Genomic DNA, 51,493 nt, shown 5'->3' with positions numbered 1-51,493 from the left:
AGTGAAATCACTCATGGGGCATGTGTTCGCTGAAAATCTGTGCACTCAGAGATTTCACTACTTATAGTTCTTTTTAAAGCAATCCTCTCCAGAGTCTGCCTCATGATATGACTCTCCGGTGACTTCCGTAAACTGTTTTCTTGTATTTGATGATTATAGCTCATGGATGAGTGAAATGAATGACGGTAATGGTGCAAGAAATTGGAGCAGAAAGTAGCAGTACTGTGGTAGAGGTAGGTGCACTACCAATGAAGCAGTATGGTGTTATTTGAAGTGAGCTTGAATTCACTCTAGATATATGTTGCAAGCGCTAGGGAAAAAGCAAAAAATATGTAAGGAATAGGTTAAGGAAGATGAGACAATGGAATCATATAACATGTGCAATTCAAATCACAGAAGGCAGGAAAAGAGTTGAAAATGAAAACAGAAACAAAGAATGAGAGCAAAGGGTAAAAAACAGCAACAAATAAATGGTAGATATTAAACCAACTATATCAAAATGAGTTTAAACCTCACTGAATATACCAGTTAAAAGACAGACACTGTCAGAGTAGTTCAGAAAACAAGACCCTGCTAATGTATGGTTTTTACACGAAACCCAGTTGAAATGTAAATTCACATATGTTAAAAGTAAAGGAATGGAGAAACATATACCATGCTAACACTAACCAAAAGAAAGGTGGAGAGCTACATATGCATCACACAAATCCATCTTCAGAACAAGGAAATTTACTAGGTCTATACATACAATGTAATCCAAATCAAAATAAAGGATAGTTCTTTTTCAGATATTGATAATATGATTATAAATTTTATGTGGAGAGGAAAATAACCTAGAATAGCTAATATTGAAGGAAAATAACAAACTCAGAGACCTGAATCAACATGGCACAATCTCAAGACTTATTATAAAGCTACAGTAATCCAGATTATCTGCCATTTTTGAAAAAAATAAGCAGATCAATTAATGGAAGAGAATAGAGCCTGAAATACATCCACACGAATATAGTTAACAAATCTTCGAAAAAGAAGCAAATTGGGAAAGGGTGGGTTTTTCAACAAATGCTGCTGGATCTGGATTCTCACTTTCACTAAAATATCATTTGCTGCCAATGACTTAGGGGAAAGGGAGGGATGAATAGTCAGAGCAGAGAGGATTTTGGGGGCAGTGAAACTATTCTGTATAATACTACAATGGTGGGTGCATGTCATTATACATTGCTCAACACCCAGAGTATGCAAGCTATAAACTTTGGTTAATGATAATGTATCAATGTTGATTCATCAATTGTAACTAATGAACCTCATTGGTGAGAGTTGTTGATTGTGGGAGAGGCTATGGGTTGGTGTGAGGGTGGGTTCTGGGGCTCTGTGTACTTCCCAGTGATGTTTGCTGTGAACCTAAAACTGCCTTTAAAAATCTATTAATTGGAAAGAAAAACTTGCTCTAATTCACAGCCCTAGCCAGAATGGTGTTTGCATTAGTCTTTGACTAAAAAGGATTTAATATTTTTAACATCATGATTATTTGGACTGAGATCAGAATTCTATGGGATGGATGTGAGATATGACTGAACTGGGAGCAGTAAACCAGCATTTTAAGACCAATCTTGTAGTGATGCATTGGTGAGACTTTTGTCACCCAGTGTCCAACTGCTCATTCCTAAAGAACAAAGTAAAGATTAGACTAGATGACATCAGAAATCTCTTCTATCTTTAAATTATTTATGATTATTTTATTCTATAAAAAGAAAGGTCCAGGCAGGAGCCACAGCTCAACAGAAGGGAGGAGAAGTAGAACAGAGACACCTATATCTCAAGGAATGAAATCATTGCTCTAGAGAGAACAACTGAGCTTATTTTATCCAAAATTAGGTGGATTGTTTAACTTAGAGTTAACAGCTATGTGAGTCAGTCAGCAATTACTGCTGCTCTTTGCTGTGGATGAAGGTTCATGAAGTCTTGGACTCACTCAAGTCCAAAGGGTTATAAAGTCAAACTTTTTTGACCCTCATTTTAGTCAAGTGGTGCAGTAATTATTAACTAACTTAAGGTTTATTTTGAAAGATGCTGATTAGGCTTAATCCAGAAATACTGAAGTACAGAACACAATCAGTAAACTTGGGTGAACCTGGTTGAACTGAGTGCTTTTCTGGAGGGGACGGTTCAAGAGGAAGGGGACACGGGTTCTTATCTCAGCTGTATCACCTGCAGTCTGTGTGGCCTTGACAAAGACCGTGAGTCTCCAAGACCCAGTGTCCTTACCCATAAAATGGTAACTATTTTACTGTTGGCAAAGGGAAGCCAGAGAATCAAAAGCGATATGGTGGATGTGAAAATTCTCCATATATCTGTAAATTGTCAGAATCCATATAAACATGACCAATAAAACATGGTGTAACCATGTCCCAATTTTTTATAATTAAATAGCTTGGAAATAATTGTACTAGTTTTGTAAAGATAGTAATGTAGAATACAATACACACTCTATTTTACACAACATGCTTTTGCACAAGTATCATCATTAATGATCTCCTAAAGTATATATTCCAGTTGTATTTAGATCCTCATAAACACCAAGTTTCATCTACAGTTCAAGTCTGCAAATTATGATTGTTCTGTGCTGTGGATTCATTAAATGATTTCCCTACCTCCCCTCCTCTATTGAATCCACAACATCGTTCTGTCTATAACTTCCCTTCCTTGATGTGTATTACCAATTACTGTTATTTCTCACAATGGCAGACCAAGAATGATTGTTGTGAGTAGCTGTGTTTGGAGGCAACTAGGAGGTGGGATACTCCATCCTTACTCAAACCCTCCCCGTGAAATTCTCTTGGAATGCCTCTTTCCTCAGTTACACTAGGCGGATTTCATGTCTGCAATGATAGAAAGAGGGAATTATATCTTTTATTTCTTTTCTTGAGCATTTCTGACCTGTTACCCTTGGAATGAAATAAGGGGCTTCTATTGAATGTGAAGCCTGTTGCTTTATGAAGTGAGTCAGTGAGATGCACATTCAGAGTAACTAATGGTTTGGGGGTTTGGTTTTGCTAAAATTCTTCTTGAGGTAGCTGTGGTGTAAGCCACAGTGCAACACAAGGAGCATCAAATGATCTCAGTTCAGATCCTATTTCTGCCACCTGTGAGCTGTGTGACACTGACAGGTCTCCTCTTCTCCCGGTCTCCCTTTTGCCATTTTAAAAATAAAGTAATATCTGACTTCAGTTGTTTTGATTTTAGATTTACTGGTGAAAGGTGTGTAAATTTATTACCTAATATCTTCATATGTATTTGGTCACTTAAGATGGATGAGTTATGTTATTTACTTTATATTCTAGGCAACTGTAATGTTAGAAGAATATACTAAACATTTGAAAGGCTTCCGTTGTCAAGGACAATGTCTCCTATTATTTGGTATAGCATTACAATGCACATTTTTTATATACAAGGCACTGAAAACACTGATTACCCTTCAAGTTATAAATCCCCAACTGGTCACTCATCTGAGAATCCAGAATTCTGTGTCATTTTCTTATGTAAAGCAACTTATAATAGAGGTTCTCAATCATGTCTGCACATTGGAACTATCTGGGTTTGGGGCCTTTTAAGTTTGCTTATCAATTACTGATATGTGAGTTCCAGCTCAGTATGGTTAAGCCAGAATGTCTAGGTTGAGCACTGATAAGGACAACAAGACTAAACCATATTCTATTTTTATCTCTTATCGAATCAAGGTCCACTCAGCAGCGTGCAAGTGGATCTAGCTTACTGCTCTCTTTATGTGCCAAAGAGGCACGTACTAAGTTAGAAGAGAGTGTTATAAAGGCTTTGGATTGCAAGCACACAGTGTTGTAATAAGAAAAGAAGGCATCAATGGATCCAGTTGTGGTTCTTGTGCTCTGTCTCTCCTGGTTGCTTCTGCTTTCATTCTGGAGACAGAGCTCTGTGAGAAGGAAGCTCCCACCTGGCCCCACTCCCCTGCCAATTATTGGAAATAACCTGTATTTAGGTGTTAAGAACAAGAAAACATCCTTCAACAATGTAAGTACACTTTATGGTTCTGCAGTGTCTTGCAAAGGGTAAGTACATTTACATATATTTTTAAGCAAAATACATTTTTGGAAGCACACTATTATATCATTGTAAAGGATATTACTCCCAACAAATACTGATGTTTCTTTCACCAACGTGGTATTGTCAGAAATAGCAGAGTGACATAATACATTCTGTGAGCTGAGAGGCATTTTGGTCTTTGTATGGTAGAAGTAAAATTCCAAAGTGGCAAACTTTGGGAGTGCTGCTTTCCTTCTTTGTTTTATAGCCATTTGTTATGATTTTTTTTTCTGAAGTTAAATATCAAGGGAAGTTTGTGATTAGAGATTTCACTCAAAAAGTCATCTATTATATGAGTCATGTGTTTTATTCAGTATAGCCATGAAAATTGAACTGCTCTGAAGAAGCAATTTGTATGTGACGTCAAGGAAATAGCTCAGGACTCAGAACCAGCTTAAGTGAATGAATTGGTGGTATCAGGATTCTTTTCAGTTCTGCACAAAGCAGCTGTCTTTGGCCAAAAATGCTGGAGGATGTTAGAAATTGTTCTTCCAGGAGACGCTGCACGTCCTGGTGCTGCCCGTGTGGTGCTCACTCTTTCTGTGCTAGTAAAACCAGCAGGTCCCAGAGTGGGCTGGGAATCAGAATCACCTGGAGTGACTTTATAAGTGTTCCTCACAGGAATACTGAGTCAGGATCCCTATGGGAAGAGGTTTACAGAGGATTCTGAAGCCATCCGCTGTGCATTAGTCTCAACAAAATGTGTGACACTGATGAGTTGTTCAAGCATCCCATATTGAATGAGCAGATGTTCAAATTTGAGTCTTCTGTATATAAGTGTGCGACATCTAAAATGAATTTGGACTTCTTTGACCTCAGTTTCTCTGTTTGTAAAACAGGGCAAATAATCCGGCTGAATGTATTGGTGTGAAGATTAATTGTAATCTGTATACCAATTGACAGGGCATTGTGTGGCACATCATAGGCCATCCATAAGTGGCAGCTACAACAGTCACCTTTCTATTTATGAATGAATTTGAGAAATATTGGAGGCTGTATGTGGCAAATAAAGATAGAAAAATTACAATGAATATCTCAGCCTGAATCAGGCACAGTATATTGACCAATTAGTGTCTTGCTTTGCTATTATCTGCCTCTCCTTTTCTAGTTCTCAAAAGTCTATGGCCCTGTGTTCACTGTGTATTTTGGCATGAAGCCCATTGTGGTGTTGCATGGATATGAAGCAGTGTAGGAAGCCCTGACTGATATGGGAGAGGAGATTTCTGGAAGAGGCAGCCTCCCAGTGGTTGAAAGAGTTAGTAAAGGGCATGGTAAGTGTGCATGTGCCTGTGTCAGTATTGGCAATGGAGGCAGAAGGACTTAAAACACAGAATCAATCATCTCCTCAAGCAGACCTTGGCCCAACCATGTAGCTGCCAAGTGTCAGTTCACTCTTCCTTGCCTGGGATATCCCTCCTAGTTTCTGCTCCCTGTCTCTTAGGAATCATTTTAAGCATTGGAAAGAGATTGAAGGAGACCCGGCGCTTTTCGCTCATGACCCGGCGCAATTTTGGGATGGGGAAGAGAAGCATCGAGGACCGTGTTCAAGAGGAAGCCCGCTGCCTTGTGGAGGAGCTGAGAAAAACCAACGGTGGGTGCCTCATTGCTCTGTAGTGCTGACTTTAACGGACTGCTCTCTCCTGCAGTGACATCCTTGGAAACATCTCAGGAGCAGCTAGATCTTTCATTACAGGCAGTGGTGGTCAGCCCTCACGTGGAGGAGGGCTTCTTTGAAGCAGAGACTAAGGGAGCTTTTGTGTATCTGTATTGTGTGTGCGGGTACACTTGTATGTAGAGTGTGGTTTAATCGTATTTTCTTCTGAACTTTGTTTCTTTGTCTTCAAATCAGAAATCATAAAGTAAGTTTGATTTAATTTTTGAAAAAATTAATGAGAACTGTTTTCCCTGTAGCAAGCATGTGAGTTACCTATTCCAGAATATTTCACCAGAAAATACTTGGAGACCAGACATGGTATGAATGACCCCATCACACCCTTATGTATCTGGAACAAAGTCACATATTATTTCATTCAATTGGGCTATATTTGTACCACCAGCATGACTGACATATCTGGGGGTTTCTTTCAGGGTGGTGCCTGTTCTGTCCAGTAATGATGCCATTTTAGGGTTTCTTTCAGGGTGGTGCCTGTTCTGTCCAGTAATGATGCCATTTTAGGGTTTTAATTGCTTAGGCATGTCTCACCACAATTCTCATCAGTTATTATTTCTCTGTAAACACCACGCTATTTAAAAGCAGCGAGCACTAATTTTTCTTGTTATCCACTACTTACTGTACTGATTTATTTATCTGCAGCAAATATATGCTAGAACAGAATTCTCTAAAACATACATATGGAAATTTTAAAAAACAGATTTATTCAACTAGATTTTTACTATTATCAATTACTCTTTATTCTGTCTTCCATAAAAGTAGCTTGGCTCTGTTTTCAATTTTCCATATCTCTTTGCCTAATGTTTAGTGAATTTGGAGTTAGAAATTTGTGGTAATTAATTTCCTCCCACTGCCAACTCTACTCAAGTATAAAGTGTTTGTCATAATGAATCTGATTATCAGCTTGGTTTTCAAATTCCCTTGTTTTTGAGTTTTCTTTTCCAAATGAAGTGAAAGGAAAGACTAAAAATCAGATCTTACTCATGAATCACACACACACACACACACACACACACACACACACACACACACACACACACACACACACAGGTACATAAACACACACTCCCCCAAACATCTCCAATTAACCTCCTACCTAGTGGCTAAAATAAAACATTTCTCAAAACTCAAAGCCTTGATATTTTTAAAGAAACCTGGTATAGAAGTTGGTAACTCACCAGATTTCCTGCTGTTCAATGCCCTACCATTTATTCAGAACACTTTTGATTCAAGTCACCCTTACTAAGGCTCCATGTTGTGATTTTGGGAGCTCTTTGTGTATGCAGTTCTTTGATCATTTGAATATAAGAAACCCATTTTATAGACTAGGCATGAAAAAAAAAAAAACCAAAAAAAACACCTCACTTTCCTATAACTTAATTTCTTAACCTGTAAAAGGATAGATTTGGCCTAACTGATGGACAAAAATTTGCTAAAACATACCGTTCTTTTGATGTTAATGCAGAATAAAATCCCATCATCCACAAAAGGGTAGCTTTACTAAATAAATTAAATTTGGATGACAATTGGAATTTAAGGAAATTTAGTTCCTAAAGAAGGGAATGCATTTTCTTTTCTTTTCTTTTTTTTTTTTTTACATTGAAATGATAAATAAGAAGACTCCATTTATCACTTTAGTTTTTAAATTTTCCCTACCTGGAATTTAAACTTTAAATATAAGTTTCACATTTCTTTTTTTAGACAAACAAATCCATCTTATACTTACTGTTCATTTATATGAGTTTTTCTTCTCATTTAACATGGATGCATACTGCTTTTCATTCTTGTTCCTTTAAATTCACAAATTTAGACACAGTCTCTCTCTACTTAGTTCTTCTTTATTGGCTCAACATATGATTCTTTCAGCTATTCAGTATATGTAAATAGTTTTCAGGTCCTCAAGTATTCTTTCTCTTTTTATCTCAAAGCTTTATGGTCTACAGACATTGCAGACAGATGCGATTCTGCTTTGAAAACTTGAATTACTAGGTTTTAAAAAACTTTTTTATTTCTTCCAAAATAACAGACACCTTGGGTTAAAAGGGTGTAAATAAAGGCAGGAAATGTGAATTGAGCATTTGAAATATCATTATTTAACTAATGAGATTCTAATCGTCAAATGAGTTTTTTATTATTATTATTTTTTTTCAAAAGATGACCGGTAAGGGGATCTTAACCCTTGACTTGGTGTTGTCAGCACCACACTCTCCCAGGTGAGCTAACCAGTCATCTCTATGTAGGATGTGAACCCATGGCCTTGGTGTTATCAGCACCACCTTCTCCCGAGTGAGTCACTGGCTGGCCCCTAACTGAGGTTTAAGGTACACGTGATGTGTTGATTTTATGCATGCTGAATTCTTTTTTGCTCTTCAGAGAATTTATAGGTAAGGAAATTTCTAAATTACCTTTACTTTTAATATAGTCAAAATATTCACATGTACATTTCTGTATTGTTGTCATTTTTTTAGCTTCACCATGTGATCCCCCTTTTATCCTGGGCTGTGCTCCCTGCAATGTGATCTGCTCCATTATTTTCCAGAATCATTTTGATTATAAAGATCAGAATTTTCTGAACTTGACGGAGAAATTTCGTGAAAACATGAGGATTCAAAGTTCCCTGTGGATCCGGGTGAGGTCAAAACACTTTCTTCCTGAGAAACCACTAGTGCTCTTTTTTACTGACAGGTCCAAAATTCTATATACACCTTGCTGTGGAGTGAGTGTTTGCATACCACAGTCCTGCCTGAGCCTGATGGAGTGCACATCAGGGAAAGATGCCCAAGACACATTTTTACTCATAGGAAAACGAGTGGACAAATACGGGCTTTCTTTCAAGCCCATTAGATCCTTGACCTGCAGTTTTTCTACTAAACCAGCAAAGCCATTTCTACAAAGTACTTTGTTGACTTTCCAAAGGATGCCCATATCACTCAATGGACATCCAGTCCCTTTTTGAAGGCCTCTATTACTCACAAGGCTTGTTGTACAATGAACACTTAGAGAACTCTTTGTCATACTATTTGGCAGAAATATTCTGATTTAGTAAGAGAATATGTCCTTCAAGGTGGGAGAATGATGGTGACCATAGAAGCTGCCAGGAAACACTGAGTAGGGCTGGGGTGTTTTATGCTTCAGCTGGAATCGTAGATGACAAGGTAACTGCGTTGGGAATGACAAAATAACTTGTTTTATCTGTATGAACCTTAAACAAAGATCACAATTTTCCCTGGGCTGAATTGGCATGCCTTTCACTTTGTCTAAATACTCATTATGTGCTCTTAGAAAAGTCACTCTACTGCATTGATGCATCATAGTTCAGTGTCAAGATATATTTGACCCCCCCCCCCCAGTTCTAAAATAATGGTTTTATTTCTGAGGCTGCTTGATAGAAGGAAAAACAACAAGGTCTCGCTTTATGCTCTAGAGAAGGTTGGGCAATCTCCCTTAAGCTCTGTTGTCATCTATAAAATACTAACCATAAACATTCACATCATTTTATATTTTTAGGTTGTAGGGCAGAATTAATGCAAAAAATGAGGAAATTGATATAAAGATGTTTTTATACTATAAAAATGATGTCTGAGTCTAGAAAACAGTTATATCTTTGGTCTTCTATCATAATTTTCACCCTCAGATTGTTCCATAGGCAAAGAGAATTGCTCATGTATATACAATGTAAACTACCCTTTGAATATGGACCCCACATTATTTTCTTTTTATATTTTTTATTTATTTTATTTTTTATTTTTTTACGTAGTAAATTGCAATTTTATTATTCATTTATTTATTTTTAATCTCATTTTATTTTGTCAATATAGAATGTTGTTGATTATTTGGGCCAATTATCGAAACCTCCCTCCCTCCTCCCTCTCTCCCCTACCTCCTAACAATGTCCTTTCTGTTTGCTTGTTGTATCAACTTCAAGGAATTGTAACTGTTGTGACTTCTTCTGTCGCCTGCTCCCCTGGTTGTTTGTGTATTTATTTATTTATTTATTATTAGCTCTCACAAATAAGTAACAACATGTGATATTTCTCTTTCTGTGCCTGACCTGTTTCACTTAATATAATTCTCTCTAGGTCCATCCATGTCTTTGTAAATGGCAGTATTTCATTCTTTTTTATAGCAGAGTAGTATTCCATAGTGTACATATACCACATTTTCCATAACCACTCATCTGATGATGGACATTTGGGCTGGTTCCAACTCTTAGGTATTGTAAAGAGTGCCACAGTGAACATTGGGGAATAGGTATACCTTCAACTTGATGATTTCCTTTCCTCTGGGTATATTCCTAGCAGTGGGATAGCTGGGTCATATGGTAGATCTATCTGCAATTGTTTGAGGAACCTCTATACCATTTTCCATAGAGGCTGCACCATTTTGCAGTCCCACCGACAATGTATGAGAGTTCCTTTTTCTCTGCAACCTTGCCAGCATTTATTGTTCACAGTCTTTTGGATATTAGCCATGCTAACTTGGGTGAGATGGTATCTCAGTGTGGTTTTGATTTGCACTTCCCGAATGCTGAGTGATGTTGAGCATTGTTTCATATGTCTGTTATCCATTCATTTGTCTTCCTTTGAGAAATGCCTATTTAGCTCTTTCCCCCTTTATAAAATTGGGTTGCTCGTTTTTTTCTGGTAAAGCTGATTCAGTTCCTTGTATATTCTGAACATTAATCCTTTGTCAGATATATATTTTGCAAATATTTTCTCCCACTCTGTTGGTTGTCTTTTAACTCCGTTAATTGTTTCTTTTGCTATGCAGAAGCTTTTAGTTTAATATAACCCCATTTGTTTATTTTGTTTATTTTTCCTTTGGTTTCCTGCTTTTGGGGTCATATTCATGAAGTCTGTGTTCAGACTTGCTGAAGTGTTTCTCCTATGTTTTCCTAGAGAAGTTTTATTGTTTCAGGGTGTATATTTAATTCTTTATTCCATTTTGAGTTGTCTTTATTATATGGTGAGAGGTATGGTTCTAGTTTCATTTTCCTTCTTAGTGATATCCAGTTATCCCAGCAGCATTTCCTGAAGAGGCACTCTAATCCCCAGCGTATATGCTTGGTTTCTTTGTCAAAGATCAGATTAATGTAGGTGTGTGGGTTGATTTCTAGATTCTCTATTCTATCCCATTCATCAGTGCATCTGTTTTTATGCCAGTACCATGCTGCTTTGGTTTAATAGCTTTGTAGTATAGTTTAAAGTCAGGTCGTGTAATGCCTCTAGCTCTATTTCCCCCCCCCCCCACTCAGAATTGCTTTGACTATGCATGGTCTTTTGTTATTCTATTTGTGCCTGGATAGGTTTTTCCATTTCTGAGATAAACATCATTGGAATTTTAATGGGGATTTCATTTAATTTGTATATCACTTTGCGTAGTAGGGACAATGTCACAATGTTGATTCTTCCAATCCAAGAGCATGGGATATCTTTCCACCTTCTTGTGTCCTCTTTAATTTCTCTCAGCAGTGGTTTGTAGTTCTCATTATAGAGATTTTTCATATCCCTGGTTAACTGAATTCCTAAGTATTTTATTTCTTTGGTGGCTATTGTAAATGGGCAAGATTTCTTGATTTCTCTTTCTGCATGTTTACTGTTAGAGAATAGAAATGCTACTGATTTTTGTGTGTTGATTTTGTATCCTGCTACTTTGCTGAAATCATTTATCAACTCCAGGAATTTTTTTGCAGAGGTTTTAGGCTGTTCGATATATAGGATCATGTCATCTGCAAAGAGAAACAGTTTGACTCCATCTTTTCCAATCTGGATCCCCTTTATTTCCTTCACTTGTCTGATTTCTCTGGTTAGTAATTCCAACACTGTGTTGAATAGTAGTGGTGAGAGTGGGCATCCTTGTCTAGTTCTGTTCTTAAAGGAAAAGCTTTCAGCTTTTCCCCATTCAGGATGATATTGGCAGTGGGTTTATCATATATGGCTTTAATGATGTTGAGATACTTTCCATCTATACCTAATTTATTGATGGTCTTTGTCATGAATGAATGTTGAATTTTATCAAATGCTTTTTCAGCATCTATAGAGAGGATCATATGGTCCTTGTGTTTGATTTTATTGATATGGTGTATCACATTTATTGATTTGTGCATGTTGAACCAAGCTTGCATCCCTGGGATGAATCCCACTAGATCGTGGTGTATAATTTTGTGTATGTGTTGCTCTATTCAGTTAGCTAGTATTTTATTGAGGATTTTTGCATCTATATTCATCAAGGATATTGGCCTGTAGTTTTCTTTTTTAGTTGTACCTTTACCTGTTTTTGGTACCAGGGTGATGTTTGCTTCATAGAATGAGTTTGTGGGAATTGCCTCTGTTTCAATCCTTTGGAATAGTTTGTAGAGAATTCATGTCAATTCCTCTTTGAATGTTTGGTACAATTCTGCTGTGAATGCATCTGGTCCTGAGCTTTTCTTTGATGGGAGCCTTGTGATAAAAGCTTAAATATCTTTTATTGTTATTAGTCTGTTTATATATTCTGCATCTTCTTGGCTCAGTTTTGGTAGCTTGTGTGTGTCCAGAAATGTATCCATTTCCTCCAGATTTTCAAATTTGTTAGCATATAGTTGTTTATACTAGTCTCTAATGATTCCTTGTATTTCAGATGTATCAGTTGTAATATCACCTTTTTCATTTCTAATTTTTGTTATTTGGATCTTCTCTCTTCTTTTTTTAGTTGGCTGTGCTCATGGTTTGTCAATTTTATTTATCTTTTCAAAAAGCCAACTTTTTGATTCATTGATCTTTTGTATTGTTTTTTGGGTTTCAATTTCATTAAGTTCTGCTCTGATCTTAATGATTTCTTTTTGTCTGCTAATTTTGGGTTTGGATTGTTCCTGATTTTCAAATTCTTTAAGGTGAAGTATCAGGTTGTTCACGTGCCATCTTTCCACTCTTCTGAAGTAAGCATTTAATGTGATAAATTTCCCCCTTAGTACTGCTTTTGCAGTATCCCACAGGTTTTGGTATGATGTCACATTATTTTTATTAGTTTCAATAAATTTTTTGGTTTCCTGTTTGATTTCTTCTTGGACCCATATGTCATTAAGTAGAATGCTCTTTAATTTCCATCTGTTTGTATAGTTTCCAGAATTTCGTTTGTTATTTATTTCTAATTTGAATCCATTGTGGTCTGAGAAATACATGGTATAATTCCAAGTTTTTTGAATTTGATGAGACTTGATTTGTGAGCTAACATGTGACCTATCCTGGAGAGTGATCCATGTGCATATGAGAAGAATGAATATTCTGAGGTTGTTGGATGGAATGTTCTGTATATATCTGCCAAGTCTAATTGGTCCAGAATGTTTTTTAGATCTTGTGTTTCTCTGCTGATTCTTTGCCTAGATGATCTGTCCAATATTAACAGTGGAGTGTTCAGGTTCCCTGCTATTACGGTATTAGTGTCCATTTCCTTCTTTAGGTCTAGTAGAGTTTGTTTTATAAATCTGGCTGCTCTGACATTGGGTGTGTATATATTTATGTTATGTCTTCTTGATGGATCAATTCTTTTATCATTATGTAGGGGCCCTCATTATCTCTTTTTATAGTTTTTACTTTAAAGTCTATTTTATCAGATGTAACAATAGCTACTCCAGCTCGTTTTTCTTTTCTGTATGCATGGTAAATCTCTTTCCATCCTTTCACTCTTAGTCTATGTGAGTCTTTGTTGGTGAGATGGGTCTCTTGAAGACAGCATATAGTTGGGTCCTCCTTTTTAATCTATTCTGTCATTCTGTGTCTTTTGAGTGGGGAATTTAATGTTTTTACATTAAGAGTTGTCATTGAAAAGTGTTGATTTACTCCTAGCATTTTATTGATTTTGATAGGATGTGTTAAGTGTCTTTTGTTCCTTTCTTTCTGAATTACTGTTTGTCTTCTGTATCTGTTGGTTTCTTGGGTTGTAGATAAACATTTTTTTCTCTTGCTTGTTACCATTTTTATTTTACTAGTGGGTTTTGATTTTTCTTGAGTTTTTTTGGAAGTGGTAGTTATTTTTCAGATACCAAACCCAGTACTCCCTTGAGAATTTCTTGTAAGGGTGGTCATGTTGTAGTGAACTCCCACAGTTTTTGTTTGTCTGAGAAATATACTATTTTCCCTTTGGATGGATAGCCTTGTGGGGTAGAGTATTCTTGGCTGGCAAGCTCTGTCTTTTAGGGTTTTGAATATATTTTTCCATTCCTTTCTGGCTTTTAGGATTTGTGATGAAAAGTCGGATGTTAGTCTGATTTGGGCTCCCTTATAGGTGATTTGATGCATCTTTCTTGCAGCATTTAAGACTCTCTCTTTGTCTCTGAGTTTTGCCAATTTGACTATAACATGTCTTGGAGAAGACCTTTTTGGGTTGAATACATTTGGGGATCTTTGAACTTCCTGAATCAGAAGATATGTGTCTTTTCCTATACCTGGGAAGTTTTCGCCACTAGTTTGTTGAATACATTTTTAGTGCAATCTCCTTTTTCCTCTCCTTTTGTAATACTTATGACTAGGATATTTGAGCACTTAAGGTTGTCTGATATCTCTCTTCAATTTTCTTCAATGTTTTTAATTCTTTTTTATTCTTTTTTTTGTCTTCCTGTTTTATTTCAAACAGCCCATCTTCAAGGTGAGAAGTTCTCTCTTCTGCTTCTCCAAGCATGCTGGTCAAACTCTCTGTTGTGTTTTTTATTTCATTGAATGAATTCTTCAGCTCAGCAAGCTCTGCTACATTCTTTTTCAGGGCATTGATTTCCTTGTACATTTCTTCTTTCAGGTCCTATATATTTTTCCTCATTTCACCATGTTGTCTAGCTGAGTTTTCTTGTATCTCACTTAGTTTCTTTAGAATTATCACTCGAAATTCCTTGTCAGACATCTCAAAGGCTTCTTGTTCTATAGGATCTAGAGCTTGAGAGTTATTACCCTTTGGTGGTGTACTTTCTTGATTTTTAATATTTCTGGTATCTTTCCTTTGATGTTTAGTCATTGTGGCATGGGATTTCACGGGCCACTGGTTTGACACGATTGTCTGGGTAGGATGCTGCTGGTGCTGCCAATTTGGTATGGCTGCCTCAGTGTCTGCTCAGTTGGCTACTAGTGCCTTTGGTGAGTGCTCACCTTGGGTCTTGGGCCTTTCCATAGAGGTTCTTCTCTGGTCGGTATGCACTCAGCTGGCCAAGCTGGGGATAGAGTTGGGCAGCAGGAGCAAGGCCTACCTGCTGAGTCGTGAGGTGGCACTACAGGGTGTGTGGTCTCTGTGGATCTTTGGCTTCTTCAGCTGTGCGCCTCCCTGATCCACGTGCAGTCGGCCAGGCTGGCGTTGGAGTTGGGCGGCAGTGGTGAGGCCTACCTGCTGGGTTGTGTACCGGTATTTGCTTTCAAATTTATAGTTATAATCTCTAAGTAGGGTTTGGTATATGGCATATATCTTCATTTTATGTTTCTTATTTAATAAATTATTGTTTTCTTTTTCAGATCTGCAATACTTTCCCTGTTCTCTTTGATTATTTCCCAGGGATTCATAAGACATTATTTGAAAATATTGCTGATATAAAAAGTTATATGTTGGGGAAAATAAAAGAACACCAAGAATCTTTGGACGTTAACAATCCTCGAGACTTTATTGATTGCTTTCTCATAAAAATGGAGCAGGTTAGATTTTAGTAACAGCTCAGTCCTTTGGTTCCTTGAACATTAGGTAGTTTATTGAATAGTTCTGTATTTACTAGGAATGTTTCAATGGTCAGGCCAGTAATGCTTGACAATCATTTTAAGTATCTATAGTGTACATAAAACTGCAATAAACATTGTGGAAAATATATAATTAAATTGTTAAGCAATTAGAATGCATTGACCCTGTTCTTCAGATAAAAGTAATCTACCAGACAAGTAACAGATGCACTCTTCAGTCAGACAGAAAAATTACAAAAAATTAGAACATACAAAATATCCTGTCATAATATGAATATGTACAAGTATTTTTTCCTCTTCTATATTTTCAAAAAATTTGAGGAAGAAATGGTTTTAGTTCTTTTTAATTTTTTTGGTGAATTTCAACAGTGTAGTCATCTGGTCCTGGACCTTTCTTTTTCTTTCTTTTTTTTTTTTTTGGAGTTTTTGTTTACTAATTCTTTACTTGCAGGTGTGTTCACATTTTGTATTTTACGTTGAATTAGTTTTGGTAATTTTTGTTCATAGGAAGCTTTCCATTTATCTAGATTATCTACTTTGTTGATATAGAATTGTTTATAGTATTCTTTTATAATAGGATTATATTATTATTATATTAGAACTTATAATAGCTTTTAGTTCCTAAAATCAGTAATAATGTCCCTGCTTTCATTTTTGATTTATTTGTGTTTGTCTCCTCTTTTTTCATTTAGTGAGTGTAGCTGTTTGTCAATGTTTTTGATCTTTTCAAAGGACCAGTATTTGGTGTCACTGATTGTTATAATGCTTTTCTCCTGTTTAAAAAATATCTTATACATTCTGGTGGTTTGGAGTCTAGATTGCTGTTTTGTTTGGTAGTTTCTAGGTTGTAAAGTTATGCTGTTGATTAGAGGTACAGTTGATATCTAGTATTGTTCAAATCTTTTATTTCCTTCTTGATATTTTGTCTAGTCTATCCTTTATTAAAAATTGGGTATTCAAGTCTCCCACTATTTTTCTACAACTCTACTTCTTCTGTCAGTACTGTGCATTATTTGCTTTATATATTTTTGGGCTCTCTTGATTGATGCATATATTTTTGGCTCTCTTATAATGTTATAGCTTCTGGATTAATTCACCTGTTTTCCAATATAAAATGTTTTTGCTTCCTTTAACAGGTTTTGCTTAACAACTCTGTTTGATATTAGTATAGCCATCCCAGTTCTCTTGTGCTATAATTCACATGCAAAATTTTTTTTTCCATTTTTTCACCTTTAACTTTTTGTACCTTTGGATATGAAGTTAGTCTTGTATAGACAGTACATAGTTAATTTTTAAATGTGTTCTCTCAAGATGTGCATTTTAAATGGTAATTTTAAGCCACGTACAGTTTAATTAGTTATATTGAAAAACTTATTTGAGCTATAAGGTTGTTTCTTTCTATGTGCCTCCCGTAATTTTGCTTTTTCATTTTCCAATATTGCTTTACTTTTCATTCGATTGATTTTTTGTAGTAAACTTTTTTGATTCATTCTTGATTTCTTTCTTTTCATATTTTAATTATTTTAGTAGTGATCATGAGGATTATTGTTTACATCCTAAATTTATGGCAATCTAGTTTTAAGTAATAGTAAATTATCTTTAAATTATATGCATTAACTCAGCTTCCATCGAACTCCATTCTCCTTTTATGCTGTTGTTATCACAAATCACATCTTTCTAAATTGTGTCCCAGTAACAGTTATATAATGATTGTTTTATTTATTTTTAAATAAATAAAAAGAGGATCTCATACAAAAACATAAAATATGCTTTTATATTTACATATACAGATATATTTAATATTTCACAATTAATAAAGATTTTTAGTTCTTACTATGGTTTTTATTTATTTTGTAGTGTCATTTTTTTTTCAGCATGAACGCTGAGTCCCTTTATCATTTCTTGTAGGGCAGACATACTTGGGGCCAATCCTTTTACCTTTGGTTTTATATTGGAATGTCTTAATTTCTTCTTTATTATGTAAGGATAGGTTTGCCAGATATAGAATTCTTAGTTGACAGTTTTTTCTGTCAGCACTTTAAATGTATCATTCCAATGATTATTTTACTCATTAGTTTCCGAAGAAAAATCAATTCTCTTATTGAGGATCCTTTGTATGTTATGAATCACTTCTTTCTTGCTGCTTTCAATATTTTCTCTTTGTCCTTGATTTTGACATTTCAATAAAATCAAATCTTGTTATGAGACTATTTGGTTTTACCATTTTGGGAATTTATTGAGCTTCCTAGTTGTGTAGATTTATGTCTTTCATCATATTTGGAAAGTGTTCAGGCTTTATTTCTTCAGCTTTTTTTCTGCCCCTTTTCTCCCTTCTTTTTCAAGTGCTCCCATATGTGTATATTGGTAGAAGTGATGGAATTTCATAAGCTCCTAAGGCTTTGCTCATTTTTCTTTGTTGTTCTTTTTTTTTTTTCCCCTGCTACTCCATCTGGGTATTTTATCTTGTCCTGCCTTTATGTTTGCTCTTTATTTCTTCTGCCTACTCAAGCCTGCTGTCAGGTCACTTTGGTGAATTGCTTTTTAAACTATTGTCTTTTTGCTCCCAAATTTTTTTAACTAATAATTTCTTCCTTATCAGTGATAACCCCCACTTTTTCATACATTGTTCTCCTGATTTCTTTTAGTTCTTTGCATATGGTTTCTTTCAACTCTCTTAGCATATTTACAACATTTGACTTAGATGTTTTACTTAGTAAGTCTGATGCTGAGCTTCCTCAGGAATGGTTTCTGTCAAATTCTTTTTTTTTTTTTAGCTGCTAACGGGCCATATTCCTTGTTTATTTTTATGGTGTGTAACTTTTTGTTGAGAGCTGGATTTAATATATTATAATGTATTAACTCTGGAAATAAGATTTTCTCTCTTGTCTAACAATTGCCAGTGTTACTTGATATAGTCTGCAGTCATACCTTTATTTAGTGACTTTCCAAATTAATTTAGCAAAGAGTTGATCACTTGAATCTCTTTTCTGTTATGTCTGCATATACTCAGACAAGACAGATTTCCTTAAGGTTTTAGAAATAAAGAAAGAAAAACTCTCAGGTTGTCTTTTTTAATAAAAATTTTGTCTTTTGAAATCCTCTTATTTATTATCACTGGGGAAGTTGCTTTAGCCCACAGGGATTGAAACAATGGCCAGCCTTTGTGTTAGCCCATCACCCATCCTCGACCCTGCATAATCTCTCTGATAAAGTATTTTGGGAATCTAGAATGTGGTCAAGCATCCAGGGGAGTGTTTGTTGAAAAAAGTGTCTGTTAAATTTAAGTAAATTTGGCATCTCACATAGAAGATAACATTCCTCATACACAAGGTCCATGACAGACAGTTTGGTTGACAGTGTATTGTGCTGCTATATTGCTATGCAACTTGCTCATTCCAAGCTGAGCAACAGGAAACTTTGTCTTCAAAAACTCAAAGTTGGGTCTTCAGACATTTCAGAGGTATTTGAGGCAAGCTATGAGCTTGAGGGCAAGGTTTTCAGAGAGGTGGCAGTGGAACATCAATATTTGCTGTCCTGTACCTCCTTGAGATCATGCTCCCCAAACTCTGGCGTGGTGCCCCTCATTCACAACAGCCTTAGCAAAAGTGGGCCCAGGTGTTGATTATATGTCATACAAAGTTGCCATAAAGTTTGGCAGCATTTACATGATGCTGACTCTGGAGACATGCAGAATGCACCAGCTGTGGGGCCCTGGCAGGCTTCATCTAGATTTCAAAAGATTTCATGGACAGTCTTTGCACCAAGGTAGAGACATGTAGCAGGGGTGGAGACACAGCAGAGACCCACTGCAAGAGCAATGTCTAGTGAAGCCATGTGAATGGAGCCACATCCAAATCCACTACCCAGGACTGTAGGGCAACCAAGATGCCACTCTAGACTTGGATATCTGCAAGTATGATACTACAGCCTGTGAGAGGTGATGGCACTGAGCCTAGCAAAGAAATAGTAGTGGAGCTGCCTGAATTCTTGGGGGCCCTACCCTTGCCCAACTGTGCCCAGTATGTTAGATGTGGTGTTAAAGGAAATGACTCTCTCTCTAGCTTTAAAACCTAGAGCTGTTTTCCCTATTGGGCTTTGGACTTCCTTGGAATTAGCTGCCCCTTTCTTCTTGGCTCTTTCTCCCTTATAGAATGGAAATGTTTATGCTATGTCTGTCCTTCCATTATATTTTGGAAGCACATAACTTGTTAACTCTGTTGATTTAAAGCTGAAGAGGAATTTGGCTGTGGATGAATTGTGCCTTGTGTCTCATACACATGTGATATAGACAAATTGGGACTTGGAACTATGACTCTTTGGACTGTTTGGATAGAATAAATGTATACTTCAATGAGAGAAAGGCACACATTTGGGGGGCCTGGCATGAAATGTTATAGTTTAAATGTGTCCCACCAAGTTGATGTTTGAAAACTTAATCCCCAAATGAACAGTGTTGTGAAGTGGAGCCTAATAAGTAAGTGGTGATCAGTTCATGAGAGCTCTGTCCTCATAAATGGGCTGTTGTCATTATTGAGGGTGTGGGTTTGTTGTTAAAGTGAGTTCAGCCTGATGTTGACCTCTCCTTCTCATCCTCTCTTCCCCTTTCACCTTCCACCATGTAATGATGCAGCACAAAGACTGTCACCAGAGGCTATCACCATGCTCTTCAATTTCCCAGCCTCGAGAACAATTAGAAATAAACTTATTTTATTAAAATAGATTACCCAGTCTGTGATTGTGTGTTACAGCAACACAAACAGACTAAGACGGGGCGCCAAGGGGCATCTGCTTATGTGTCTTTGGAAAGAAATACGCTGCATGGCAAACCTGGCTGGGAAGAGTCTCATGAATTTAAGTTTTGGCAAGGAAGGAAGAAGGGGGTAGGAAACAAAGTTTGGGTCCACTGATCTACAGTATCTTTCATAGTGTATAGTCGTTTTTCCTGATACTGCACTCCCCAGTTTCTGTGTTTGCCAACTTTATAAAAAAGTGTGTTATTTTCAATTCACTGTTATTAAATACTTTAATAAACAATTTTTCAGATAATGTATCAAATGATTTCTAGGAAAAGCATATCCAGCAGTCTGAATTTACTATTGCAAAATTGGTAACCACTGTACATCATTTATTTGTTGCTGGCACAGAGACAACAAGCACCACTCTGAGATATGGACTCCTGCTCCTGCTGAAGCACCCAGAGGTCACAGGTATGAACACACTGATGTGCAGAGGGAATTTCAGCAAAGATGTTGGGAAAACACTGTTAGTGCCCTCCATCCTGTCTCATTTAGAGAAGCGTCATTATTTGAACAACTATGCCAGCAGCTGCAATCTGCTCACATTTAAGTATATTATTAAAATGGGACATCTTTGCAGAATATGGGAGGGTGAGTGAGAAGAGTGAAGACTGCACTACACTAGGAAAGGCAATAAAGCTCTGGTGCCATGTCTGGATTTCATGGGAGATGGTGTTTGGTAGGCTGTACTGGGATTGCATGTTGGTTTAATTATGTTAAGCCCACTTTGTACAGTAGATTCATTCTTGCAGATACCTTTTCTTATTCTGAAAATTTAGTTTTGTAATGCTGGGGTAGGAAAAATGGAAACTCTCATTACTGAAGCATAAGTGAAAGTCCTGGAAATTTAGTGAGACTGTCTGAGATCATTTTCAGTAAGGGAAGCATGATAAAAAGTTAAGTTCATAAGCAAGATATTCCTATTTAGGCTGAAGATATAGCTAAATGAATTTTATATTTCTAGTAATTGGTTTTCAAAAAACTGGTATTTGAAAAAGTAAGAATGGGGGGTGAGAAATGTCAGTCATTTTAACTTTCATGCATAGCTTTACTTTAAAAATTAACCTTCATAGAATTCCAGTCATGTAGCTGGTAAAAACATACTTTTTCCCTCCTGTGTCAGGATCTGAATGAAATCACAATAACCAGATTACCGATGAGGATTAGTCCTGTGAAAGTAGGAGGAGACGAGTGCAGCCAATAGCCACTAAGTCTTCAGCAAGTTTCTGAAGCACAGAGAGCAGATAAAAGGGTGATAATAAACTCATCAGACAGGATGAAGTTGAAACTTAATTGTCAGAAGAGGAAGATATATCAAGGAAGGAAAGCTAATCTCCCTACATTCCCATACGGTTCCATATTTGGAAGCAGCAAGTGTTAGAGAAGATAGAGAATGAGGCTCTTCCTGTCCAAGTTCCATCTGTGACTCCTTTTATCACGTAACTGATTTTTTCCTACAGAAAAAGGGAGGCTCATTCTCTAGAGCATCTGTGCCTAAGAAGCCCTATGCTCAGGGACACTGGGCAGTGAGAGAGAAACAGTGAGGTGTGGGGCTGGAAAGGAAGGTTTGGTAAGAGTCCTGTGCTTGAATTCAGAGACTTAACTTTTCCCTCCATCTTCCTTCTGGAAATTCAGAAGCCAGACTTACCCTTCCAAGAGTGAATAGCTCTAGAGAAAAGATCTTAGTATTTTGCCATCTGAATTGAAAATTCTTGCCATGTTTCCAGCACAGTGAGGGAAATAAAATTATGCTCTTTAAGACACAGGATTGTAGAATTTCAGAACACCAGGATTAAAGAGAATATCCTAAAAATTTTCAGAGAGATATGTCATGCATTAAGATTTGCATTCAGACAGCACCAGAATTCTCAAGAGTGACCACTGTCTTGCATTTTATGAATAAAGGTATTTTCAGACCAGCACATTTCCCCACAATTTTACATTCATTTTTACTTTTTCTAAAAATTCTGGAAGATGTGCTCCATCCATATGTCTGAAACCAAGTCAGAGGAAGTCATGGGCTGCAAGAATCAGGAGGCCCCATGTAGGAGGATGCGAATGTCAGGGAGGCTACTGGGCACCAGCCCTAGAAAACACCCACCTCAGAAAGGACCAGGTGGACAATGCAGGTGTGAGGACAGACACCAAGTACAAAGGAGAAGTGATGGATTTTATTAGGTTTCCCAATAATTGGGAAATTGTTACCATGAGTTTCAAACCTCTACCTGAGCACTTGGGAATAGTTCTCACTTGCGAAATAGAAAATTATGAATTGAAATACAAAGACAGTTTAAGTTCAATAAAATACCATATATAATACATAATCACACTTGACTTACTATGGAAGAATATTTATGTAGTCAGAATGATGGAAACTATGAACAAAACATTTACTCTACATCTATTCTGGAAAATGGTGTGCGGGGAAGTGCATGAGTGTGTGTGTGTCTCTGTGTGTATGTCTGTGTATGTGTGAGTATCTGTGGGTGTGGGTGTGAATATATGGGCTGGAGATGAAGTTGAAAATTCTCAACTCACATAGCAGTAAATTGTTAAATATTGTCTAAAATGGTTAAGTAAGAAATACAGAGTCATTCTTTAGAAATATGACTGTAAATTTCAGAGGAATGCTCATAGCGGTTACTTTTGGGAAGTGGGAAGATGAGGAGAGTGCCATTGCAAATTTTATACACAAACACACACACACAGATGCAGACACACAAAAACACATACATATATAGATCCATTAAATTTAATTTTAACCCCCGTGTATTATTTTGATATTAATTTAATATTAATCTTTGATTCTAATCTATTAATTTAATATTAATATTTGACATAACAATTGCAATTAGTCGAAATTTATACGACAAGCAAACAGAAAGGACATTGTTGGGAGGGTGGGGGGAGAGGGAGGAGGGAGGGAGGTTTCGGTAATTGGCTACAATAATCAACCACATTGTATATCGACAAAATAAAATAAAATAAAATATTTTTTAAAAAGTCAGTGATATGGGAAAAAATATTAATATTTGATTCTTGATTTACTTTGTGCAAGACCATGATTTTTTAATTAATTGTTTCCCCCTTACTTGTGGGAACATTTTATTACTTCTTTATTTTTTTAATTTTTTTTTAATGTTTATTTTATTTATTTATTTATTTATTTATTTATTTATTATTAGTACTTCTTTTTATATTAGTTATCATTTATGCTAATTTGTATGCATGTACCAATGTATCATAATACCTAATTGGTAGGACAGTGATATGTATCTACATGAAGACAAATCTCTTTACATGTCTAGATGTACTTCTGGGCATATAACTCATGTTTATATTGCTGTTGGGACACCTTTATCATGCTTCATGTAGCTGTGATTTGCTATGGCAAATGTGCCATTTTTCTCGTTTTCCATTAGTTCTTACTTGTGTCCCATCAGCTAAAGTCCAAGAAGAGATTGACCGTGTGGTTGGCAGACACCGGAGCCCCTGCATGCAGGACAGAAGCCGCATGCCCTACACAGATGCTGTGGTGCATGAGATCCAGAGATACATTGACCTTGTCCCCAACAATGTACCTCATGCCGTGACATTAAATTCAGAAACTACGTCCTCCCTAAGGTAAGCTTGTTTCTCCTATGGCACAAATCAGTGCTCTTGGAGCTCTCATATTCACAGTATGGTTCCAATCTTCTATCAGCATGAGATGAGAGAGTGCAAAACTCATGTGTGGTAGGTTGATGGACTTTGTGCTGTTTACAGTTTGGGGTTCTAAAGCTTCATAGCAGGTCTTGGATTCTCGTAGTATGTGTCTTTCAAATTTGATCTGCCTATTTAATAATGTATTGGCCATTCCTAAACTTTTACATTTCCAAATAAATGTTGAAGGTGTCAGTCAATTTTACAATACTTGCTGCTGGAGATTTTATTAGCGTGACATTAAATCTACAGATCCATTTGAACAAAACTGACATCTTGACATACTGAATCTTCCAATTCCTGATTGTGATTATGCTCCCAATTTATTTGGATTTCTTTTATTTTCCCAGTAATTTTGTGTTTTCAGTACAAAGGTTCACAAATCTTGTTAGATTTCTCCTAGGTAATTACTATTTTTGTTGTTATAATTTTTTTTGTTTTATAATTATTTTAATTGACATTTTTCTGAGGTTCAATGTGATATTTTGATGCATGTGTCAAATGAATGTGTTTTTATTTTCTTTGTACCTGGTGTGTGGAAATATAATTGATCTTATCCTGATGACTTTATATCCAGCAATTTTGCTCAATTTACTAATCATTGCCACTGATTACTCTGTAGATTCATTTGGAATTTCTATATATATTTTCCTACTGCCTGAGATATTGTTTGTTGTTTCTTATTTTTCCAATTCATGGGCCTTAATTTCTTATTTTACTACAGCACTGGCTAGGATTTCCAGGACAGCTTTGAACAGAACTGGTGATAGTCAGTGTCCTTCTTTCCTTTCTGATCTGCAGGAAGTGTGAACGTCTAATATCTCTCTATTGAGAATGAAATTTTAAGTATATTTTCATAGATATTCTTTATCAGATTAGGGAATTTTGCCCTCTTCTCTTATATTTATGTGAATTTTTGTCATAAAGATGAGTACAACCATATCAAATTGATTATCTGCATCTATTGGTATGGTTGTATACATTGGGCTCTATTTCCTCAACATACAAATTATAAGTATACACACACAGCAGGATTTGATTTGCTGCATATTGTTCAGGACTTCTGTATTTATATTTGTAAGAGACCTGGTCTATGATTTTTTCCACCTCAATATTTATTTTCAGATTTTTGATACCAAGATTATGCTGTACTCATAAAATTAGGTGAGAAGTGTTCCCTAATGAGGTCTGTTTTTATTACCTTCACCTTCCCCCAGTCTTCTGGAAGTGGACAGGTAGCTGTATCTTTGAATGCATAGTAACCTTTGGTTAAATACAGATGTTAAACATGAAAAATGCAGAGTTTCAGATGATGTTTATGTTCTTACAAAGAGAATTTATCCCTTTCTGATATGCAGTCATAATGAAGTAACACTTCCTGCCCTGATTTAGCACTAGACATCACTTGAACACAGTAGAAAAAAAAAATAAGAAATTAGAATATAGGTGTTGGCATACCTCTCAGAGGTTCTGCCATCTCTGGAGTCTTGAGATGAATATTTGTCTTAGCAAATTTAAACTACATTCCAACACATGTTTTTTTTTGTTTATCCAGAATTTCAAGTTGCTTTGCCACAAGCTTCTTTATTCCACTTGAAGCCAGGATACACAATTATTATAATTAAAAATAATATAACTAAATATTGTATTATCATGGGGAAAAAATTAGCGAATCCAGTAAGTTTGCAATTATTAATGTCATCCTGTGGAGATGATGGAATGGTAAATTGACCATGAGGTAATGGGACTTGTCCTGATAATCACAGATTTGGTGCAAGGGTTAGGATTTCAGCTCCCTCTGTTTTCACCAAAAGAAAAAATCAGGAGAAGAATTTTCTTCCATTGTATTGGGGTCTGAGGGAAATACTGATGAAAATGTTACTCCTCCTATTACTAACTAAATGGGAATCAGGGTGAGGAATCAGGCAAAGATTGCCAGTCTCCCACATCCACTTCATCAGCATTGTGGAAATTTATACCTGCTGAGCTCACCCATTAACCCTCTGCATGGAGGCTCCCACGGGGTCTCGTGTCTTTTGAGCCTAGAATCCTAGAACCCAAGGGAATGGCCTGTACATTCTGCATTGAACAGCCCAGTATAGAAATATGCAACTCTACATGGCTAATTCTAACTTCTTAGGAATTAGATAAATGATTTCATCTACCAACAGCTAGAGCCACTAATTAGGTAGAAATAATGATCTAGGAGAGGAGTTAGCAAACTTTCTCAGTAATGGGAAAGATTGTAAATATTTTGGATATTGCAGGCCATGGGGTTTCTGTTGCATTACTGAACTCTGCAATTGTAGCATGGAAGCAGTCAGAGACAGTGTGTAAACAGATGAGGATGGCTATGTTTCAATTTTTATGGAAACTGAAATTTAAATTTCATATAATTTTCATGTATCAAAAATATTTTCTTCTTTTTTATATTTTCACCTTGAACATTCTTAGGTTATAGACTATCCAGGAAGAGGTGGCAGGCCTGACTTCCCTATGCTGTTTGTGGATGCCTGGTATAAGGCATTCCTATCCAGTAGAACTTTCTGCAATGATGTGAGGTTGATTTTCATATTGTGTCCTATCTAATGAAAATTGTGAGTTTTCTCTATAATTGGAAAATTGTTACTAGAAGTTTTAAACATCCACTTGACATTTTCCTGATATATAATCCTTATAACTTGTTTTAAAAAATTAAAAGAAATGTTTTTTTTTTTCTGACCGTTAAGGGATTGCAAACCTCAACACGGTGTTGTCTGCACCATGCTCCGCCAGTGAGCACACAGGCCATGCCCGTATAGGATCAAAACCCACGGCCTCAGCACTAGCAGCGCTGCACTCTCCCGAGTGAGCCATGGGGCCAGCCCAGGAATAATTTTTAAAACAAAGTTTTAGTTGTTTAATATGAGAAAAGTGGAGGATGAAATTTTCTCCCACAGTTTTATTTTAAAAGCATGTAAATATTAATGAAATTAAAACATATGTATATACACATATAGGTGTATATATAAAGGGTGTATTATTTACTTATATATTTGTCTGTCTACCTCAAAACTTTATTATGTATGTTCCAAGAACAAGGATTTTTTTCTCCTACGTTATAATTATAGTGTGAACACTCAGGATGTGTCCTTCATGCAATAGTATTATCCAATGCATAGCCAGTAATCTTTTTTATAGAATATTCTTTTTAGCTTTTTTGTTTTTAAATTAGTGTCCAGTAAAGGAATATACATAGAATTTGGTTATCTCATTCATTTTGTCCTCTCAAATCAAGAACACTTACCGTTCTCTTGTTTGCTGGTTTTATATCAGTAAGTTGACCTTTTTGAATAATCCAGGCCACTTATCATTTATAATGATTCTCAGGATGTGCCACACTGCCACTTATGTGGGAGGCACCCAGGAAGGCAGGCAGGATTACAGGCCAGCCACCCACCCCCAACCCTGCCCCACCCATGTAGAACCCAGGATCTTGCAGCACTCCACAACCACGAGGCTTCACCAAACTTCTGTGGAGGTTGTCCACAACATCCACCATCATAGCTACGCTGGTGGCAAGGATGGCTCACAGCCTAAGTAACATCCATGACAACGACACAAGTGGCCCACCACATATTTGACTTTACTGACACAAGGAGAGTCACTGAGGGAGCCTGGGAAAAGAAGAAGTCTTTCTCTTCAAAGTCCACTCCTAAGTAATAGAAGGAGCAAATGATCTGCCAAATGACCAGAAATCAATGTAGAGATACTGGAAATATAAAAAAGTTAGAAAATATTACACCACCAAAAGAATTCAGCAATTCTCAAGTACCAGACCCTACACAGCACAGAACCCTTGAAATGACTGAAAAGGAATTCTGAGGAACTATCTTAAGGAATCTCCGTGAGATGAGAGAGCATTCTGTAAGACAACACAATGAAGTGAGAAAAAATATACAGGATATGAGGAATGAAAATTACAAAGAGATTAATACCTTAAAAAAGAACATAGCCAAACTTCTGGATCTGAAAGACCCATTCAATGAGATAAAAAATGCAACCAAGAACTTCAGCAGCAGATTAGAACAAGCAGAAGAAAGAATTTCAAAACTGAAAGAAGGAAAAAAAATTTAAAAATGAAGAACCTCTAAGAGAGCTAGCAGACAGCCTTAAGCACGTGAACATCTGAATCATGGGTGTTCCTGAAGGGGAGGAGAAAGGAAAAGGCATTGAAAATCTATTCAATGAAATAATAATGGAAAACATCCCAGGTATAAGGAGAGACCCGACATTCAGATCCAGAAAGCTCAAAGGTCCCCAAAGAATTTCAATCCCAAAAGACCCTCTTAAAGATTCATTATAATAAAATTGGAAAAGGTCAAAGACAAAGACATAATTCTAAAATCAGCAAGAAAATAGTATCAAGTTATGAATAAGGAATTCCCCATCAGACAAACAGCAGACTTTGCAACTGAATGTCTACCAGGGAGAAGAAATGGGATGACATATTCAAAATACTAAAAGAAAATAAAATGTCAGACAAGAATACTACTATACCCTGCTAGCCTATCCTTCAGAAATGAGGGAGAGATGGTGTATTTCACAGACAAACAAAAACTCTGAGAGTTCTTCACCACATGACCAATCCTGCAAGAAATTCCTAAGGGAGTCCTGCATCTGTAATCCAAAAAACTATAATCACTACCAAAAATACACAAGTAAGAACAAAACACACTAATAAAACAGAATGCAAATGTGAATGATGAAAGAAACTAAATCTTAGCACCTCATAAAAACTCCACAAACATTGAACCAATAATCAAAGAAGGAGAAAGTAACAGATTATAAAACATCTAAACAAAAAGCTATAAAACCCCAGGAATAAGACAGTACCTCTCAATAACAACCCCAAATGAAAATGGTTTAAACTCCCCACTCAAAAGACAAAGACTCACCATAGGCTGTCTTCAAGAGACTCATCTTTCCAGTAAAGATGCACACAAACTAATGCTGAAGGGATGAAAAAAGGTGTATCACACACATGGAAACCAAAAACAAGTAGGAGTAGCTATTCTTATATCAGATAAAATAGACTTTAAACCAAAAGCCATAAAAAGACAAAGAGAAATGGATCTATGCAACAAGAAGGCATAGCAATCATAAATATATTCACCCGTCAGTGGCACCCAGATAAATAAACAGTACACTATTACACCTATAGAAAGAGATTTACAAAAATGCAATAATGGTGGGGTACCTGAACACCCTCCTCTCATCATGGACATATTATCCAGGCAAATAATCAATGGAGAAACACAGAATTCAAAAAAAATTTCAGACCTATTGGACCTGGCTGATATCTACAGAACATTTCATCCAGCAACTATGAAATACACATTCTTCTCATCAGCAGATGAAACATTCTCCAAGACAGATCACATGTTACGTCAAAAATTAAATCTATAAAACTTTTTAAAAATCTAATTCATTTCAACTGCCTTTTCAGACCACAGTGTCTTCTTGCTGGGTGAACCATATTGAGATATTACCTCACCCCTTTTAGACTGGCTATCATCAAAATGACTGAGAATAACAAATCTGGTGAGGATATGGGGAGCTATCCAAGAGCTCCTCTTAGAAGGTGAAACTCATTTAGACTTTCCTCACCTGACATGAGAAAGGTTCCTGACTCCACAAATCTACCCACCCAACTGTTCAGGCTTCAGTTGGTGATCATGTCCTGAACAAATGATTCTAACCTAAATTATCACAAACTGATGATTTTTCTAAAATTATCGGCACTTCTGTGTTTCTAAGCTAGGATTAGTCAGTACCAAAGACTATTTTTAAATTAACACAAAATGCTTGACCATGATAAACAATCAATAGTTTCAGACTTGTTTCTGTACTTGTTGTTTTCATTCCAGAACAAGACACTCGTAGCTAGATCAGATGTTTATTTACTGCATCTGTAGAAACAGATATATTTAAATGCCAACAGAGACTTCCATTTTAAACCATAATCTATATATGATGTATGTGAAAACTGAAGTGATGAAATAGAGCAGCAAGTAAGGACAGACAACAACATCAGAGCTTGATGATAAGGTGAACAGATTTAGAGGTGTAACACCAAAGTGCCCATGTACTCAATACTTCAAATGCTATTGGAGGCCACATGAGCAAGATCACTGCCACTGGCCTTAAACCCATCCCTGTTTATGATGTGGACTTTCTGTCTGGAAATATCACTGCGCTTCTTCAGACCCTGGTTTTCTTATCTGTAAATCAAAGAGAATGGATCAAGTGATTTCCATATTCCTTTCATATCCATGATTTTTTATATAACTCTGTTTACCTATGTCTGTTCAATCCAGGGCACAACAATATTTCCATCACTGACCTTGGTGCTACACGTTATCAAAGAATTCCCCAACCCAGAGATGTTTGACCCTGGACACTTTCTGGATGAGTGTGGCAAGTTTAAGAAAAGTGACTACTTCATGCCTTTCTCCACAGGTAATAGAAATTCATTATTTTTTGTACATCAGGAGACAAGATCACTTTCTGAGATCAGTTGGAACTCACAGGGTGCCCCATCTGGGCTGGTAGAATTGTTCTTTGTACCTGATCAAAAGTACCATTCCCAATACCAATGTGCTTTCCCTGCTCATGATACATACTCATTCTTGGGAAATAGTAGTGGGGCTCAGAGGAGTTGACCCCACCCTTTTAAACTGAGAAATGTGGAATATAGACTGATTGAATTCTGACTGTAGAAGCATCACTGAGCTACCCAAGAGCTCCTCTCAGAAGGTGAAACTCCTTTAGACTTTCCTCACCTGAACTGACAGTTTCCTGACTCCACAACTTGGATCATTGTCTGTGGGATATTGATCACCCTCCCCCACTCCTAGACAAGCTTTGGGGATCCAATTATCCACAGGCATAGTTTAGGTACCAAAGGGTTTCACAGAAATTAGGGAAGCAGATGGGTAAAGAGATCATTTGATCTAGTTGAACTAAAGCTGTAAAAGTGGAAAGAACAGCCTGCTGGTGGGGTAGGGTTAAGACAAAAGGTACCTGCTTTTTGCTCTTTCATACTCCTCAGAGAGGCATAACGTGGAGTAAGCAACATTCTAGTAGCAGAAATGACTTTTGAGCTGTCCCATAGGGGCAGAGAGTATGGGAAGTAGAAAAGGCAGGACATTTTTAAGGAGATAATGAACAACAGGAGCAGAATATTTGCTCCAAATCAAAGATGTCAGAACCTCTTCCAAATAACCGTGGGGTCAGATGAACATGGAGAATGTCACAGGATACCTTGCAAAGTTTCTAGAGCACCCTACTCTTCCTCCAGTCCTGAGCATATATCTTGGATATTGGTTCTCCACACCTGCCATATGTGTGATTCCTCTGGCCATGGAATCTGATTCCTTTATTCTGTGATCTTTGATATCTGCTTTATATCTAGTACTGTGGATACCATGGCAACAAGGACAGAGACCTCTCCTCCCTTCAAGAATTTACAACTTAGCACAACAGAGATATAAATAAATAGAGAATTATGACTCTCAGTTATTTACGTTTAAACAGAAGCATGAATTTATGCTGAGATAACACAGAAGGGGCAAGATTTTATAGCTTGAGAAGATCCTGAAGAGTTTAAAGAGGAAATGAAATTTGATCTGGAAGCTGAACATAGTATAAGAAAAGTACATCTTGGCAAGAAGTACCAGCATGAGATAAAACTTGAAACTTCATGGCATGTTAGAGATTGATTAATAGTGTGTATGTCTCGATCTGAGAATAGAGGGTGTGAAGACTGGAAGGAAGGATCAGGGAACTTCAGTCTGGGAACAGGATGCACACTGTGGTTGGGTTTCTAGAAAAATATAGATGGAAATTCAAAATATCAAAAAATCAGTCATAAAGTGGGAATACATAATGAAGTGCTCGGCATTGAGCTGATAATATATATCTGTTGAGTGAAGGGTGCCTGTTAATAACAGATGTGAAGTGGATTATAACTGTGTACGTCCTTTGTCCATTTGTCTCTTCAACCATTCTTCCTGCCATCCTGCCTTCAATCTACCTATGTATCCATTCACCAATCCATCTACCCAATATTTCATCAAACAGTTAGTACATATTCCTTTTGTGCCTTCCACAAACACAGTATTTGTTAAAATCACAGGTACACACAGAAAGTAACTACCCTCTGTGCTTGTTATTTTCAGGCAAACGGATCTGTGTGGGAGAGGGCCTGGCCCGCATGGAGGTGTTTTTATTCCTGATCACCATTTTACAGAACTTTAATCTGAAATCTCTGGTTGACCCAAAGGTTCACGATATCAACCCAGCTCTTGGTGCATCAATTTCTTGGCTACCCTCGTACCGGATCTGCTTCATTCCTGTGTGAAGAAGGGCAGACTGTCTGCTGCTGCTGTGCTGTTTTCTGCAGCTCCCTCTCCTCTGAGGCATCATCCACCTCCTTCACAATCTCAAGGATGCCTTTCTGACCTCTCTCTGCACATCACCCCAGTACCTCAAGATGTAGTGAACATCTGAACTCCAATGAGAAGATATCCTGAGTTACACTGCACACATACGCCTGCTATTTCAAATACTTGTTAATACCTATATTTCCCTACAAATAAGGTGATGCTTATCTACTGTGAATTTATTAATATGGTGTCACATAAAACAAAGAAAAGTGATTTGTATGTCATACTTCAAGCCATTTCTCTTCTGAGTTTTCTAAATTAGAAGTATTATTAATTGCTGGGTTAGTTCTCAGCTTTTCCTTCTTTTGTGCATAATGTTGGTAAGAAAGGAAGGAAAATAGAGTCTCAAGAAGCCATGCTGGTCCTCATAATGATAAGCACAGAGAGAGACAAAGGGGACAAAGGTAGAGATGCTCTCTTGGCTGGGTATCACTTAGAGGTACTTGAGGTTTGGATTTGAAAGAGAGAAGCAATGTCCAGGAGCAGCTCTAACCTATAGGGAAATATTGAGAGAGTTAGCCATAGGGAGCAATGAACATTGTTTGAATTCATGACCCTGCTTTGGTGTTACTGAAAGCACTAAATGATAATTTCAAATATTCTTTGTACTTCTTACAACTTAGAATCAAGTGTGAGTGTATGCATTCACATTGCTAATCATGTGTTCTTGGTGTTATTCCTCTCTTTCCAAACAAGAATAAAATATCTTGAAAACCTTCTCAGATTTTATTATTTTTCTACTTTCCATCATATTGTTTTATACTTTGCATTAATGGGGTCATAATTTGATTCTATGGACCTGAAATAATTAGCTTCATTGCATCTCCAGAATATGCACATCTGAACATCTAATACCCATCAAATTCTAGTAATATTTTTTCCTTCCTTCAATCATGAAGTGTGTGATTTTGAGAAATTACATCACTCATTACCCTGAGCTCATCTCGCTTACATAAAATCAACTACTCCATGAGGATTATCCTGAAAATCTTGCTGAAATTTGAAATTTCCTCTCCAACAGCACATTCCCCAATCAAACAACTTCTGAATTTTTAGTACTGTTTTTGAGATTTTGCATGTTGTATAATTCTGAAAATTTCTCATAAGCCTAGAAAGTAACTAGGATTAGTATTAGTTTCCAGTGCTATTTTAATAAATTATCATGCACTTAGTGGCTTAAAATAATACGTATTATTATTTTACAGTCTTTTAGCTCAAAGGTCCATTATCAGTTTCGTTGGCCTGATATCAATGTGTTGGTAGGTCTGATTCCTTCTGGAGGCTCCTGTTTCCCTGACTTTTTCTGCTTCAGGAGGCTGCCAACATCTTTTGGCTCATCACTTGTTTGCATCATTCCAATCTCTTGCTTGGGGTATCACATCTTCTTCTACTGACTCTTATCGTCTTCTTTCCCTCTTATAAGGATCATTTTGATTACATTGGCCCTACCTAGAAAATCCACTATAGTCTGCTCATGTCATGATCCTTAGCACAATCACATTTGCAACATCTCTTTTACCATGTGAGGTAACTCATTTATAGGTTCACTATTTCAAGGATTAGGACGTGTATATCTCTGGTGGGAAATGAGGTCATTATCAGTCTATGAATCTATTCTTATAGCCATTTATGCTGCCAAATGACTGGGATTATGTTTGGTTACATTATCTGTTCAAGGTCGCATGGCTTTTAAGTGGCAGAGGCATGAGCTGAACTGCACAATATGACTGAAGAGGCTGCTAACTAGTTTTCTATTAATTCTCTTTCCCGCAATTATTTATTGCAGTAAAATAAACATTACATCCAATTTACTATTTTCATCATTTGTAAAAATTTTAATTGACGCAGTCATTGTACATATTTAATGGGCACAGTGTGATATTTGTTTGTTTTGTTTTTTTAAAGAGTATGCATATTCATGGGGTACAAAGATGGCTGTCACCACTTCTGTCCAATATGGATGGCCAGATCAATACTCTAAGCATGCCCATTACCAAATATTGCTATTATTCCCCATGTCCCCAACCCAATTAATCCCCAAACTCTCTCCCCTTCCCTTCGTTCCCTACTCCACTCTGCAATCCCCCATATACCCTCTCCCTGTGCAAGACCAATGCACCACTATGGCCTTTCCTTCATTCCTTCTTTCTCTCTTAGCTCCCACTTATGAGGGAAGACATGTTATTTTTCCCTCTGTGCCTGACTTATTACACTCAGCACGATTTTGTCAAAGCTCATCCGTGTTGTTGCCACCAGCAGAATTTCATTCTTTTTTTATGGCAGAGTAATATTCAATGGTGTATAAATACCACATTTTCCTTATTCAGTCATCCATTGATGGGTATTTAAGTTGGTTACAAATCTTGGCAATTATAAATGGAGCTGCAATGAACATGGGAGTGCAAGTACCCCTTCAGCATGATGATTTCTATTCCTTTATGTATTTACCTAGAAGTGGGATTGATGGAATGTCTGGTGAGAAATGTCCATACTGTTTTCCATATTGGTTGTACTAATTGACAGTCCCTCCAGTAGTGTAAGAGTATTCCCTTCTCTCCATATCCTCAACAGTATTTCTTATTCTCTTTCTTTTTGATTATAGCCAGTCGAACTCACACAAGGTGATATCTCAATGTGCTTTTAAGGTGCATTTTCCTGATGATTAGTGATGTTGGGAATTTTTAAAAGTGCCTGCTGGCCATTTGTATGTCTTCCTTAGAAAAATGTCTATTCAGCTGTTTTTGACCATTTTAAAAATTGTTTCGTTTTTTTTTAATGTGTAGGTGCTGAGTTTCTTGTATAACTTGATATGAATTCCTTGTTGGATGTATACTTGGTAAATATTCTCTCCCATTCTGTAGATTGTCATTTCACTCTGTTGATTGTTTCCTCTCCTGTGTAGAGATTTTTCATTAGATATAATCCCATTTATTATTCTTTTCTTTTGTTGCTTGTACTTTGGGGGTCTTGCTGATAAAGTCTGTGCCTAGTCCTAGTTCCTGAAGTGTTTCCCCTTTACTTTCCCTTAGTAGCTTTACAGTTTCAAGTCCTATAATTAAGTCTTTAGACCACTTTGAGTTGATTTTGGTAAATGGTGAGAGGTGCAGGTCTGGTTTCATTCTTCTGCATGTTGATAACCAATTTTCCCAGGAGCGGTTATTGAAGAGGCAGTCTATTCCCCAATGTATGCTTTTGTTGCCTTTGTGAAATATCAATTGGCTGTAAGTGTGTGGTTTGATTTCTGGGTTCTCAATTCTGTTCCATTGCTCTGAATGTCTGTTTTTGTACCAACACCACACTGTTTTCATCATTATAGTTTTGTAGTATAATTTGAACTCAGGTAGTGTTATGCCTCTAGGTTTTTCTGTTGTTGTTGTTCAGGAATGCTTTGGCTATTCAGGGTATTTTGTTGTTCAATATTAATGTTAAGATTGTTTTTTGCTATTTCCGTGAAGAATGTCATTTTTATTTTGATGGGGATTGCGTTGAATCTGTACATCAGTTTGTTTAGTATGGACATTCTCACAATGTTATTTCTTCCAATCCAAGAGCATGGAAAGTATTCCCAACATTTTCTGTCTTCTTTAAGTTCTTTCAGAAGTGTTTTGTAGTTCTCATTATAGAGATCTTTCACCTCCTTGGTTGAATTGATTCCTAGTTATCTCATATTTTTGGTGACTATTGTAAATGGGCTTACTTTCTTGATTTCTCTCTCTGTTAGTTCATTGTCAGAGAATATATACACAATTGATTTGAGGGTGTTGATTTTTATCCTGCAACATTAGTGAAATTATTAACCATCTTCTAAGAGTTTTTTGATAGAGTCTCTATTTCTCTATGTATAGGATCATTGCATTTGCAAATAGGAACAGTATGACTTTTTCTTTTTCAATCTGGATGCCATTTATTTCTTTCTCTTGCCTGATTGCTCTGGCTAGTCCCTCTAGGATAATGTTAAATAGGAATGGTGAAAGTGGGCATCCTTGTCTTGTTTCTGTCATTTAGTGAAAGTCCCTCAGTTTCCCCCCACTGAGGATGGTATTGGGAGTGTGCTTGTCATATATGGCTTTTATTGTGTTGAGATACTTTCCTTCCATACTTAGTTCACTGAGAGTCTTTCTCATGAAGTGATGTTGAATTTTGTTGAATGCTTCTCCTGTGTCTATTGAGGTAATCATATGGATTTTGTCCTTCATTTTGTCAATGTGGCTTATCACATTTATTGACCTGCATATGTTGAACCATCCTTGCATTACTGGGATGAATCCCACTTGGTCATGGTGTACAACTTTTTTGATGTGTTGCTGTGTTCTGATTGCTACTGTTTTATTGAGGATTTTTGCATCTATGTTCATTACAGATATCAGCCTGTAGTTTTCCTTTATTGTATCTTTGTCTCCTTTGAGTATCAAGGTGATGCTGGACTCATAGATTCAGTTTGGAAGAGGAGCATTTGTTGTAATGTTTGGGATGGTTTAATGATACTTGGTATTAATTTCTCTTTTTTTGCTATCTATCTATTTATTTATTTACTTATTATGAATATTCATGAGATACAAAGTTGGTTGCCTCCCTGTCTGGCCCATGATGCGAGGGCCAGATTCATATGGGATGTATACCCATTACCAGAAATTTCTTTTGTACCCTTTGTCCCCTTCCAGTTGTCCCCCAACCTCCCTCTGCTCCCCCTCTCCCCTCCATTCCAATTTGTAGCCCTAGGAATGTTCCCTCCCTCTGTTGGATCATGGCACTTCTCTGTTCTTTCTTTCCTGCCTTCCTTTCTCTCTTAGCTCCCACATATGAGTGAGCACATTTGGTATTTTTCCCTCTGTGCTTTGCTCATTTCACTCAATATAAGTTTCTCCAGGTTCATCCATGCTGTTGCAAATGGGAGTATTTCATTCTTTTTTTTATGGCAGAGTAGTATTCCATAGTGTATTTATACCACAATTTAATTATCCAATTATCTATTGATGGATATTCAGGTTGGTCCCATATCTTGGCTATTGTAAACAGAGCTGCAGTGAAGATGGGAGTGAAATTATCCCTTAGACATGATGATTTCCATTACTCTGGATATATATCCAGAAGAGGGATTGCTGGATCATATGGAAGATCCATCTGTAGTTCTTTGAGAAACTTCCATATTGTTTTCTAAAGTGGTTGTACTAATTTACAGTCCCACCAACAGTGCAGTGATGTTCCATTCTCCCTACAGCGTTGCCAGCATTTGTTATTCATCGTCAATTTTTTCAGATAGTTTGAAGAGAATTGGTATTAATTCCTCTTTAAATGTTTGGTAGAATTCAGCAACTTTTCTTTGTTGGGAGGCTGCTGATGACAACTTCAATCTCATTGCTTGTTATTGGTGTGTTCTGGTTTTGAATTTCTTCTTGGTTCAGTCATGGTTGCTTGTATGTGTCTGGAAATTTTTCCATTTTCTCTAGGCTTTCAATTTATTGGTGCACAGTATTTCATAATGGTGTCTAATGGTTTCTTGTATTCCTGTCAAATCAGTGATAATATCTCCTTTTTATTTCAGATTTTTGTAAATTAGGTCTTCTCTCTTCTTGTTTTTTGTTAACCTTGCTAATGGTTTGTCTGTTCTGTTCATATTTCCAAAAAACAACTTTTTGTTTCATTCATCTTTTGTTTTGTTTTTTAGGTCTCTATGTCATTTAGTTCTGCTCTAATCTTAACTATTTCTTTTTGTCTACTAATTTTGGGATTGTATTGTTCTTGTTTTCTAATTCTTTGAGGTGTAGATTTAGGTTGTTTATTTGAAGTCTTTCTATTTTCTTGATGTAATATTTATTGGTATAAAGTTCTCTCAGTATTGCTTTTGGGGTATCTCACATGTTTTGATTTGATATGTCTTTATCTTCATTGTTTTCTAGGAATGTTTTGATTTCCTGTTAAATTTTTTCTTGAACTCATAGGTTATTCAGGAGCATGTTGTCTTATTTCCATATATTTGTACAGAGTCCCGAGTTTCACTTTTTATTAATTTATTTTTATAATCCATTTTGGACTGGAAAGATAGTTGAGATGATTCTAATTTTTTAACAGTTATTGAGACTTGGCCTGTAATTGTTCATAATAGTCTGTAATGATTCTTTGCATTTCTGTCATATTGGTGGGTATGTCTCGTTTTTCATCTGTAATTTTTCTTTTTTAATTTCTATTTTATTTTGTCAATATACAATGTGGTTGATTATTGTGGCCCATTACTGAAATCTCCCTCCCTCCTCCTTCCCCCCCCAACAATCTCCTTTCTGTTTGCCTGTCATATCAACTTCAAGGCCCATACCTCCCACCATATACCAAAATCAACTCACAATGGATTAAAGAATTAAATATACACACTGAAACAATAAAACTTCTCAAAGAAAACATAGGAGAAACACTTCAGGAAGTAGTACTCTGCACAGACTTCATGAAATGACCCCAAAAGCATGGGCAACCAAAGGAAAAATAAACAAATGAGATTATATCAAACTAAAAAGCTTCTTCACAGCAAAAGAAACAATTAACAGAGTTAAAAGACAATCATCTGCAATTTTTTTTACTTGGGTCTTCTCTATCCTTTTTTTAGTTAGTGAGGCTAATGGTTTATCTATTTTATTGATATTCTCAAAAAACTAACTTTTTGATTGATATTTTGTATCATTTTGGGGGTTTCTGTTTCATTTAGCTCTGCTCTGATCTTAATTATTTCTTTCCATCTACTACATTTGGGATTGGACTATTCTTCTTTTTTTAATTCTTTGAGGTGTAGTGTGAAGTTGTAAATTTGAAAACTTTCTGTTCTTTTTATGTAAGCATTTAATGCAATAAATATGCCTCATAGAACTGCTTTTGCAGTACCCAGCAAATTTTGGTATTATATTTCATTAGTTTTGAGAAATTTTTTGATTTCCTTTTTAATTTGTCCTTGGATCCATATGTCATTCAGGTGCATGTTGTTTAATTTCCATGCATGTGTATAGATTCCTGAGTTTCCCTTGTTGTTGATTTCTAGTTTTAATCCACTTTGCTCTAAAAAAGGTACTTGAAATGATCTCAATTTCTTAAAATTTGTTGAGGCTTGATTTATGACCTAGCATGTGGTATATCTTGGAGAATGTTCCATGTGGTGATGAAAATAATTTATATTCTGTAGTTGTTGGATGAAATGTTCTGTAAATATCTGCCTTGTCCAATTGGTTTTAAGAGTGGTATAATTCCTGCATTTCTCTGTTGTTTTGCTGCCTGGATAATCTACCTAATGATGGTATGGGGGTGTTCAGGTACCCCAGTGTGATCATATTGGGATCTATCTCTTTCTTTAGGTCTAATAGCATTTGCTTTATAAATCTAAGTGCTCAAATGTGGGTTGCATATATATTTATGATTGTTATGTCTTCTTGTTGGATAGATCCTTTTATCATTATATAGTGGCCTTCTTTGTCTGCATTTATTGTTTTTGGTTTAAAGTTTGTTTTATCTGATATAAGAATAGCTACTCCTGCCCATTATTGGTTTCCATTTGTGAAGAAAATGGTTTCCATTTTCCATCCCTTTAGCATAGTCTGTGTTCACCTTTAACAGTGAGTTGAGTCTCTTGACAACAGTATATGTTTGGTCTTGCTTTTTGATGTAATCTTTCCATCTGTGTCTTTTGAGTGGGGATTTTAACCCATTTTCATTTATGGTTGTCATTGAGAGGTACTGTCTTATTAGAGACATTTTATGGTTTTTTGTTTAGATATTTGAGTATCATTTGTTCCTTTCTTCTCTTTTGATCATTGGTCTTCAATGTTTGTGGGGTTCTTTCGAGGTGCTAATTTTAGTTTCTTTCATCTGTCTCATTTGCATTTCCTTTTTATTAGTGGGTTTTGTTCTTACTTGTGTATTTGTGGTAGTGATTATTGTTTTGTGGATCTTAGATGCAGAATTCCTTGAGAAATTCTTGCAGGACTGGTCATGTGTGGAAAATGGATACAGGTTTTGTTTGTTTGGGAAATATACCATCTCTCCCTCATTTCTGAAGGATAGTCTTGCTGGGTGTAGTGTTCTAGGCTGGTAGTTTTTTTTTTTTTTTTTTTTTTTTTTTTTTTTTTAGTGTTTTGAATATGTCATCTCATTTTCTGCATGCCTGTAGAGTTCCAGTTGAGAAGTCTTCTGTTTTTCTGATGGAGGCTCCCTTATTGTGGAGTGAAGTGATGCTTTTCTCTTGTTGCTTTTAGGATTCTGTCTTTGTCTCTCAGATTTGCCAATTTGACTATACTGTATGTCTAAAAAAATATTTTTATATGGAAACTCCTTGGGTTTCTTTGAGCTTCCTTTATCTGAAGGTCTGGTGTCTCCCTATACCTAAGACGGTTTCCATTATTTTATTGAATAGATTTACAATGCCTTTTCCTTTCTCCTCCCCTTCAGGAACACTCGTGATTCAGAAGTTTGTGCACGTAGGGTTGTCTGGTAACTCTCTTAGAGGTTCTTCATTTTATAAATTCCTTCTTCCTTTTCTTTTTCTATCTTCCTGGATTATTTCATAAAGGCCATCTTTAAGCTTGGAAATTCTTTTTTCTGCTTATTCCAATCAGCTGCTTAATTTCTCTGTTGCATTTTTTATTTCACTGAATGTGTCTTCGTTTTCCAGAAGTTCTGCTGCATTCTTTTTTAAGGTATTAATCTCTTTGTAAATTTCATCCCTCATATTCTGGATATTTTTTGTCATTCTTTATGTTGTCTTACAGAGTCCTTTCTTATCGTATTGAGTTTCCTTAAGATAGTTCCTTTGAATTCCTCTTCAGTCATTTCATGGGTTTCCTGTTGTATAGAGTCTGGTACTTGAGAGTTATCGAATTCCTTTGGTGATGTCATATTTTCTGATTTTTTTTTCATATTTATCATATCTTTCCATTGATATCTGGTCATCTGGCAGATCAGTTGCTTCTTCTATTACTTGAGAGCGGACTTTGAGGAGAAAGACTTCCTCATCTTTTCTCCAGTTCCTCCAGTGACTCTCCTTGTCAATGAAGTCAAATATGTGATGGGCCCCCTGCATGGTGGTCATGGATGTTACTAAGGCAGTGAGCAATCCTTGCAACAGTATTAGCTGTGGTTGTGGCATTTGTGGACTACCTCTGCAGAAGTTCTGTGACGCCTTGTGTCTGTGCACAGGTTGTGGGTTTCTGCTCCTTTGCAGGCTTCACAGGGTGTTGGGGGGTCACTGGCCTGTCTGGCTGCCTCCCCCTTCAGTAGCAGAAATGCATAGGGTCCTGCCTTTTCCATGGTTGGAGTGTGGGTCTTCTTGCATGGCTAGCCAGTTCTCTTGCCTGCCTGAGGGCACAGCCCTCATAATCTAATCACCTCTTTATGGTCTCACCTACCCCAATCATATTGGGGGTTAATTTCGAAGATGAACTTGGGGGCACATTCCATTCACAACATTCTGCCTCTGGCCTTGCAACGTTCACATTTTTTTCATGTACAAATATAATCATTTCATAGTTTTGCCCAAGAGCCAACTTGTTTCAGCACCAACTCAGAAGTCCAAGTCTACAGTGTCATGTATGATCCTGTCAAATCAAAACATACTGTCTACATTCAAGATACAATGCTGGGACAAGCATAGCATACATATTCCCTTTCCAAAGGGGGCAACAGAAAAGAAGAAAGGAGTAAATGCTTCATAGCATGTCTGAAACACAGCAAAGGGCAGGCATTAAATCTTAAAGCTATAGAATAATCTCCCTTGACTACAAGTCTAGCATCCTCTGCACACTGGTGTGGGGGTTGCACTTCCAACTCCTGGGAAGACCTACCCTTATGGCTTTACTGAGCTCAGCCAATGCTTCAGTTCTCTCAAGCTGACATTGCAAGTTGGTAGCTGTACAGTTCTGGGGCCCTGCTCTCACAATTCCATTTGGCATGTCCGTGGTTGTGGTTCTCTACTGCATCTCCAACCCCACATTTTTGCTTGGCATTGCTCTTGTGGAGGCACTCTGTGGTGAATTAGTCCATGTAACAAATCTTTTCCTGGGTTCCAGGCTTTTCTATATAGCCTTTGAAATCAGGGTGGTGGCTGCCATACCTCTACAGATCTTGCGTTGTATGAGCCTGCAGATAACACCACATGAACGCCACCAAGGCTTTTGGCTTATATCTTCTAAAGCAGTGAGTTCAGCAGCACCAGGGCCAATTTAGCCATGGCTGGAATAGTCAAAGCAGCTGGACTGTGGGTCCAGGTATCAATGTCCCAAGGTGGCACTGGGCCACGAGCCTGTAAAGGGTGCCCGAACATGTTCCTGGAAATCATTCTGTCTTCCTAGACCTCTGAGCTTGTTATGGGAGGAACAACCTTGAAGGTCTGGGAAATGCCTTCAGGGTCATTTTTCCATTCTCTTTATTATCTCTTCTCCCTGTAAGATCCTTAGCAGATGGTTACCCGGCTTCACGCTTGGTTTTCTCTCCTGAACACACTTTTTCACTTTTTATGTGGCCAAGCTGAGATTTTTCTAATACTTAACTCTCTTTCCCCCCACCCGTTTCTTTGGGCAGCTGGCTGGTACTTGGATCCAAGTGCATGTTACCAACACTGGGCTCTAATGAGCTGAGCTAATTGGCCAGTCCCTTGCTTCCCTTTTAATTGTAAATTTCACCTATATGTCATGCCTTTGCCGATGTAATTCAAAGTAGGCTGTTAGAAGTAGCCACACAACTGTTTCAAAGCATTGAGCTCAGAAATTTCTTCCACCAAGTATTCTGGTTTATCACTTCTAAATTCTACATTCCATGAATTCCTCAAGCATGGAAACAATGCCACCACGTTTTTGCCAGTTCATGATGAGAGTGTACTTTCCTCCAGTTTCCAGTAAACTCCTTTTCACCTACATCTCAGACAGCCTCAGAATGGTCTTTCCAGCTCATATTTCTATTAGCATTCTGGTCACCACCACTTAACAAATCCCTCAGAATTTCCAAACTTTCTCTTGTCTTTTTTTTTTAATAAGGGGCTTTCTACACTGGACCCCAGTTGTGGTGCATGGTGGGCTGCATCAATCAGGTGCTGAGGTTGGCCAGTGCGGATGGCAGGGGACTGGCTATCCGAGGCCACTTATCTTCCTGTCTTCTAAGCCCTCACCAGAATCTAGGCCTTCTCTACACTGCTCTTTCAAACTCTTACAACATCTGATCATTACTCAGTTCCAAAGTCATTTCTAGTTTTCAGGTATTTGCTATTAATAACAGCCCATATCTCGGTACCAGTTTTCTGTACTAGTCCATTTTTCTGTCACTTATAACTGAATATCTGAAATTGTGTGATTTATCAAGAAATAAGATTTAATTCTTACAGTTTTAGAGGCTGGAAATCCGTGGCCCTTGGGAGTTTATCTTGTGATGGTCTTCTTCTTGTTGGGGGCTCTGTACAGAGCCCTGTGGCAATGCAGGGTATGATGTGGCAAGAATGGCAAGAGAAAGTTAACCTTCTCTCTTTCTCTCTTTATGAAGCCATCATAAACATGCCCATAATAACCCATCAAACCTTCAACTCATTACTCTGGAAATAGATCAATTCATTCATGAGGGACCTCATGATCCAATTGCCTTTTAAAGGCCCAAACTTTTACCATCATATTGGGGGTTAAATTCCAACATGAGTTGGAGGGACATTAAAACCACAACAATGTGTGTTGGTATGCATCTATTTCTTTGGATTTATCTTTTCTGGTGTCATTTGGGCTTCCTTGCTCTGGATTCTATTTCCTTTCCCAGGCTTGGGAAGTTTTCCGCCATTATTTCTTTGAATACATTTTCCATTCATTTAAAGTTCTCTTTTCTTTCTGGCCTAAGTTGTTTCACTTGGTAATGTTCACTAAGTCCCTTAAGTTCTCTTCCCTTTTTCTTTTTTTCTGTTCAGGTTCATTTCCAGTGACATGTTTAAGATTTCACTGATGTTTTATTTGTTTAATCTAGTCTGCAGTAGAACCCCTCTACTGAAATTTTTAGTTCAGTTATAGTATTCTTCAGCTCTATAATTTGTTTAGTAATTTTTAATACTTTCTATGTTTTTGTTGATATTCTCTGTTTGTCCTTGCATTGCTCTCCTGACTTGGGTAAGCAACTTTCTGACCACTGTTTTGAATTCTTTGTGGGGTAAATCACATATGTCCATGTGAGTAGGGTTAATTTCTGGAGATCTATCTTGTTCTCTTATTGGGAACATATCTCCCTATTTCTTAATTTTCCTTAACTCTTCATGATTTTTTCTGGGCATTAAATGAGACAACTGCCTCTACCAGTCTTGTCAAACTAGCCTTGTGTAGGAGAAAGATCTCACCAATCCATTCAGCTAGAGAGTCTAACGTGCCTCTCCAATCTGTGTGTTTGTCTAAACTGCTTTCTGGTTTTATTTATTTATTTATTTTTTTGCCCCTAGCAAAGGTCCCATGTCCTGTCAGTACCACCATACACTTAATGTATGAGAGCAGGTGTTTACCTCCCACTCCTTCTGCACTAAGCTGAGTAGGGGATCTGTGGGAAATGCCTGCCCTCACATAAAAACTATTCCTTCTGATCCTGGGGAGATACCTGCTGGAAGTCGATATGACATATGTACATTTTGTTACTTTTCTTTTTGTTGTGTAGAAGGACAGAGGAATGCAGAGCTCCATCACTTCTAGAACTAGGTGGTTAAGATGTAGTACTTTGTGACAGCTATAGAAGTTTTGGTACTAGTGTACAGACATGCTCCTTCCAGGATGAATGTATAGTCCTGGATTTCTCACTGGAGGGAGCCTGGGAAGAAGGATAAGGCAGTCTAAACTCCTGCTCAGGCTGAGAGATGTCTACTGTTTTTTGGACCAGTTAACTCCCTGATGCAGGCGAGTTAGAAGATTAACTGTCAGCAGCAGGTGGTAGTCAGAGTATTCTAGCAAGTAACTGGGATCTCTGCATTTTAGTGCCTCTGTGCCCTGACCCTAGGAGAAGAACACATGGAAGTACTTGTGTGCTCCTACAATACCATCACCTTTTTCTGTGATCTGGATAGACTTGTGTATGCTGACTCCTCTCTGCTCCTCGTGTTGGCACCTTTTTCTGTGATCTGGATAGACTTCTGTATGCTGACTCCCCTCTGCTCCTAGAGTTGGCAAATTAAGAACCAAACCATGAAGAACATTAGGGTTAGGACATTTTATGTACAGTTTAAACCCTTCTTTCCTCGAAGACAAACTGGTTAATGGGTATTCCTTCCAGATTGCATGGTGCAGTGCCTGGAGTGGGGTCTGTGCCTGAGTGTGCCACAGCTTTTCCTGTTTGTTCCATGTGGATAATTTATTAGTTGCCCAGTTTGTAAGAGTCTCTCAACGCATTTACAACTTTCTTTCAGAGGGAATTTATTAATAAATAAATGTTTATTTGTGGCACCATGGGTGGAGGGAGAGTCAGGAGCCTTGTATTCCACATGTTGCTGATGTCACATTTTAAGAATTGCAAACTCTTGATTCTGGCTTGTAAAGTTTTTTAGATATAGCCCTAATTTACCTATTTCTATCAATTAAGATTGTGTTTGCATACACACAAGAAAAAATCCAATAAACAATGGCTTTTGTAAAGTATGTTTATTTATCTTACATACAGGGAGTCTCATGTTGGGAATTCTAGAACTAGTACAGTAGCCCAGAAGCATCATGGACTCAAGTACCTGCCATTCTTTATCACCTGACTTAGCACATGAGCCTTCCTATTGATGGTCAAATACTCATGTTCAAAGGTGATGTCTATACCACCTCCACCTTCATATATGTGTTTTGAGTAAGAAGAAGGAAAGAGAGAAAGTGCCCGCAGCAGGTTTCTGCTTGTATGTCATTGGCAAGAAATAGGCTGCATGGTCAAACTATCTGCAAAAGAGGATGGGATATGGAATTTTGAGTCAAGCAAGTGATAACTAGTTAGGAAATAAAGACTATGTGTACTAATGTACATTCTCTCCCATACTATGCATTATTATTATTATTATTATTATTATTATTATTATTATTATTATTATTATTATTATTATTATTATTATTATTTTGTCTTTTTGTGACCAGCCGCACCGTGCTCAGCCAGTGAGTGCACCGGCCATCCTTATATAGGATCCGAACCCGCGGCGGGAGCACTGCTGCGCTCCCAGTGCCGCACTATCCCGAGTGCGCCATGTGGTTGGCACATACTATACATTCTTATTGTAGTTTTATTACTGCACTCTCCAGTTTTTAAGTTTGTTTCTCTTTAGAAAAACCTGAATTATTTTGGATTCATTGTGATTAAATGTGCTGGAAAACTATTGCAGTAGATTGAATTGTATCACTCCAAAATTTAATGTGTTGGAGCCATGTTCCCTACTGTGACTGTTAGAGGGTGGGAAATATTATTCCAGTAATTGAAATGTGGGCTTTGAAGACGTGATTAGGTTCTGAGGACCATGCCTTAATGAGTGGATTAATAATAGTGATAGTGGACAACTATCTGATGGCTTTAAAAGGAGAGAAATGAGAGTTTCTGTTTCTGCTCTGCCATTTCTGCTATGTGAGAACCCTGGGTCTCTGTTGCCACTACCGAGGCCTTCACCAGATATGTTCCCTGGACTTTGGACTTCTGAAACTGTAAATTACTTAGTTTCAGGTATTTTGCTATAAGCAACAGAAATGGACTAATGCAACTATCAAATAATTAAATAATCAAATAACACCTAGGGAAAGAACAATCAAAAATCTGAGTTTACAATTGAAAGCACCGTAACTGGTTGTTTGTACTTGGAACAGAGACAACCACTTTGAGATATGAATTCCTGCTCCTGCTGAAGCACCCAGAGGTCACAGGTATGACCACAGGTAATGAGTGTAGTGAATTTCAGCAAAGATGTTGGGAAGATGCTGCTAGTATCCTCCATACTGTTTCTTTTAGAGAGGATTCATTACCAAAATTTTCATTCCACTAGCTGTAATTTGTCCAAATATGATGAAGGGGTAAAAATGAGATTGTTTTGCTCAATAGGGAAGAGTGACTGAGAGAAGTGAAGACAGTGTGAGTGGAAGCAAAGGCAATAAATCTCTGTGTTTTAGTGACAACATACTGTGGATAAAGTGTCTGGATGTCATGGGGGGGAGGGGATTTGCAACAGGCACATATATCGTGAATTGTCATAGGATTATATGTTGGTTTTCTCAAGACAGCCTACTTTAAAAATTTTTTAATTTTATTTTATCAATATACAATGTGGTTGATTATTGTGGCCCATTACTGAAGCCTCTCTCCCTCTCCCTCTTCCCCTCCATCCCAACAACCTTATATCTGTTCGCGTGTCATAACAACTCCAAGTAATTGTGATTTTTATGTCTTCTTCCCTTCCCCCCAGTTTATTTGTGTATTTATTTATTTATTATTAGCTCCCAAAATAAGTGAGAACCGGCGATATTCCTCTTTCTGTGCTGGACTCATTTCACTTATTATAATTCTCTCGAGGTCCATCCATGTTGTTGCAAGTGGCAGTATTTCATTTTTTTAATAGCAGAGTTGTATTCCATTGTGCAGACATACCGTTTTTTCCATATCTACTGATCTGATGATGGACATTTGGGCTGGTTCCAACTCTTAGCTATTGTAAATAGTCCTGCAATGAACCTTGCAGAATAGGTATACGTACGACTTGATCATTTCCATTCCTCCGGGTATATTCCCAGCAGTGGGATAGCTGGGTTATAAGGTATAATATCTATGTGCAATTGTTTGAGGAACCTCCATACCATGATCCAGAGAGGCTGCACCATTTTGCAGTCCCACCAACAGTGTATGAGAGTTCCTTTTCTCCACAACTTTGCCAACATTTATCATTTATCATTCAGTCTTTTGGATATTAGCCCTCCTAACTGGGGTGAGATGGTATTGCAGTGTGGTTTTGATTTGCATTTCCCGAATGCTGAGTGATGTTGAACATTTTCTCCTGTGTCTGTTGGCCATTTGTATATCTTCCTTTGAGTAATGCCTATTTAGCTCCTTTGCCCATTTTTTAATAGAGTTACTTGTTTTTTTGCAGTAAAGTTGTTTCAGTTCCTTGTATATTCTGAATATTAGTTCTTTGTCAGATGTATATTTTGCAAATATTTTCTTCTGCTCTATTGGTTGTCTTTGAACTTTGTTGTTTCTTTTGCTGTGCAGAAGCTCTAGTTTGATATAAGCACATTTGTTTATTTTTCCTTTAGTTGCCCATGCTTTTGGGGTTGTATTCCTGAAGTCTGTGCCCAGTCCCACTTCTTGGAGTGTTTCTCCTCTGTTTTCTTTAAGAAGTTTTATTGTTTCAGGGTGTATATTTAATTCTTTAATCCATTTGAGTTGACTTTCATATATGATGGGAATTATGGGTGTAGTTTCATTCTCCTGCATGTGGATATCCAGTTATCCTAGAACCACTTGCTGAAGAAGAAGACTCTTCCCCAATGTGTAGGCTTGGAGATTTGGCAAAGATCAGATGGCTGTAGGTATGTGGGTTGATTTCTGGATTCTCTATTCTATTCCTTTGATCAGTGTGTATTTTTTTATGCCAGTACCATGCCATTTGGGTTATTATAGCTTTGTAATATACTTTAAAGCCAGATAGTGTTATGCCTCCAGGTTTATTTGTTTTTCCCAGAATTGCTTTGGCTATGCATCATCTTTTGTCATTCCATATAAATATCTGAATAGATTTTTCCATTTCTGAGATAAATGTCATTGGAATTGTGATGGGGATTGCATTGAATTTGTATATCACTTTGGGTAGTATTGACATTTTCACAATGCGGATTCTTCCTATCCAAGCATGGTATATCTTTCTATCTTCTTGTATCCTCTTTAATTTCTCTCAGCAGTGGTTTGTAGTTCTCCTTATAGAGGATTTTCACATCTTTGTCTTACTCTATTCCTAATTATTTCATTTTTTTTGGTGGCTATTGTAAATTGGCTAGCTTTCTTGATCTCTTTTTCTGCATGTTCACTACTGGAAAATAGAAATAGTACTGATTTTTGTGTGTTGATTTTGTATCCTGCAACTTTGTTGAAATCATTTACAACTCCAAGAGTTCTTTTGTAGAGGCTTTAGGCTGTTCAATATATAGGATCATGTCATCTGCAAAGAGGGACAGTTTGACTTCATCTTTTCAAATCTGGATGTCCTCTATTTCCTCCTCTTCTCTGATTGCTCTGGCTAGTACTTCCAACACTATGTTGAATAGGAGTGGTGAGAGTCAGCCTCCTTGTCTAGTTCCTGTCCTTAAAGGAAAAGCTTTTCCCCATTCAAGATGATATTGGCAGTGGGTTTATCATATATGGCTTTAAGTATGTTCAGATGCTTTTCATCTATATCTAACTAGTAGAGAATCTTTATCATGACTGAGTGTTGAATTTTATCAAATGCTTTTTCAGCATCTATGGAGATGATCATATGGACCTTGTCTTTGATTTCATTGATATGGGGTTTCACATTTATTGATTTGTGTATGTTCAGCCAACCTTGCATCCCTAGGATAACTCCCACTTGATCATGGTATATAATTATGCATATGTGCTGTGTATTCTTTAGCTAGTATTTTAGTGAGGATTTTTACATCTATATTCATCAAGGATATCAGCCTGTGGTTTTCTTTTTTAGATGTATCTTCCTGGTCTTGGTATCAGGGTGATGTTTGCTTCATAGAACAAGTTTGGGAGAATTGCCTCTGTTTCAACCTTTTGGAATAGTTTGTAGAGAATTGGTGTCAATTCTGCAGTGAACCTATCTTGTCCTGGGCTTTTCTTTGTTGGGAGCCTTGCGATAACAGCTTCAATCTCTTTTATTGTTATTGGTCTGTTCCGATTTTCTACATCATCTCGGTTCAGTTTTGGTAGTTTGTGTGTGTCCAGAAATCTATCCCTTTCTTCCAGATTTTCAAGTTTGTTTTTCATATACTTGCTTATGATAGTGACTAATGATAACTTGTATTATGAGGTATTTGTTGTAATATCAACTTTTTCAATTCTAATTTTTGCTATTTGGGTCTTCTCTCTTCTTTTTTAGTTAGCCATGCTAATGGCTTATCAATTTTATTTATCATTTCAAAAAACCAATTATGTCATTCATTTATCTTTTGCATCATTTTTTGGGTTTCAATTTCATTAAGTTCTGCTCTGATCTTAATAATTTCTTTCCATCTGCTAACTTTGGGTTTGGATTTTTCTTGTTATTCTAGTTCTTTAAGGTGAAGTATCAGATTGTACACTTGCTATCTTTCCATTCTTCTGAAGTAAGCATTTAATGTGATAAATTTCCCCCTTAGTACTGATTTTGCAGTATCCCACAGGTTCTGGTATGGTGTATCATTATTTCCATTAGTTTCAATAAATTTATTGATTTCCTGTTTGATTTCTTCTTGGACCTGTATGTCATTAGGTAGAATGTTGTTTAATTTCCATGTGTTTGTATAGTTTCCAGAATATCATTTGTTATTTATTTCTAATTTTAATCCATTGTGGTCTGAAAAAATACATGGGATAATTCCAATTTTTTTTGAATTTGTTGAGACTTGACTTGCGACCTAACATGTGACCTATCCTGGAGAATGATCTATGTGCTGATGAGAAGAGTGAATATTCTGAGGTTGTTAGATGGACCATTCTGTAGATGTCTGCCAAGTCCAAATGGTCTAGAGTGTTGTTTAGATCTTGTATTTCTCTGCTGATTCTTTGCCTAGCTGATCTGTCCAATACTGATAGTGGGGTGTTCTGGTCCTCTGCTATTATGGTATTAGTGTCTATCTCTTTCTTTAGGTCTAAGGGAGTTTGCTTTATAAATCTGGCTGCTCTGACATTAGGTGCATATATATTTATGATTGGTTTGTCTTCTTGATGGATGAATCTTTTTATCATTATGTAGTGGCCCTATTTTTCTCTTTTTATGGTTTTTAGTTTAAAGTCTATTTTATCAGATATAAGAATAGGAACTCCATCTCATTTTTCATTTCTATTTGCATGATATATCTTTTTCTATCC

General features: G+C 36.9%; 1 pseudogene; it reads left to right on the top strand.

Annotated features, from left to right (window-relative positions):
- The first annotated feature begins 3,876 nt into the window (after nucleotides 1–3,876).
- On the top strand, nucleotides 3,877–32,376 carry LOC134382520 (cytochrome P450 2C18-like; annotated as a pseudogene).
- The last annotated feature ends 19,117 nt before the right edge of the window (nucleotides 32,377–51,493 follow it).

The sequence above is a fragment of the Cynocephalus volans genome, chromosome 7 (assembly GCF_027409185.1).
Source record: "Cynocephalus volans isolate mCynVol1 chromosome 7, mCynVol1.pri, whole genome shotgun sequence".
NCBI lineage: Eukaryota > Metazoa > Chordata > Mammalia > Dermoptera > Cynocephalidae > Cynocephalus > Cynocephalus volans.
This window is presented reverse-complemented; position numbering and strand designations above follow the sequence as displayed.